This window comes from Trachurus japonicus, chromosome 23 (genome assembly GCF_045865225.1).
Source record: "Trachurus japonicus isolate A0001 chromosome 23, Traja_1.0".
Taxonomy (NCBI): Eukaryota; Metazoa; Chordata; class Actinopteri; order Carangiformes; family Carangidae; genus Trachurus; species Trachurus japonicus.
The window spans coordinates 18,400,935-18,473,023 of NC_140929.1; the positions used below are offsets into that span (position 1 = coordinate 18,400,935).

At 41.1% G+C, this 72,089-nt stretch overlaps 1 protein-coding gene and 1 long non-coding RNA gene across 2 annotated transcripts; both read left to right on the forward strand.

Moving 5' to 3' along the window:
- Positions 1–25,858: 25,858 nt before the first annotated feature.
- Positions 25,859–29,128, forward strand: LOC146962836 (N-lysine methyltransferase KMT5A-A-like). Its single transcript, XM_085769908.1, has 5 exons — positions 25,859–26,062; positions 26,895–27,057; positions 27,214–27,433; positions 27,987–28,094; positions 29,027–29,128. The coding sequence occupies exons 1-5, from the start codon at positions 25,960–25,962 to the stop codon at positions 29,126–29,128; spliced, it is 696 nt and encodes a 231-aa protein (XP_085626034.1). The 5' UTR covers positions 25,859–25,959.
- Positions 29,129–36,777: 7,649 nt separating this feature from the next.
- Positions 36,778–41,444, forward strand: LOC146962837 (uncharacterized). Its single transcript, XR_015035054.1, has 5 exons — positions 36,778–36,878; positions 37,686–37,754; positions 37,904–38,375; positions 38,698–38,823; positions 40,018–41,444. It is a non-coding gene; the product is annotated as an uncharacterized LOC146962837 (long non-coding RNA).
- Positions 41,445–72,089: the final 30,645 nt, after the last annotated feature.

The window sequence follows — 72,089 nt, forward strand, 5'->3', positions numbered from 1 at the left end:
TCATAAAACTACACACATCCATGTTTCATTTTGATTAGATGCTTAGCCTGTAGCGTAGAAATAAAAATACATGTGTTTGTGAATGGTTTATTTCAGACACAGTTTGTCAAATCTGACACATTTTTACTTTTTTACGCTTAACAAAATGAAGAACAAAGTAAATAAAGTATATAAATATCTTAAAACATTAGATATAAAACGTCATGTCATGGTTAGATATGGCATGAAAAAAAAAGGAAAATAAACATTCACAGGTGCATTCATTTGTCATTTGTATTGACATTAGCTTTAACTTTCTGTCAAAAAACACGACTTCAACATTCAGTCCACATGAATATCTCAGGTTTCAGAGGGTCCAGCTCAGGAAGCACAGAGCTGTAAGAGCTCCCTGCTACTCCACAGCAGCATTTACTACACCAGTGTTTACTGTCACTGCAGTGCGTCTCCATACAAATACTGTGGGTCTGCAGCAGGTCATAAAGCGCATGCTGAGAACAGGGAAAACATACAATGGAGAGGAAAAAGGTGTGGGCCAGTGGAGAAGTATGTGGGAATTCAGAGTGACAAAAACAGAGGGTAATCAACAGCAGAGGTTAATGCGGACAGGATGTAATGCGTGAGCACTGAGTAGCCTATATTGTATTGCCTCGGCCCTGGGGGACAGCCACAAACCAGAGAATGTGTCATTTCCTACACCAGACATGCAGGACACCAGTCTGCTGTGTGTTGCCACTTCTGTCTTAATCCCATATTAACTTCCTGAAGCAAGTAAGATTAGATTTTTATGTCAAAGGTCACAAGCGGTCACAGTGACAGAAAAACACCTCTGTCCCCTCAGGGTGAGTGATGCTGGTCGCTGGGCTCTGTTGCAGGGTGTGGCTGGGAGGGACGCTGCCCTGAGGACAGCATGACAATGTCGTGTGCTGCTATTGTGTTCAACTAAAAATGTATGATGTACAGCAGAAAAAAACATTCATGTTATGTTCCGGTAGGATTTGATCTCTGAAAAATGTTGTTAATGTGATCAGACTGACCTAAGATTCCATGACCAGGATTTCAACAGACAAAATGAATTATATTTATTTGCATATAACTTTGTGCTTTTTTTATTCAACTTTTGTACATTCTTGTTGTGCCAGTCAAAAATGACCGGCCAATGGGGGAACTATAATTAGTGTAAACAACTGACCTAAAGGACGTCCTCATTTGTCAGATGCCATTAGCTCAGATGAATGAGGCATACACACCATAAATAACACATATAAATGTAAAACCTGTAATGTTCACTTAAGTTGATTAAGAAAACTAATTCAACAAAAGATGATAGTATTATTACAGTTTTATGATGAGTCTTAATAGAGCAGTCATTTTTGACTGGGAAAATTGTTTAACATGAAATGAACACAACATAAGACAACATGACAATGTGTAACCTGAGCTGCTTGGTTTTAACAGTTAACCTGAACCTGACCTAACGCTGACCTGAAACCTGGTACTGACATTTCCAAGAGCAGTGAATCTGGGGATAGTTTGGACCACGAAGAACCCACCCACCAGTTCCTTGGTTGTCCAGCCAAGCAGATGTTTCTTCTACAAATCAACACTGATTGGTCTGTGCGTTTGTCAATCAATCAATCAGTGTTTCTTTGGCTTTTCATGCCTTTATTAGATAGCACAGTTCAGAGAGACAGGAAATGGGGAGGCAGAGAGAGGGACAATGACATGCAGGAAAGGGCCACCCGATGCGGAATTCAAACCGGGGCCGCCTGCAGTGAGGACTGTAGCCTCTGGGGCGCCCACTTAACCTCCTGTGCCACTCGTGCCCACATGGTGATGCTTTCTGACGGCCAGGACAGTCCTTCTTCTCCACACTGCTCCTTCATAAAGTACTAGACAAAGTCAGTGCTATGGTGATGGTGTCCATGTTGACTGGTACTGTAACGTTTGGTGGACTAAGTCCTGAAATACAATATAATGACGATGCCGCATGCATAATGTATCCGAGTAGGTGAAATGGTACTCGGATGCCGCCCAAGCCGAGCGAGTACTCGAGTACTCGGATATCAGCTACAGCCCTAATGTGATGTGATGCTAAAATCTGCATCAAATCTAATAAAGATATTTATGATAGAGTTTTGTAAAACAGGAATAAAATGAAGCAGGTTTTGTAAAAACAGAACAGGTGACAGATGCTAATTGGAGAGAGGACTTGATTGTGTCATCCAACTATTAGTTCAACACAACCAAAATATGTCCATAACAAACCACTGACGTGTTAATACAGCCTCAGTCTAACCAAGAAACTGAAACTGGCCACAATCCTGCAGGTTTCCAGATAACAGAGTAAAGTGATACAGAGAGAGAGAGAGAGAGAGAGAGCGTCCTCTACTCTGAACATCAACCTCAAGGAAAAAACAGAAGAGGAGTGAACAGGCTTTCATTGTCAACTTGACTTCCCGCCTCTTGTTCTCACGGCTGTGCGGTGTTTTCACCTGGAGGGTCACAGGCAGCAGGAAGCTCCCTGTCAGGGTGCAGGAGGAGTCACTGGGTTGAAGCCAACGCCCGGATTGTATTATTGTGTTATTGTTGCCTTACAGAGACGTAGGCCATGCATTTGTCTGCTTTAAATTGATGAATTAATGCAAAGGCTCATTTCTCACTTTGGTCTCTGCACTGCACTGACAAATCACCTGCTATCAAAGCAGTGTGTGAATATGTAATTTATACAAAGAAAACTCACTGATATGTCAATTTCAGAATTACTCAATTGTTCAACATGAACAAATTAATTCAAAATCAATGCATAGGCTACATGTAAATAACCATGAATCAGCAGTAATGCATGGCCATGAACATCTCTCTAATGGTAGGATGGCTTTTCGTCTTCCTTGAACTCTGAAGTCAACAACACTTGGAGATGACGACATGATTTCGTTTGGATTGATCAAAGTGAAATACCTGAAGGAGATTTATTCCTGCTTGACAGCGTGCTGTTCTCTGCCAACCAAAGTACAAATGAAGGGAGAAACACAGAGTACCTCCCATTACTGGTATGACTTCAGGAATCTGCGGGTGAGTGATGCATCCAGACCATGATATGTCATAAAGTATCAAAAAGGTGATTCAGGGGGGGCGCTAGTGAGCAGGCTATGGAGTAGACGTGTTTGTCGGAGCTCTCCAGAACTTTCTTCTCTAAAAACGTTAAAATAGCACAAAATTGATTCATTTTTATTTTTATTTCATTCCATTTACATCCAGTTATACGTCTCTAAAACATTTGTGTGAGAAGACATGGCTAAAAAAAAAAAAAACTACAATCCTACCAGAGTTCAGTTGCTAAGGAGCTAACCTCGCTACAAGACACTACGTCTGAAGTGGAGAAGAGCCTGTCCTCCTGCACAGATGATGTTGCAGAGTTACAGCGTGAGGTTAAACATCTCCAGAAGCAAGCGGAAACATTGCAAAATAAATGTGAGGACTTAGAAGCCAGATCAAGGAGAAACAATGTCAGGATTGTTGGGGTACCGGAGAGCCAGAGCAGCTCTGCCACCGCTGTTTCAGCGCTTCTACAGAAAGCATTTGACCTCGAGGAGGCCCCGGTACTGGATAGATCTCATCGTTCACTACAGCCAGCGCCAAGACGGGGAGACCAGCCACGCGTCATTGTGGCTCGCCTACACTACTTCCAGGACTGTGTCAACATCCTTCGCCAGGCCAGGACGAGTCAGCAGATCAAGGTGGACGGGATGACCATCTCTGTCTACCCAGATTACACTACACAGGTGGCCAGAGCTCAGGCAGGTTACAACGCGGTGAGGCAACAACTCCGAGGGCGTGAAGGAGTTAAGTATGGCATCCTCTACCCGGCTCGCTTCAGGATCACCCATAACAGCCAGGAGCGGATCTTCTCCACACCAGAAGAAGCGCAGGCTTACATCTCGAAGAATATCCCCACACAGGGGGCTTCTCACAGTGAGTGACTGTTATGACAAGGAATACTCTGGAGTCATAGAGTGAATTTATTAGAATTATACGGGTATTGTTCTCAGTCTGCTGAAAAGCTAAACTTTATCTTGAATTTATAGTTCTACCACCAGCTTTGTTGTCATATAGGCACATCCTCAAAATTATGCAGCCAATTATCATAGCATTGGCCTTTTTTTCCCCTTCTTTCTTTCAATTTTCTCTTTATTTCACATGTGCCACTGCACTCTAAAACAAATTAGGCTGTGTGTGAATGGTTGGACATACACACATATGAGGATGTGGAGGAGAGAGGACTTATACCCACATTATGATGTAATATTGTTTTATTTTATTTTATTGCCACATCGGTTATTATTACCATTTACCCAATATGTAATTGTTTTTGCCAGACCACTCAAAACAATCTGTTTATTTAATTATTTTACTCTTCTTTTCTATTTACCAATCTTATTTACCTACATTCATGGTTTGTTTACTTTAAATACTACTGAGTGCTACAATCGCTGCTTTTCTGTTCTGGGGCTCTTAGTGGAGTGTTTAGTGTTAACCCAGTATACTTATGAGGGGACTCAGCCTAGGTTTAGGAGAGGCTAGAGCGACCTGGGTGTTCGTACAGGTCAGCTTAGGGTTTCAAGGCCTTTTTATTATTTTTGGTTTCACCTTCTTGTCTAATGAGAAATACTCACATGCTTGTACGTTTTTCACAACAACCATTATTGTAACGGGGGCATGCATTTTTCTTGAGCTAGTCCAGCTGGCCACACAGCTATGCATCCGCACATCATATAAAGATAACAACAATAAACTCTCAGGGCCTAGGCTCAACAAGATTAATTAGTTGGAATATCAAAGGGATCCAACATCCTATCAAGCGCAATAGGGTTTTCGCACGCCTGAAATTATTAGGATCAGACATCATGTACCTCCAAGAGACACACCTCCGAAATAATGAATATGATAAATTGAAGAAAAACTGGATTGGGCAGGTATTTCATTCAGATTATGGTGACAGATCTAGAGGGGCTGCAATACTGATTAGAAGAGGTCTGCCTTTCACGCCAGTTAATATTATACCAGATAACAAGGGTCGATTCATCATAGTAACAGGAAAGCTGTATGGTAACTTGGTGGCACTTGTCAATGTTTATGGCCCCAACTGGGATAACCCCCAGTTTTTCTCCAGCCTCATAGGGAAACTCCCAGACCCTAATTCACATTTGTTGATATTGGGGGGAGACTTTAATTGCACTTTACAGCCAGCTTTAGATAAATCTAGTCCTAATCAAAATAAGAATGTATCCAAATCAGGTGCGCTACTTTTGTCTTTCATGCAATCTTATAAACTATATGATCCTTGGAGACACACCAACCCCTCCGCTAGACAGTTTTCTTTTTTTTCGCCAGTTCACCTCTCGTATACAAGAATCGACTTTTTCCTTATTGATTATAGGACAATGTCCTTTGTAACTGATAGCAGGTATCATAGTATCACAATTTCTGATCACTGCCCTGTCCAGTTGGACATGTCATTTCCAAACAGTTCTGTCCCCCAGCGCTCAAGGCAGCTCGATCCGCTACTATTAAAGCAACCATCATTTGAAAAATTTATCTCTGACCAAATAGACTTTTTTCTCCTGACAAACAGCACCCCAGGAATGTCATATGCTACCATATGGGAATCACTTAAGGCATATCTCAGGGGTCAGATTATCTCATATGCAACTCATAAGAAAAGAGAACGCAATAAACGCCTCATGGAGCTGAACCAACAAATATTGAATATAGACAATCAATTGGCCCATAACTCTACACCTGAACTTTTTAAGGAACGGTTATTGCTACAGACAGAATTTGACAACCTTTCTATAAGACAGACGGAACGGATGATGTTAAAAACAAGACAAACATATTATGAACATGGTGAGAGAGCAGGGAAGCTATTATGTCATCAACTTAAACAAACAATGGCACAAAGCGCAATTCCTGAAATCCGTGTTTCGCCAGACTTGACCTCTTCACACCCACAAATCATTAATGATCGTTTTAAAGCATATTATACTGAACTCTACAGATCACAGGCATCTGCAAATGCGATGGGCATTGAGAATTTTTTAGACGGCTTAACTCTACCACAAATTTCCTTGGAGGACAGAGACATGCTTGATGCCCATATAACAACAGAGGAAATAACACAGGCAATAAAATCCATGCAAAATAGAAAAACACCGGGTCCGGATGGATTTCCTGTAGAATTTTATAAGGTATTTGTTTCCAGGCTGGCACCTTTTTTACGTTTATTGTTTCAGGAAATCACTTCAGACGGGAAACTTCCTCCCACCATGACACAAGCGACTATATCAGTTTTGTTGAAGAAAGGTAGGGACCCATTGGACTGTGGCTCATATCGTCCGATCAGTCTACTGTGCTGTGATTATAAGATTCTTACAAAAGTTCTATCATGTCGCTTAGAAACAGTGATACCAAAAATTATTAATTCTGATCAAACGGGGTTTATACCAGGGAGGCAATCGTTCTATAATATGAGGCGTTTGTTCAATGTGCTCTATTCGACCCACTCAACCCGGCAGGCGGAGGTTGTACTCTCACTCGATGCAGAGAAGGCCTTTGACCGGGTTGAGTGGGACTATCTATTTACAGTACTTGATAAATTTGGATTTGGTCCTGCTTTCACCTTGTTAGTTAGGATATTATATGCATCGCCAACGGCCTCAGTGCGCACGAATTCCATCAGGTCTGATTACTTTAGGCTGCATAGAGGTACACGGCAGGGATGCTGCCTCTCACCATTTTTATTCGATCTAGCAATCGAGCCACTGGCTACATCCTTGAGAATGCAACAGTGCATTACAGGTATCACCAGAAATGAGACGGTGCATAAAGTTTCACTGTATGCAGATGATCTTTTATTATATATATCAAACCCAGTGGAATCGATCCCCGAACTTATACACACACTACAACAATTTGGAATACTATCAGGCTACAGTCTTAACCTAACAAAAAGTTTGCTCTTCCCCATAAATCAACTAGCTAAACAAACCGACTATAGCGGCTTCCCATTCAAATTAGAACAACAGGCTTTCACGTATTTGGGTATAAATGTTACATGGTCATATAAAAACCTGTATGACCACAACTTTAAAGTTTTGTTAGAACGCACCAAACAAGACTTTCTTAAATGGTCAGCTCTTCCTGTTACACTAGCGGGCCGAGTTAACACGATCAAGATGACAGTGCTACCAAGGTTTTTATATTTGTTTCAGATGATCCCGATTCTATTAACTAAGTCATGGTTTAAACAATTGAATAGTCACATTACTAGTTTTATCTGGGGCACCTCCTCCCCACGAATTAAAAGATCTTCGTTAGAGATGCCCAAGAGCACGGGGGGACTGGGCCTGCCCAATTTCCTATTTTATTACTGGGCAGCAAATATCTCCAAATTGAATTACTGGATCTTGATGCACGAAAACAAGACGGGACCAATGTGGGCCGCAATGGAACTCAAATCTAGTTTGCCACTTTCGCCAGTCTCCATCCTAAGCAGCTCCCTGCCCAGTAATTTAAGTCTTCAACACCTGGGGCCGGTTATTAGAAATTCCCTAAAGATATGGCTGCAATTTAAGAAACATTTCCACTACAATCAGTCTATCACTCTCCTTCCCCTGGTTCGTAATCACCTGTTTCCCCCGTCTCAAGCTGACACTGCTTTTGAAACGTGGCATCGTAATGGATTGGTGTTCTTCAAAGACCTCTTTGTAGATGGCACATTCGCATCTTTTGACTCACTGCAGAAAGACAATAATATTCCTAAAAGTCACTTCTTCAGATACCTGCAGGTACGCAGTTTTGCCAAAAAGCACTTCCCATTTCCTCACTTACCGCCTAAGAATGTATTGAGCACTATGTTGGAACTAGACCCCAATGGAAGGAGGAGGGTAGCCAAGATTTATCAAATGTTACAAGATATCGACCCACCGTCGTGGGAAAGTACTCGGTTGGCATGGGAAACAGACTTAGACATTACTCTATCTGAGGAGATATGGCAAAAAAGTTTAAAGCGTATACACACTACATCTCTCTGCATACGGCATGGTCTTATCCAATTTAAAGTTTTACATAGATTGCACTATTCAAATGAGAAATTGGCCAGAATATACCCTAACATCAACCCTGAATGTCCAAGATGCAGCCACAATCCAGCCACAGTGGGTCACATGTTTTGGGCGTGCGGGTCTCTGAACAGCTTCTGGACAAAGGTTTTTGAAGCTATATCTTACATACGAGGTGTTACTGTAGATCCTGACCCAGTAATCGCCATCTTTGGGACAACACCCTCAGAAGAACACTTTACTTCTTTACAGATGAATGCCATAGCGTTTCTAACGCTGATGGCACGGAGATTGATCCTTATGCAGTGGAAGTCGGTAAGACCTCCGTCATTCAAACACTGGGTTAAGAAGGTTCTCTCTATGATTCCACTGGAGAAGCTGAGATATAGTCGTAACGGTAGCAAAGACAGATTCATTCCAACCTGGACTCCCTTTATAGAGTTTATTGAAAATGTATCTTTCACTTAACATCGCTCTGGCCTGCCAGCCTTTAATGACCAGCTGGATCTGTGTAGTGAATTAGAATGTTCCCGTTATGTCATTTATACAGGATTGTATGTGATATATGTGTTTGTACATGTATAAATATGAATGTGTGCGCGTGTATTTGCGTGAATATGAGCAAGTCCATGTATTTATGATGTGTGCACATGTAGGAGCATATGAATGTTTTTTTTAATATATATATATACATACGTATACTGTGAGTTTACATCAGGAAGTTATATACATTGCATTTCTTTTCTTTTTTTCTTTTTTTTTCTTGTATTATATGTTTATTTATTTACTCTTTATATATACTTTTTTTTTTTTTTTGGCCTTATGGGGAGTGGGTGGGTGGGGTTGATGTGTTGTTTTGTGTTCTGGAAAAAGTCTATAAATAAAGTGCTTAAAAAAAAAAAAAAAAAAAAAAAGGTGATTCAGATAGACAGATAGATAGATGTGAAGTGTGGCTGCCAATTCGTGCCAAACGGCCCCTCCGACCACCAAGATCATTCATACGCATTCACTCGAGGCAAGGTGGGTAAGGTGTCTTGCCCAAGGACACTACAACAGCGACTGGGACAGAGCAGGATTCGAACCGCCAACCCTCTGATCATTGGATGACCCGCTCTACCGCCTGAGCCACATGAGCCCTTCCAGTCTGATTCACAGTAGTGAATTAAGCACCAGATTACTGATTAATTGATCTATGGTATGCAAATAAAACACTTGTTTAGGCCCGTAGACCGAATCGCCTTGTTGTTTACAACTAATTCCGGGTAGAAAACCAGCACGTAATTTGAATGAACGAGAGTTTAGCTATATCATATTTTTCACACCCTATCACCGTTTAGACAAATCTGAAATGATAAACTAACGCTAACCGTATTTAACGAGTAGCAGCTCCGGTGTTGACAGTGGACTGGAAACACATCTGAATCATTTCACACTAACTCACGTGCAGACGAACCCAACAAAACCGCAGCATCACACCTGCACCGGAAACGTTACAGTATCCGGCCCCTGAGCTCCGCCTCACGTGACATCGAATAATTCTGTTGGCGCAGAGATCATTTCATGCCGATGTTGCCAACGTAACCATATAAATATTTATACATTTTGGACCCGTAAAAATGTGTAAAACAATATTTATATACTATATTTTATATATTTTTTATTCTGCACCCCTCTAGACGTTCTGTGGATGTATTATTTTTGAAAAATTAATTGTTTTAATGAAAAAGTTATAGCTCCTTTAACAGTGTTTCTGTCGCGGAAATCTATTTCTCTAAGCAGCTCCTGCTGTGAGCTGTCAGTCAACCAGCGCCAGACAAACACCACCCAGACGCTAAGGTGTGCTAACATGTTTCTCTTTCAGAATGGGGAATTTATGAGCAACAGCCAGGTCTTCTATTGTTGTCATTGATTTGTGGTAGTCTGTTCATGTGTAATTACGGATGTTAAGTTTGAGTGGAGCCTCTTACACCATCACACACTCTATTCTGCTGGTGAGAGAGCTGTAATTTTAATGTCTCAGTGAGCTCATAACCATATAAAACAGCATTGTTTTCATGTTTCAGTCATTTGCTGTACAGTCGCCACGGCAACAGTAGTTGTAGTTTTAATTTTGTATCACTCATGATCTGGAACTTGTATTGAAAGAGAGGATTGAAAAAGTGTGCTTGCAGATGTCAAGGTGTGTGTGTGTGTATGTATGTATGTATGTATGTGTGTGTGTGTGTGTGTGTGTGTGTGTGTGTGTGTGTGTGTGTGTGTGTGTGTGTGTGTGTGTGCGTGTGTGCGTGTGTGTGTGTGTGTGTGTGTGAGGAATTTCTCCTTCACATAATCGAGCAGGTGACTAAATCAACAAGTATATTCACTTTGCTTTCATCAGCCCTGACTGTTTTCTCTGTGGCTCATTATGTGGCACTCTGTGTTCTCTGCAGTGTTTTGACTGGGGATCCTCTGCTGTGCAGGAACCACCACACAGTTTATTTTCTTTGCCCTTGAAGGAACGAGGAACTCCCAATCTTTTCTTTTCTTCTTTCTTTTTTTTTTCTTTCACTGCTTGCGTGAAGAACCGGCTGGACCTTGGTATTCAGCACAGACATCGCAGTCATGAGGGTTTTTTTGTGTCACATCGTCAGATATCTTTTCAAGTGTTATTTGCATAGTGCACCTTTACCAGCACCGCCCTGCCTCTCACACAGTCTGACCTGGGTGTGAGTAGCATGTAAGCAACACATGGCTGTATTACATAAAACCTCCACAACTGTCCATACTGGTTTCATTTAATCTGAGCATTCAAGAGAATAATGTCACGATTGAAAGGACGTCAGCATTTCATAAATGGTTGAACTATACTACTAATGATATACTGCAGAACTAAAACATGTCCCACCATGTTGACTCAACCTTTATTCATTGCACAATGAAATCCTTTATAATACCTTATATTTGTTTATTCTCATTTGTCAAAGTAAAGGCATGTCTTTCCACTCCAAACAACAGGACAATTTGTGAAAATAAAAATAAAACTCATTAGTTTATAGATGGTCATTGTAGTGTAAAGGTACAGTAGATGTTCAGAAAGCAGGTATCAAAGCCAATACACACAGTCTGTATTCAGAAACTGAGCCTTAAAACCAGCCATCAGGACTTCTGTGACTTTGTGATGTCACAACAAAGCAGTCACCACTGTCAACTATATCACAAGCCCACAGGTCATAGATATATATACGTAGATGCCGCCTCTGACGCTGCTGCCCATTGGAACGGATTGTCGCCGCCGCCGCCATCTTGAGGAGGAGGTGTCTAACTTTTACTTACTGTATCTACAGAGGCAGACTGAATTTTCAACCGATTTTCAAGCCGTTTGTTTTAATATAATCACTACAATTCAGCTATATAGCTCACGTTAGCAGTTAGGGTTAATGTAAGTGCCATGAAACTGATTTAATATGGCCTAGCACAAATTATATAGGTAGCCTACAGTGGTTTACACTCACTCGCCGGCCTCATCACCATGGCAACCACAAACTCACAGCCGGGGGAAACAGCTGATAAGCCTAGCCTACACATACAGGCAACAAAATAACAAACTATTAATATATTAACTACCGGTATATGCACTAAATGTAACACATATCCCACCCTATGATACGTTACGTTAGTTTCATTTATGTCAGATAACTTACCTACATCAAATTCAACAAGTTCATAATAGTTATATAATATAAAACAACCTATTACTTGAGAAAAGTTATTCCATGTCTCTTCGTTTTGGCGTTTCTTTCATGGGATGATCTGTACGCGGCACTAAAGTTTGGCATTTTGCCAGATTCACAGCTGTCAAACCCTCTGACTGTTGATTGCTTGTCAGGAGGAACTACTCCTTAGGGGCCGTGTCCACCAGACGCGTTTTTAGCGCTCTGGGCGTCAACTTTCCATACAAACCCTATGGAGTTGGGCGCTCAAAGCGCTCAGCGCCCTCGGCGGTAAAACGCCGTCGGCGCTTGCTTCTTTTTGTCGCGGCGCTCAGAGCGCTTCGAGTTGAAATCTGCTCAACTTTTAGAACAGCGCCACGCTCCCTGTCACTTCTCCCTGCACTGACCAATGGGACATACGCGACCGACAGCAACACAACCGGAGACGTGGCTCAGTTTATATCATGACCCACACTTGTATTGAAGGTAGACCGACCTCAGGGTCCATGTCAAAAGCTGACGCTGTGTATTTCTGACCCTCGTTGTAGTGTTTACATAAACAAGGCAGGAACACGTTAGTGTCGGAGGACTCGTTTTGTAACTTAGCAACAGCGGAATTCTAACGAGGAGGGGAGAGAGAGCGCTAAGCGCTGGGAAAGCAGCGCTGTGAGCGCTGTCAGTGCTGAAAGCGCGTCTGGTGGACACGGCCCCTTAAGATGGCGGCCGTGAGACATTCCAAACAAGCCCGAATGCGGCATCTACGTATATATATCTATGCCCACAGGTACTCATATGCCTCCTCCCTTCTGATTGGTTCACTGACTTGTTGTTACTAGAGTTCTGAAGCAAAGGCTGAGAGTGGATATGTAAAACTACCCTGAGATGGTTTTTGGTTCCTAAAACCACAAATGTATCTTATGGATCAATACTTCAAAATAAAAGACAGGAAAAGAAAAAATTTAGCTTTAATTTTTCTTTCAACTCAGAACTAGAATATGCATCAAAAATCAAGCTCCTCTTCCCGGTTTGTCCAATTTGGACGAACCAGGGTCCGTCCTCTTCCCGGTTTGTCCAAATTTGAGCTTCCGCTACAAACAAGCTTGAAATATAGACTTATTTAATTTTTTTCGGGACAATTTCGCATTCTGGGGCTTCAATACAAGACAGACATTACATACGAGCAGCATGGAGGTATTTGGATGTTTTTTGGTGTGTCTTTTTGTTACGAAGAGAATTGGTATCCATTTGCAACTGTTATATGGACATGCACTGCTACGCCGAGACCCCCTGTAACTCAGAGAAGCCACGGAGGACTCTGAAACTTCTCCTAGCCCTTAGTCGACATGAGGGTGAGTAGATAATGAGTAATGTGGTTTTTTAGATGTGCTATATATATAAAGTTGATTGATTGATTGATTGATTGATTGATTGATTGATTGATTGATTGATTGATTGATTGATTGATTGATTGATTGATTGATTGATTGATTGATTGATTGAAAAATTATTTGAAATTATTCTAAATATATTCAAATTTGACATAATTTCCAATGAGTTTTGGTATTTGTATTTTCCTCATAAAGGATTCAGTCATATTTTCTACAATATCATATGATGAAATCATCCAGAAACAAAAACTTCTGGACTTTTATGTTGAAATCCACTCAAAGACAGGAAGATGCATTATATACCAGCTTGCAAGTCTGGAACTGTGGAAAAAACAAGCAGGTTTGTAACAAAACAAATAAAACCCGTTGGAATGGTTGCTATTTAGTTGCCATATTTGGATATCATGTGGTATGACCTAAAATAACAACAGCAAATATTTTGACGTTCTACGAGCACGTACAGTAGTTAACCAAATTAGGTGGCCAATTAGGTTAGACTACCTAAACTGATTAACTCTGAGTTTTCCTGCAGCTTTGGAAATAAATGAGGCCTTGAGATTGTGAGTTTAGCTGCTGCAAAGAATGTAGAATTCAATTTAGAATTGAAGATTGTTTTTCTTATTAGGTGGAGCAGTGGCGGTCCATCTGTTTGCATGTTTACCGATAATTTATTACATTAGTGGCTCAAACATTTTACTACAGTATTGGCAAGTTATTACATGTTTGGCTTTATTACATTTAAAATGGCCAAAGATATTGGCCGTTATTACGTTTTTATTACTCATTAATCGCCCGTCGTTGGATCCTCCTCCTATTCATGGGTTGCAGTGACGTCACGTCGAAGGGACCGCCGCCATATTTGTGTCCGATTTGACAGGTCTCCTCATATGACAGCATGCAAACCGCAGGATGGAAATGACAGTTTCTTGACAAAATGACAGGGTTTCATACATCCTGTCTGGGTTTATATCTCTATAACAACAGACAAACTCTATATTATCCCACTTATTACACAGTTTATGAATTAATTAATTAATTTGAGACGTAATGTTGATCAAAGTCCTTAGTCCGGTCACTTCTCCACTGTTTGCTCCTCACCCTCCTCTCGGTCGACTAGTGTCAATGGACTTTTGATAATCAATCAGTAGATTGATGAATTATCATGTAAATGTTACGATGTGCGCATTTATGTAGTCCTGTCTGTCATAAGAGATTACGATACGAGACACGTTTGTGTCACGGACTCGCGGTGGCACAGACACAGCTGGTCACAGCTGTGACACTGCGCTGGCCCGTCCGCTCTGTCCGCTCTGATCGCAGGTTTGGTTCCAGCAGCGGTGAGGGAGGCAGAGAGCCTCCACTCTCCCTCTAACAAGCTACAAGTCATTTTTCTAACATCACAATTAGTCTGAAGCTGGTAAAAATGAAACACAAGGTAAAAATCCTTGATAGTGCTTCTGCCCTGCTCCGCTGATCAGAGCGGCGTCCCTAGCAACGGCCCGTTTTACTTAGCAACAGTCTGTTACAGAAATAAAAGACCCTGAATGCAGAATCAATGAGTAATTAATAAGAAAGTAATCAAAATGCAGAATTCAATATATCCATGTTATTAACTCATTGAGTGCCGCGCTCCTTTCCAAAGTTTTAGTCAAGTGTACCGGCAAATTAGACCATATTTGACTTTTTATTTTAGAGCCATAGTGTATTCTATATTATTGCCACCAACACATACTGTAGCTCATTTGAAAGGTTTATCTTTATCCTTCAAATGGCCACAAACCGTTTGTTTCTACGTGCCTCCGTTCCTGAGAAAAGTCAAGCTAAACATGGCTGGGTTTCACCAAAATCCCTCCTTTTTTTCTAGAAAAGGAGATAGAGCGTCTTTTATGAAAGCTGCGCTGTTTGTGTCTGTCGCTCTTCTGACACTCGCATTTCTGGATCAAAGGGCTCGTATAAGATAAATATACACAACAATTGTTGTTCTATTCACAAAACCACCATCGGGGGCGGGGGGGCGCCACTAAACAGCAATAACACAGACGCACCGTGCCGTGTCACAGCCTCTCGCCGCGGAACGTGAGGCTCTGCCGGCCACAGCGGCTCGCGAACACCGGTCCCGCCGGTGGTCGCGGTCCGTCTGTGGTACGGGTCGGTGGTGCCGGTCTGCTTTGACCCAGAGACCATCAGATTTTACCGCGGGAGGACTTTGGGGAGGACACGGTGTTGCTCCAGATGAAGACCGGGCGGGACTGTGGGCTGAGAGCTTCCTGGTTCAGCTCCCAGCTGCTGCAGCCTCGCGGGTGAGAGCGGAGCAGCAGCGGAGCAGCTGCTGCATCCACATGCAGAACTCGTTTGCAGAAGCTGAGTTATGATAAAAACTTCCAGATCATGAGCTGTCATGTGACTTTGATCGTCATCTATTTCAGTTCTCCTCGTCGTAGAGTCCCCAAATTTACATATAATGTGTATTAAAGTGTCTATTTTCATAATTTAAAAAAAAAGCAAAAAACGAAAAATTTCGTTTTTGGCACTCAACGCATGGGAACGAAAAACGAGAAATTACGTGGTTGGCACTCAATGAGTTAAAAAAAAAAGTGAATCCCCTCTTTTTGTGAGACTTGTCACAGCCCATGCTGCACTGATAGACTGCAGTCAACCATTTATTCCGCCTATAACTTTACGTCTTTTGGGATGGAATAAAACTGCAGTCCGGGTTTTTTTTGGCGACTGCTATCACAGTCAACAGCACAATATAATCCTGGCATCTTTCAAATAATGTCAATTTTCGGTCTCTTGCTGATTTCCTCCTATACTACTCCACTTGTTCTGGTAACGTGACATGCTGTGATCTGTGCCCAGATCGCCCTGATTCGGACACAAATATGGCGGCGCAGAAACACAGTGACGTCATGTGAATCTAATGAATGGAGGAGTTGTTAATCCCCTTCAAACACATCCTGGGCCTGGCTACAGGACCTATTATCATTTTGAAAAAGATCAAGTTCACCATTCATCAACCGAAAGGTTTTTACAGATGTTGGCAGTCTCTCATCTCTTCCAAAGAATGCAATCCATCTCACAGGACTAAAATTTCATGGCATGACTGATTATAACTCAGGAACCCAGGAAGTACATTGTCACATTATCACACAATGTCCTTTGTTGTTGTTGCTGTTATTGCTTTCTGTTTTTTTGTTTGTTTGTTTTTCTTTCTTACTTTTATACTCTTTCTGTACAAATTACAGTAATGTATTTGTGTTAGGATGAGTGCACGGGACTGGACCCAAAATGCAGACACGGACTCAGGAATCAGGTTTTGATCTTCCCTTTATGGTGAAAAAGGATGAAGAGGCTACAATACAGGCAGAGCACAGGACAGGACAGGGCCACGGGGGATTGGAGCCGGCGGGGACGGGGGCCGGGACCCGGCTGGACGAGTCGGAGCTGTACTGTAAAAGGCGGCGAGTCCGGACAACTGCAGGCAGGGGAAAAAACACGGAAAAACTGGTTTCATTTACAAGAGCGTACACCAAGAGTGAGAGCCGAGCTGTTACCACGAAGGTGTCACAACGAACTGGCGGCGAGCCTGGAGCAGAGACCAGCCTTTCACCTGTTGACGGTGATGAGCTGCAGCTGTGTGGAGGGACTCAGGTGATGGGCTGCAGCTGTGTGGAGACAGACAGGACACGACACAGAAGGGTGGGGGAGGGAGAGACACAGGGGAACCCCTAACAATTTGTTTATTTTGCTGATACATTTGTGTTATTCTCTGTTGGCATTGTGTTTACTCGGGGGGAAAATATATAATTCTGATACACTACCTTGTCACACCTGCAGAAATGTGGTTATTAAAAAAGAAAGAAAAAAAGTCTAGCTAGAATACACCACAAACTCACCCACCTATCACTTGTAAACCATCCCATCCACCAACACATTCCAGTTTGTGGTTGTTATAGAGAATAGATAGAGATAGAGAATACTTTATTCATCCCTAGCAGGGAAATTCACGTTAGTCCCGTAGCTCACACAACAATGACAAAAAAGATGAACACAAAAATACATTTTAACAAGTGTTATATAAAACGATTGCAGCAGGAACAAATGATCTCTTAAATCTTTCTGTTCTGCAGGTCAGGGAGATGAGCCTTTTGCTTCGGCTGCTCCTCTGACCTGAGAGGGTTTTGTGTAGAGGGTGTTGGGGGTCACCCAGGATGGTCTTCAACTTACACCCCATCCTCCACTTAACCACAGCCTCTACCAGCTCCGCTCCCTCCCCCATCACAGAGCTACATTTTTTGATGAGCCTGTCTAGTCTGTTCCTGTCCCTGACCTTGATGTTGTTACCCCAGCAGACAATAGCAAAGAATGTAACACTTGCAAAGACAGACTGATAAAACATACGCAGCATTACATTACATACATCAAAAGACCTGAGTCTTCTTAAAAAGAAGAGCCTGCTTTGTGTCTTTTTGTACACATAATTTGTGTGTACGGACCAGTCCAGCCTGTCATCAAGGTGTACTCCAAGGTACTTGTATGACTGAACCCTCTCAATGTCCATCCCATCCATAGTCACAGGCCGTAAGGATCTTTTGGACCTGCCAAAGTCAATAATCATTTCTTTGGTCTTTGATGTATTAAGCAACAAGTTGTTCTTGTTGCACCAGACTGTGAACGCCCCCACCAGGTCCCTGTATTCATCTTCCTGTCCCTTCTTCACACATGCCACTATGGCCGTGTCGTCAGAGTACTTCTGAACATGGCAAGATTCAGATGTGGATGTGAAATCTGCAGTGAAAAGTGTGAAGAGGTAAGGTGAGAGCACAGTACCTTGTGGTACTCCTACACTGCTCACCACTGTGTCTGACATGCAATTCCCCAGCCTCACATACTGTGGCCGCTCTCTAAGATAGTTATAGACCCACAAGATGATGGTTGGATCTACACCCATCTTCTCCAGCTTTCCTCTCAGAATACTAGGTTGAATTGTGTCAAAAGCACTGGAAAAGTCTAGAAACAGCAGTCTCACATATCGCCCAGGTTCATCCAGGTAAGAGTAAATCCGATGCAACATGTAGATGATTGCATCGTCCACCCCAATGTTCTCCCGGTATGCAAACTGCAAGGGGTCCACAGAATGCTGTACTTGAGGTCGAAGGTGGCGAAGTAGTAGTCTCTCCAGAGTCTTCATAATATGAGAAGTCAGGGCTACTGGTCTGTAGTCACTGATTCCTGCTGGCCTCGCCACTTTGGGAACCGGCACCAGGCACGAGGTCTTCCAGAGAAGAGGGATCCTACATGACTGCAGGCTCAGGTTGAAGATGGTACGGAGAGGCACAGCCAGCTGGGCAGCACAGTCCTTAAGGAGTCTAGCTGAAACACCATCAGGGCCAGCCGACTTGCCAGGACGCAGTCTCCTCAGTTCTGCCGACACTTCCTCCAGGGAGAGTAGAGTGTCACCGCCATATGGAGCAGGACCGCCAGGTGGAGCAGGACCGCCAGGAGGAGCAGGACCACCGGAAGCAGGACCGCCGGATGGAGCAGGACCGACAGGAGGAGCAGGACCGCCGGAAGCAGGACCGCCGGAAGCAGGACTGCCAGGTGGAGCAGGACCGCTGGCTGGAGCAGGACCACCGGATGGAGCAGGACCGCCAGGAGGAGCAGGACCACCGGAAGCAGGACCGCCAGGTAGAGCAGGACCGCCAGGTAGAGCAGGACCGTACAGAGTTACAGAAGAACAGTGGGCTGCTGGTCTTTCAAGGAGAGGAGGCTTATTTTGGGCCTATATCATAAAATGTGTCAGTTTATTTTTATTATGTTAATTCAACCCTCCGGTCGCTAACGAGCCGGGGCTGCTGCACGAGGCTAGTGTGACCGGCTGTGAATGCTTAGTGACTGTGGAGCGGCTCATAGCAGAAGCCACTGCTCGCTCGGGACAATAACTGCAGCGCGACAGAAGTCAGAGTCTCCAAACATCAGTACAGTCTCCAATAACACCAGTACAGTCTCCAAACACCAGTACAGTCTCCAAACACCAGTACAGGCTCCAATAACACCAGTACAGTCTCCAAACACCAGTACAGTCTCCAATCACACAAGCACAGTCTCCAATAACACAAGTACAGTCTCCAATAACACCAGGACAGTCTCCACTAACACCAGTACAGTCTCCAAACACCAGTACAGTCTCCACTAACACCAGTACAGTCTCCAAATAACAGTAGTCTCCACTAACACCAGTACAGTCTCCAATAACACCAGTACAGTCTCCAATAACACCAGTACAGTCTCAAATAACACCAGTACAGTCTCAAATAACACCCCAATAACACCACTACAGTCTCCAATAACACTAGGACAGTCTCCAATAACACCAGTACAGTCTCCACTAACACCAGTACAGTCTCCAAACACCAGTACAGTCTCCAAACACCAGTACAGTCTCCAATAACACCAGTACAGTCTCCAAACACCAGTACAGTCTCCAATAACACCAGTACAGTCTCCAATAACACCAGAAACAAGCACACGCATTCCAGTTCACGCCTAGAGATCCTGGCGCTAACCCCTGGCGAGCTGTGCTTGACCGGAGAAAATTGAGCTAATAGTGGCTGGTCCCGTTTGGTCCTCTGTATTTCGGACTTCCAGAGCAGTACAGTGCAGTGATCGTTGTGATTTCAGCCATGAGAGAAGAAGCATGTTGTTGTTAGGGGATTAGGGGAAGCTTCGCTCGCTCGCTGCTCTCTTCCCTGCAGCTTCTCACTGTGGGCTGCGCATCCATGTTTGTGGGGGCGTGGACTTAGACAGATCACTGATGTGAGGGGGAGGAGGGGGGTGGAACTTAGATGAGGTGCTACTTTCAAATCTTGCTAGCTCTCCAACATTACATACTATAGCTTTAAAGCCTGCAAATATATTCAGACGCCCAAAACGATGTCCTACCAGTAATCCAGTCTGCTCTGCTATGGTGTTTCGTTAGCACCACCTGTGACACGTGACTTGTGTTTTCTGATGAATAAAAGATGCAATATGTTGTTGTTTTGATAATAATAATATGACAATGATATATAGAGTAGATATTAATGGTGATAATAATAATAATAATAATAATAGAGCAAATGTCTGAGAAATGAATGTAGCCTACCTATTATGCAGACACACATAATAATAATAATAATGATAATGATAATGATAATAATAAAGACCCTAGAAACTAAAGTCTCTAGTGTTGAGTGTGAAATATAGCATGTTGCTTCAGCCTGCAATAAAACGGTTGTCAATTGAATTCATAATACTTTCTCATCTCCTAATTTTTATACTCAATATACAATGTCAATGCTGTGTAAGAAGAATGATTACATATTTAAATGCTGCTACACAATAAATAGGATAATATATGGATTCAACGCTTCAGTGATCAGTGATCAGCAATATGCAGCAGTATCGGATCGGTGATTGGTTCCAAAAAACATGATTGGAACATCTCTTCTTCTTAACCCTCTTGTTGTCTTTGGGTCAAGAGGGAAAGACGCAAAGGGAAGCAAAAAGGGATGGAGGAAAGAAGAAAGGAAAGGAGAGAGAGAGAAAGGTGAGGAAGAAAGGGGGAAGAAGGAAGGAAAGAAAAGGAAAAATGAAGGAAAGAAAGAAAGGAGGGACACACGCACGGCAGACATAACAGTGATTATGTCCAATAAACTTAAATAAAAAATTTAAAAAATACAGATATCAAAATTTTAATTAATGGAATGGACATACAAATATCAAGAAAATCAAGGGACAGTTCACTTCTGTGATAAACTGGTCTGTGGTAAACTACATCATTGACTATGGGGAGACAAACGACCTCATCCTCAACACCGACAAGACGAGGGAAATGATAGTGGATTTCAGAAAGCATCCTCCTCCCCTACAGCCTCTGCACATAAAAGGGACAGAGGTGGTAAGGGCCGAAAGCCTTAAATTCCTAGGCATGCAATTAACATCAAACCTGAGCTGGAGTTTGAACGCCACATCCATAGTAAAAAAAGCCCAGCAAAGGCTGTACTTTGTTAGGATACTCAGGAAGGCTGGACTGAACTACCGCCCTCTCACCCAGGCCTACAGAGGACTAGTAGAAAGCATCCTCACCACAGGCATCACTGTCTGGTATGGCAACACCACGCAGGCTGAAAGGAAGTCTCTGCAAAGAGTCATCAAGACTGCAGAGAGGATTATAGGCACAACACTTCCCTCCATGAACTCAATGTATGTGCAGCGCAGCCAGAAGAGAGCAGAGAGAATCATTAAAGACCCACTCCATCCAGCTTACTCTCTGCTCAGACACAAGCACTGCACACCTGAGACACAGTAGAGTGGACAGTATCTCTACAAAAAAAGCAAGGTTTTTTAATAGCTTCTTCCCCGCTACAGTCAGACTGATGGCAAAACAGAACATTTGATCTCTTATATATTTTTTATTTTTATTTTTATTTTTTTGATTCCTTGATTTTTCCACTTTGGATCACTTTTTTGAATGACATTTGTCTCTTTCTTTTTTTTCTATTTATTTCTTTCTATTTATTGACTCAGAGGGCCTGCACAAGAGTTCCTATGTGCCTACTTTGCAGCCATTCGATTTTCAATTAGAAATCAAAAATCAAAAAATGAAAAAGTGACAGATTATTTTGTTTTTTGTTTTTTAATCTAACACAAAAAACGAAAAAATGTCTGGTTTTTCATATTTCAATTTTAGGCTTCGATCAAAAATACGAAATGGAAAAACAGGCAGCAGGACTGAATTTGATTTTAATAGGACCTATTTAATTGGTCGGGTTTACGTGACCCGGAAGTTTGGCGATATCAAGAGACGCAGTCACAAAGATCATTCATAGTTTTCATAGACGTGATCCACGGAGCTGGAGGGTAAAACATTGGTTCAGCGACAAGACCGGACACTGCACAGAGCAGCAACCACGAAGACTTAGGTCATCTCACTGGTCATTAAGACACTGTCACGTTTTGAGCGATCACATCCAGCTCTCACCGCTGTCATTGAAAACAGTCCCTGCCTGGAGAATCCCTCACCTAAACCAAGATAAAAGCTTTAAAAGTATAGATGTCATAGGAGGTGAAGCGTCCCCCCCGCCCCCTCGTAGATCCTCTGAATAATATCGCAGCCGCAACAACAACAACAACATTCTGCAAACAAATATTGTGGGGGGTCGATTAAACGATAAGACAGCAGCCGACAGATAGGCTATATGCTTAATGTTTGGGTGCAATAAAGTCACTGTTAACAAAATCAACATCTAATCTGTCCCTTCAAAATAAAGTTTGTAACGTGTCTGTTTGGAGCAGCTGCTGGCACCTGTGCAGCTGCAGTGACAGTTCCTCATCACTAAACCTGAGCCCCCATCAGATCCTCCCTCGTTCACGTCGTGACGACCGGACAGTCTTTTGGACATATAGGCCTATTGTATATTCTGTGTTTTTCCTCTCCTTAACCGTCTCGTTTAAGTTTTTGCTGGTCAACCTGCATCTGGTGCACAGTTTCTCTCGTGCTTATTGCTCACTCGCTCAGTCTCAATCCGCATATAATGAGCCTATTTTAAAAAGGAAAAAACACAGACGCGCAAATTGAAATGACCTAGGCCTATAGTGTCTAACAATTCAATGACCACAGCTGATCACCAGCTTGTCTGGCCCCACCTGTCACGTCTCTATGAACACAACTAGGCTATATGGGCTTCTCTTTTTTTTTCTTCTTCTTTTTTTTTTATATATATTTTTTTATAATTAAAAAATCCAGCCTATTTTTTAGGCCTTTTCTCGAAAATTGCATATCCATAATAAAATGAGTATATCTCTGCAACCACAAGGTCTATTTGAATACTTTTGGTGTCATAGTAAAGGGAAAAAAATGAGGAATTGCTGAAATGTGTAAATTTCAGTATATCTGTTACTGGTGAAGAGTAAATGAAGATGACACACAGAAAAAAATTAATAAAATTAATATTCGCCTAAAAAAAGATCATATTTTTGATGAGTGCCCTTTAGAATAATGCTGATGAAGCTCAAACTCTCTATAAAATCATTGTACAGCATGTGAACATTGTCTCTGCAGTGGTTGATTCTGATTAATTGAAGCAGGACAAAATGATTGAGATTTTACTACAAAATATCCAGGCGAACTTTCCAAAATGTCCATTTTTGGCACAGCTTGGAACCACCTGCTACTATAAACTATTGTTTAATCTTTATTTTCACACAATTTGGATAAACTAACTGAAAATAAATCTACTGGAACCGATTGGAAATAACTAACATAGTGGATTCAGTGTCTCTGCGTCCCTGCTGCTCAGAGCAGCTTGTTTGGGTGGGTTTGGCTTTCAGCCTCTATCTCTGCAGCGCAGTGGTCGATTCGAGTGAGTGGCGGCTCATTTTAACCAATAGAGAGAGAGGAATGACGCTAGACCCAGGTCGATGTGATTGGCCGCACTGGCAGCCATGTGACAGCCATGAACCAGTCAGATCAGCAGATCCACGTGCAGGCCAACGTGGGGTTGTGTGCGCTCCGTCAGGCTCCGTGCAGGCTTCCGTACAGGGTCCTAGCGCCGTCGGATTTTGGCCCGGCTGATTCAGATGTAAACACTAGGCAGAGTTCAACTGGAAATATTGTGGATTTACCCATAACACAACCTTTTCACGGCAAAACAGCAAAGGTAAGAGCAAATGTACGACCATGTTTTGGCCACGCAGTGTCTGTTTTTGCTCGACTTTGCTGGTTGTTGTCTTCTCCCTCTGCCGTGCTGCTGCTAGCTGCTGTGTTAGCAGCTGTTGTTCAGGGACGCCCCGATGTTCACGTTCAGATGAGAGGTCGCTGATGTGTTTTGCGTTATGTACAGTAGTATACGAGCCAGAAATGTGGCGACTGGGTCCACACAGAGGTGCTTTACGAAGTTTGATGTCTAGTTGTTTGTTTGAGTAGTGTTTGGGCTGTGTTTGGGTCATATAAACATGGTTTTTACACGTTGTAGCCCAGCTTCTGCTGTTTAATTTGACATACAATATGACCATATTCTTTTTTTTTTTTTTTTATTACTTTATTTTTACAGGGACAGTGCACAATTAAGGTAATTGTACCAGAGTTAGCTGACAGCTAATTTACATCTGTTGTACATTCTTTCATAATCAGTGCAGTTTGTTATTGTTATGCATGTCTTCAAGTCCCCCAAATGGGGGACTCTGGATTACAGGAGGTATGCTCGTGAGTCCCGGCCGCATCGGGTCCAGGCTCCAACACTGGTCGGACCTGGTCGGGTCTTTGCTCATGTACCTATTTGCTCAAACTTGGAGCCAGACCCGGCCCTATAGGAGACCAGAGTCTGGTTGAGTCCCAGCTTTTATTTGAGAACGGTAGCCGGTAAGGGGGGTAGAGGGCGGCGGCGACGTGTCTAATTTAATGACCAGTGAGTTGACAGGTCTTGGTGGTTGCTGCTCTGTGCAGTGTCCCGTCTTGTCCTTGACCCAATGTTTTACCCTCCAGCTCCACGGATCACGTCTCTAAAAATGTATGATCTTTGTGCCAACTTCCGGGTCACGTAAACCCCACAAATTAAATATTAAAATCAAATTCAGTCCTGCTGCCTGTTTTTCCATTTCGTATTTTTGATCGAAGCCTAAAATTTTTGTGTTAGATTAAAAAACAAAAAACAAAATAATCTGTCACTTTTTCATTTTTTGATTTTTGATTTCTAATTGAAAATCGAATGGCCGCAAAGTACACGGACCTGCCTGGACTACTAGTCCAGGCACAAATGGCAAATAAAGAACTTTGAATAAAGAACTTTGAACTTCTCCCCTTTAAATTGCCTGAAATCGGCACTTCCGCTGGTGGACTTTTATTCTGAAATCGGTTCAACCTGCGGTCAATGATGATGTCGGATGATTACCCGGAGCTGTCTTGAGTTCGTGGTCAGCGGCGTTTTTCGGTATGTATTAATCATTTTATTGAAATATAGCAGTTTATATTTGTTCATTTATTCAAACTATCGTGTGTTGTTGTTGTTGAAGGCTATTGAAGGCAAATTTTTCGGCAACCAGGATAGATTTATTCAGTTAATGTTAATGCACATGTAGAAAGTAAACGGATAATGTTAGAAGCCAAGTGAGAAGTCGACGTTGCACCGTGTCAAATGCTCTGTTTAGTCAATATAGTATGTAACTTATGTCATTTAACTAGAGAAAATAGCCGTGATGCTACCGTCGCACCTGTAGCATGCCGAGCTGTTGCAGCTAGCGTTAGCTCCAACAGCTCGGCATGCTACAGGTGCAACGCACAGACAACAGCAAATAATACGTGAGGTGATGCTGCAGTGTGAACGCTAACATCATCGTGCTGTGACTTTATGCTTTTGGGGGCTACAATAATGTTCTGAGAGCAGCTGAAGTTTTTAGAGTCAGTTTCTCCGGCGTAGACTGTAGGCTTCTTCAAGTTGAAGTCCACCTTGGCTGGGGGTGGCTGAGCGCACGTGGCAGCAGAGCCAGGCATTTAACTGGGCCTAGTCTGACTAGGCCCAGACAGTTGTCTGTCTGACTAGGCCGGGGGGGGGGGGGGGGGGGGGCAGCATAAAATATAATAATAATCAACTAACAACGGCAATTTAATCGTGATGGTGGGTCATTAATGACAATGATGATATTGTCCATCGGCACAACCCTAGTTGGAATAGCACCGTATGCATTTTAACAAACTGTCTTTTATTAATTTCTCTTCAGTTTGAAATGCCGCCCAGGCTCAGTCCTGTTAAAGATGCCTGCCACCATGTTGGTTTAAAGACCGACAAGACATGGAAACTGGAGGTGAAATTCATCAATGCAGTGAAAGGTAAGATGATGTCTTATAGGCGGGGAGCCAGGAGGGTCTACCATGCACCCCCCCCCCCCCACAACAAAATGCCACATGACTTTTTTTAACCTTCAAGATGTCCTGAATAAGAAATTGAGTGGTAACAGTAATATAACTCATTCCCATTATGTTTTTTACATCATATTGTACATGACCCCAGAATGCTCTATGCATTTTATTTCTATGTTGTAGTACACTGCCAAGGCCTCTAGAGCCATGCTGCAGTTGGTTATCATAGCTCATGATATACCATATGAAAGCTTGGAGTCTGTAGTATACAGATATGATCATAGATTTGGTGTACACATTTGCATAGCAACAGTTGCTAGGCAAAGCATCTTCCTTAGCAACCAGCATCAGTGATACAGTTCCTCTGCGATTGCATTGTTTTATGATGTCTGAATCCAGACCGCTTTTCCAAAGTGCCACATGACTTTTTTTAACCTTCAAGATGTCCTGAATAAGAATTTGAGTGGTAACAGTAATACAACTCATTCCTACTATACTTTTTACATCATTTTGTACATGACCCCAGAATGCTCTATACGTTTCAGTTCTATGTAGTAGTAAACTGCCAAGGCCTCTACAGCTATTCTGCAGTTGGTTATCATAGCTTGTTATATACCATATGAAAGCTTGGAGTCTGTAGTATACAGGTACTGTATGATCATAGATTTGGTGTACCCATTTTCATAGCAACAGTTGCTAGGCAAAGCATCTTCCTTAGCAACCAGCATCAGTGATGATCCATTGTAGTACATGATTTGCTTCCTTGTTTTGATCAAAATTTCCTTTAATTTTTTTCTTGCAGGACGTGGATTGTTCGCACTAGGTTCATTCTGCAAAGGAGATTTTGTGGTTGAATACAGGGGTGATTTCATAGATGATGCTGAAGCGCAGAGGAGGAGGAAAGTGTACCACCCCTCCTGTGCTGCATTTTTCTTTCTCTTCAAGTGGAGAGGGAAAACATGGTGGTAAGTGCACCTTTATCTCTGGTACATGCCTTTATATAATTTGTATAAATTGTTAAAATTGACTGCACAATCGATGTCTGCCATTTAATAATGTAATAACATTATTTTTAAGTAAAAGTGTTTTTATTTTACTCTCATCTCTTTGTCCATTCTTAGTATTGATGCCTCCAGAGAAGACGATTCATTTGGCCGCCTAGTGAACGATGAACACAGACATCCAAATTGCCGGATGAAAAAAATTGAGGTGGAGGGAAGCCCATACTTGTGTCTTTTTGCTCTAAAAGACATAAAAGAAGGTGAAGAAATAACTTACGACTACGGAGGCAATGACTGCCCGTGGCGAATGCAGGTGTGTCCACAGGACAGTCCTCAACAGGTACATTCACCTTCATCACTTGATGTTTATTTTACAGCCTCTCTTAGGTTTAAGTAACTAAGTAAAGCTAATGGGGTCATTGTGCAGTTAATTTATTGTCGATCAGATCTACTAACAGTTAAATCTAATGCCTCAATGAGGCAAAAGATAAAAGCTCTTTTAAGATGGATCTGAACCTGTCTGGGCATTTTCTTTTGGCCTAAATATCACTGTAATCCAACACATTTACGATGTCCCCACAATGTACTTATGATACTATTAGTGTTAAATAACATCCAGAGATGCTTAGTCCCAGTGAAGGATGATAACATGGTGTGTATTAAAGTCCCCATGAAGCTTGTTGTATTGAAGATGTGTTAAAGCAAACACAGGTTTACTCATTAGTCTGAAATATTACAATTTTCTTTCTGTTTTCTTTCCTCTGAAGTCTGGTGTTTTGGCATGTACTAAAGTTTAAAGATCCTTGAACATGTATGTTTATCTACTTGAGTTTTATATGGTGGGCACATTAAGGTCTTAATTTTTCCATTGTTTTCTTTATACATCATTGCAGATGACATTGTGTGCCCTGGATATTCATCCTACAAAGACGTCCCATCCTCTTGCCGTGTCTGAGAAACAGATGGAAGCAGCTTCGTGTCCACAGGACAGTCCTCAACAGGTACATTCACCTTTATCACTTGTTGATTACTGCAACAGCCTCTCTTAAGTTAGTTTTAAGTAACTAAATAAAGCAAATGGGGTCATTGTGCAGTTAATTTATTGTCGATCAGATCTACTAACAGTTAAATCTAATGCCTCAATGAGGCAAAAGATAAAAGCTCTTTTAAGATGGATCTGAACCTGTCTGGACATTTTCTTTTGGCCTAAATATCACTGTAATCCAACACATTTACGATGTCCCCACAATGTACTTATGATACTACTAGTGTTAGATACTATTAGTGTTAAATAACACCCAGAGATGCTTAGTCCCCGTGAAGGATGATAACATGGTGTGTATTAAAGTCCCCATGAAGCTTGTTGTATTGAAGATGTGTTAAAGCAAACACAGGTTTACTCATTAGTCTGAAATATTACAATTTTCTTTCTGTTTTCTTTCCTCTGAAGTCTGGTGTTTTGGCATGTACTAAAGTTTAAAGATCCTTGAACATGTATGTTTATCTACTTGAGTTTTATATGGTGGGCACATTAAGGTCTTAATTTCTCCATTGTTTTCTTTATACATCATTGCAGATGACATTGTGTGCCCTGGATATTCATCCTACAAAGACGTCCCATCCTCTTGCCGTGTCTGAGAAACAGATGGAAGCAGCTTCATGTCCACAGGACAGTCCTCAACAGGTACATTCACCTTTATCACTTGTTGTTTACTGCAACAGCCTCTCTTAGGTTTAAGTAACTAAATAAAGCAAATGGGCTCATTGTGCAGTTAATTTATTGTCGATCAGATCTACTAACAGTTAAATCTAATGCTACAATGTCACAATGTCATTTAGCAGACGCTTTTATCCAAAGCGACGTACATTTTAGAGTTATACATTCACATTCACACACCAATGGCACAGCCTTTGGGAGTAATTTTGGGTTAAGTGTCTTGCCCAAGGACACATCGACATGGAGAAGCCAAGAATCAAACCACTGATCTTCCGATTGGTGGACGACTGCTCTACCTCCAGACCACAGTCGCACTAAATAAAGCAAATGGGGTCATTGTGAGGGTAATTTATTGTCGATCAGATCTACTAACAGTTAAATCTAATGCCTCAATGAGGCAAAAGATAAAAGCACTTTTAAGATGGATCTGAACCTGTCTGGGCATTTTCTTTTGGCCTAAATATCACTGTAATCCAACACATTTACGATGTCCCCACAATGTACTTATGATACTATTAGTGTTAAATAACATCCAGAGATGCTTAGTCCCCGTGAAGGATGATAACATGGTGTGTATTAAAGTCCCCATGAAGCTTGTTGTATTGAAGATGTGTTAAAGCAAACACAGGTTTACTCATTAGTCTGAAATATTACAATTTGGTGTTTTCTTTCCTCTGAAGTCTGGTGTTTTGGCATGTACTAAAGTTTAAAGATCCTTGAACATGTATTTTTATCTACTTGAGTTTTATATGGTGGGCACATTAAGGTCTTAATTTTTCCATTGTTTTCTTTATACATCATTGCAGATGACATTGTGTGCCCTGGATATTCATCCTACAAAGACGTCCCATCCTCTTGCCGTGTCTGAGAAACAGATGGAAGCAGCTTCGTGTCCACAGGACAGTCCTCAACAGGTACATTCACCTTTATCACTTGTTGATTACTGCAACAGCCTCTCTTAAGTTAGTTTTAAGTAACTAAATAAAGCAAATGGGGTCATTGTGCAGTTAATTTATTGTCGATCAGATCTACTAACAGTTAAATCTAATGCCTCAATGAGGCAAAAGATAAAAGCTCTTTTAAGATGGATCTGAACCTGTCTGGGCATTTTCTTTTGGCCTAAATATCACTGTAATCCAACACATTTACGATGTCCCCACAATGTACTTATGATACTATTAGTGTTAAATAACATCCAGAGATGCTTAGTCCCCGTGAAGGATGATAACATGGTGTGTATTAAAGTCCCCATGAAGCTTGTTGTATTGAAGATGTGTTAAAGCAAACACAGGTTTACTCATTAGTCTGAAATATTACAATTTTCTTTCTGTTTTCTTTCCTCTGAAGTCTGGTGTTTTGGCATGTACTAAAGTTTAAAGATCCTTGAACATGTATGTTTATCTACTTGAGTTTTATATGGTGGGCACATTAAGGTCTTAATTTTTCCATTGTTTTCTTTATACATCATTGCAGATGACATTGTGTGCCCTGGATATTCATCCTACAAAGACGTCCCATCCTCTTGCCGTGTCTGAGAAACAGATGGAAGCAGCTTCATGTCCACAGGACAGTCCTCAACAGGTACATTCACCTTTATCACTTGTTGTTTACTGCAACAGCCTCTCTTAGGTTTAAGTAACTAAATAAAGCAAATGGGCTCATTGTGCAGTTAATTTATTGTCGATCAGATCTACTAACAGTTAAATCTAATGCCTCAATGAGGCAAAAGATAAAAGCTCTTTTAAGATGGATCTGAACCTGTCTGGACATTTTCTTTTGGCCTAAATATCACTGTAATCCAACACATTTACGATGTCCCCACAATGTACTTATGATACTACTAGTGTTAGATACTATTAGTGTTAAATAACACCCAGAGATGCTTAGTCCCCGTGAAGGATGATAACATGGTGTGTATTAAAGTCCCCATGAAGCTTGTTGTATTGAAGATGTGTTAAAGCAAACACAGGTTTACTCATTAGTCTGAAATATTACAATTTTCTTTCTGTTTTCTTTCCTCTGAAGTCTGGTGTTTTGGCATGTACTAAAGTTTAAAGATCCTTGAACATGTATGTTTATCTACTTGAGTTTTATATGGTGGGCACATTAAGGTCTTAATTTTTCCATTGTTTTCTTTATACATCATTGCAGATGACATTGTGTGCCCTGGATATTCATCCTACAAAGACGTCCCATCCTCTTGCCGTGTCTGAGAAACAGATGGAAGCAGCTTCATGTCCACAGGACAGTCCTCAACAGGTACATTCACCTTTATCACTTGTTGTTTACTGCAACAGCCTCTCTTAGGTTTAAGTAACTAAATAAAGCTAATGGGCTCAATGTGCAGTTAATTTATTGTCGATCAGATCTACTAACAGTTAAATCTAATTCTACAATGTCACAATGTCATTTAGCAGACGCTTTTATCCAAAGCGACGTACATTTTAGAGTTATACATTCACATTCACACACCAATGGCACAGCCTTTGGGAGTAATTTTGGGTTAAGTGTCTTGCCCAAGGACACATCGACATGGAGAAGCCAAGAATCAAACCACTGATCTTCCGATTGGTGGACGACTGCTCTACCTCCAGACCACAGTCGCACTAAATAAAGCAAATGGGGTCATTGTGAGGGTAATTTATTGTCGATCAGATCTACTAACAGTTAAATCTAATGCCTCAATGAGGCAAAAGATAAAAGCACTTTTAAGATGGATCTGAACCTGTCTGGGCATTTTCTTTTGGCCTAAATATCACTGTAATCCAACACATTTACGATGTCCCCACAATGTACTTATGATACTATTAGTGTTAAATAACATCCAGAGATGCTTAGTCCCCGTGAAGGATGATAACATGGTGTGTATTAAAGTCCCCATGAAGCTTGTTGTATTGAAGATGTGTTAAAGCAAACACAGGTTTACTCATTAGTCTGAAATATTACAATTTGGTGTTTTCTTTCCTCTGAAGTCTGGTGTTTTGGCATGTACTAAAGTTTAAAGATCCTTGAACATGTATGTTTATCTACTTGAGTTTTATATGGTGGGCACATTAAGGTCTTAATTTTTCCATTGTTTTCTTTATACATCATTGCAGATGACATTGTGTGCCCTGGATATTCATCCTACAAAGACGTCCCATCCTCTTGCCGTGTCTGAGAAACAGATGGAAGCAGCTTCTTGTCCACAGGACAGTCCTCAACAGGTACATTCACCTTTATCACTTGTTGATTACTGCAACAGCCTCTCTTAAGTTAGTTTTAAGTAACTAAATAAAGCAAATAGGGTCATTGTGCAGTTAATTTATTGTCGATCAGATCTACTAACAGTTAAATCTAATGCCTCAATGAGGCAAAAGATAAAAGCTCTTTTAAGATGGATCTGAACCTGTCTGGGCATTTTCTTTTGGCCTAAATATCACTGTAATCCAACACATTTACGATGTCCCCACAATGTACTTATGATACTATTAGTGTTAAATAACATCCAGAGATGCTTAGTCCCCGTGAAGGATGATAACATGGTGTGTATTAAAGTCCCCATGAAGCTTGTTGTATTGAAGATGTGTTAAAGCAAACACAGGTTTACTCATTAGTCTGAAATATTACAATTTTCTTTCTGTTTTCTTTCCTCTGAAGTCTGGTGTTTTGGCATGTACTAAAGTTTAAAGATCCTTGAACATGTATGTTTATCTACTTGAGTTTTATATGGTGGGCACATTAAGGTCTTAATTTCTCCATTGTTTTCTTTATACATCATTGCAGATGACATTGTGTGCCCTGGATATTCATCCTACAAAGACGTCCCATCCTCTTGCCGTGTCTGAGAAACAGATGGAAGCAGCTTCATGTCCACAGGACAGTCCTCAACAGGTACATTCACCTTTATCACTTGTTGTTTACTGCAACAGCCTCTCTTAGGTTTAAGTAACTAAATAAAGCTAATGGGCTCATTGTGCAGTTAATTTATTGTCGATCAGATCTACTAACAGTTAAATCTAATGCTACAATGTCACAATGTCATTTAGCAGACGCTTTTATCCAAAGCGACGTACATTTTAGAGTTATACATTCACATTCACACACCAATGGCACAGCCTTTGGGAGTAATTTTGGGTTAAGTGTCTTGCCCAAGGACACATCGACATGGAGAAGCCAAGAATCAAACCACTGATCTTCCGATTGGTGGACGACTGCTCTACCTCCAGACCACAGTCGCACTAAATAAAGCAAATGGGGTCATTGTGAGGGTAATTTATTGTCGATCAGATCTACTAACAGTTAAATCTAATGCCTCAATGAGGCAAAAGATAAAAGCACTTTTAAGATGGATCTGAACCTGTCTGGGCATTTTCTTTTGGCCTAAATATCACTGTAATCCAACACATTTACGATGTCCCCACAATGTACTTATGATACTATTAGTGTTAAATAACATCCAGAGATGCTTAGTCCCCGTGAAGGATGATAACATGGTGTGTATTAAAGTCCCCATGAAGCTTGTTGTATTGAAGATGTGTTAAAGCAAACACAGGTTTACTCATTAGTCTGAAATATTACAATTTTCTTTCTGTTTTCTTTCCTCTGAAGTCTGGTGTTTTGGCATGTACTAAAGTTTAAAGATCCTTGAACATGTATGTTTATCTACTTGAGTTTTATATGGTGGGCACATTAAGGTCTTAATTTTTCCATTGTTTTCTTTATACATCATTGCAGATGACATTGTGTGCCCTGGATATTCATCCTACAAAGACGTCCCATCCTCTTGCCGTGTCTGAGAAACAGATGGAAGCAGCTTCGTGTCCACAGGACAGTCCTCAACAGGTACATTCACCTTTATCACTTGTTGATTACTGCAACAGCCTCTCTTAAGTTAGTTTTAAGTAACTAAATAAAGCAAATGGGGTCATTGTGCAGTTAATTTATTGTCGATCAGATCTACTAACAGTTAAATCTAATGCCTCAATGAGGCAAAAGATAAAAGCTCTTTTAAGATGGATCTGAACCTGTCTGGACATTTTCTTTTGGCCTAAATATCACTGTAATCCAACACATTTACGATGTCCCCACAATGTACTTATGATACTACTAGTGTTAGATACTATTAGTGTTAAATAACACCCAGAGATGCTTAGTCCCCGTGAAGGATGATAACATGGTGTGTATTAAAGTCCCCATGAAGCTTGTTGTATTGAAGATGTGTTAAAGCAAACACAGGTTTACTCATTAGTCTGAAATATTACAATTTTCTTTCTGTTTTCTTTCCTCTGAAGTCTGGTGTTTTGGCATGTACTAAAGTTTAAAGATCCTTGAACATGTATGTTTATCTACTTGAGTTTTATATGGTGGGCACATTAAGGTCTTAATTTTTCCATTGTTTTCTTTATACATCATTGCAGATGACATTGTGTGCCCTGGATATTCATCCTACAAAGACGTCCCATCCTCTTGCCGTGTCTGAGAAACAGATGGAAGCAGCTTCATGTCCACAGGACAGTCCTCAACAGGTACATTCACCTTTATCACTTGTTGTTTACTGCAACAGCCTCTCTTAGGTTTAAGTAACTAAATAAAGCTAATGGGCTCATTGTGCAGTTAATTTATTGTCGATCAGATCTACTAACAGTTAAATCTAATGCTACAATGTCACAATGTCATTTAGCAGACGCTTTTATCCAAAGCGACGTACATTTTAGAGTTATACATTCACATTCACACACCAATGGCACAGCCTTTGGGAGTAATTTTGGGTTAAGTGTCTTGCCCAAGGACACATCGACATGGAGAAGCCAAGAATCAAACCACTGATCTTCCGATTGGTGGACGACTGCTCTACCTCCAGACCACAGTCGCACTAAATAAAGCAAATGGGGTCATTGTGAGGGTAATTTATTGTCGATCAGATCTACTAACAGTTAAATCTAATGCCTCAATGAGGCAAAAGATAAAAGCACTTTTAAGATGGATCTGAACCTGTCTGGGCATTTTCTTTTGGCCTAAATATCACTGTAATCCAACACATTTACGATGTCCCCACAATGTACTTATGATACTATTAGTGTTAAATAACATCCAGAGATGCTTAGTCCCCGTGAAGGATGATAACATGGTGTGTATTAAAGTCCCCATGAAGCTTGTTGTATTGAAGATGTGTTAAAGCAAACACAGGTTTACTCATTAGTCTGAAATATTACAATTTGGTGTTTTCTTTCCTCTGAAGTCTGGTGTTTTGGCATGTACTAAAGTTTAAAGATCCTTGAACATGTATTTTTATCTACTTGAGTTTTATATGGTGGGCACATTAAGGTCTTAATTTTTCCATTGTTTTCTTTATACATCATTGCAGATGACATTGTGTGCCCTGGATATTCATCCTACAAAGACGTCCCATCCTCTTGCCGTGTCTGAGAAACAGATGGAAGCAGCTTCGTGTCCACAGGACAGTCCTCAACAGGTACATTCACCTTTATCACTTGTTGATTACTGCAACAGCCTCTCTTAAGTTAGTTTTAAGTAACTAAATAAAGCAAATGGGGTCATTGTGCAGTTAATTTATTGTCGATCAGATCTACTAACAGTTAAATCTAATGCCTCAATGAGGCAAAAGATAAAAGCTCTTTTAAGATGGATCTGAACCTGTCTGGGCATTTTCTTTTGGCCTAAATATCACTGTAATCCAACACATTTACGATGTCCCCACAATGTACTTATGATACTATTAGTGTTAAATAACATCCAGAGATGCTTAGTCCCCGTGAAGGATGATAACATGGTGTGTATTAAAGTCCCCATGAAGCTTGTTGTATTGAAGATGTGTTAAAGCAAACACAGGTTTACTCATTAGTCTGAAATATTACAATTTTCTTTCTGTTTTCTTTCCTCTGAAGTCTGGTGTTTTGGCATGTACTAAAGTTTAAAGATCCTTGAACATGTATGTTTATCTACTTGAGTTTTATATGGTGGGCACATTAAGGTCTTAATTTCTCCATTGTTTTCTTTATACATCATTGCAGATGACATTGTGTGCCCTGGATATTCATCCTACAAAGACGTCCCATCCTCTTGCCGTGTCTGAGAAACAGATGGAAGCAGCTTCATGTCCACAGGACAGTCCTCAACAGGTACATTCACCTTTATCACTTGTTGTTTACTGCAACAGCCTCTCTTAGGTTTAAGTAACTAAATAAAGCAAATGGGCTCATTGTGCAGTTAATTTATTGTCGATCAGATCTACTAACAGTTAAATCTAATGCTACAATGTCACAATGTCATTTAGCAGACGCTTTTATCCAAAGCGACGTACATTTTAGAGTTATACATTCACATTCACACACCAATGGCACAGCCTTTGGGAGTAATTTTGGGTTAAGTGTCTTGCCCAAGGACACATCGACATGGAGAAGCCAAGAATCAAACCACTGATCTTCCGATTGGTGGACGACTGCTCTACCTCCAGACCACAGTCGCACTAAATAAAGCAAATGGGGTCATTGTGAGGGTAATTTATTGTCGATCAGATCTACTAACAGTTAAATCTAATGCCTCAATGAGGCAAAAGATAAAAGCACTTTTAAGATGGATCTGAACCTGTCTGGGCATTTTCTTTTGGCCTAAATATCACTGTAATCCAACACATTTACGATGTCCCCACAATGTACTTATGATACTATTAGTGTTAAATAACATCCAGAGATGCTTAGTCCCCGTGAAGGATGATAACATGGTGTGTATTAAAGTCCCCATGAAGCTTGTTGTATTGAAGATGTGTTAAAGCAAACACAGGTTTACTCATTAGTCTGAAATATTACAATTTGGTGTTTTCTTTCCTCTGAAGTCTGGTGTTTTGGCATGTACTAAAGTTTAAAGATCCTTGAACATGTATTTTTATCTACTTGAGTTTTATATAGTGGCCACATTAAGGTCTTAATTTCTCCATTGTTTTCTTTATACATCATTGCAGATGACATTGTGTGCCCTGGATATTCATCCTACAAAGACGTCCCATCCTCTTGCCGTGTCTGAGAAACAGATGGAAGCAGCTTCGTGTCCACAGGACAGTCCTCAACAGGTACATTCACCTTTATCACTTGTTGTTTATTGCAACAGCCTCTCTTAGGTTTAAGTAACTAAATAAAGCAAATGGGGTCATTGTGCAGTTAATTTATTGTCGATCAGATCTACTAACAGTTAAATCTAATGCTACAATGTTACAATGTCATTTAGCAGACACTTTTATCCAAAGTGACGTACATTTTAGAGTTATACATTCACATTCACACACCAATGGCACAGCCTTTGGGAGTAATTTTGGGTTAAGTGTCTTGCCCAAGGACACATCGACATGGAGAAGCCAAGAATCAAACCACTGATCTTCCGATTGGTGGACGACTGCTCTACCTCCAGACCACAGTCGCACTAAATAAAGCAAATGGGGTCATTGTGAGGGTAATTTATTGTCGGTCAGATCTACTAACAGTTAAATCTAATGCCTCAATGAGGCAAAAGATAAAAGCACTTTTAAGATGGATCTGAACCTGTCTGGACATTTTCTTTTTGCCTAAATATCACTGTAATCCAACACATTTACGATGTCCCCACAATGTACTTATGATACTATTAGTGTTAAATAACATCCAGAGATGCTTAGTCCCCGTGAAGGATGATAACATGGTGTGTATTAAAGTCCCCATGAAGCTTGTTGTATTGAAGATAGAAATTTCCCTAAGTAGTGGCTTAAAAACGTCTGTCAATACATTTTACTATCATTCTCTAAAGAATGTTTGAGTCTCATTTAGCTTCATACACTACTTTTTTTTGTACTTTTCAGTTTAATTTCATACTGTATAATGATTTAAGTTGTTGCTTATTTTTACAGACTCTGAAGGACTTCCATAATGAGAATGAAGAAATTGTACCAAGACTAAGACGGACAAAAAGCATTATAGTAAGTCCACTACTAAGTGCCTGGATTAACATTGTGGAAATGTTCCACAATCTTTCATAAAGTACATGATTTAATGGAGTGTTTATTTTAGAGAAAATATGTCCAAGTGACTTTTTATTTTATTTTTATCTTTTAAAAAAATCTCTTAGATGAAGGACATATTTCTTGAAGACACAGAACTGTATGATACCACATCATCAGTCAGTGGAGATGAAGACGAGTATGTTCCTGATTCTGACCCGGACACTGACAGTGATTCTAGTATTGACCTCACTCCAAGAAAAAAAAGACTTCTTGATTCTCGTCTAAACCTTGGCTCAGATATGCCTTATGAATGTGACACCACAACACCTGGATTGCTCTTGCTCCACCAGGTTGAGGTTATTGTTGCATTCTTGCAACAATAAATGACCTACTTTTGTTTTCTATGACCAGAATGTTTGTATTACTTTTGAAGTATGTCTTATCGGGTACATTGTGTGAATGTCATAGAACCGTCAACAGAGGAAACTGTTGCAGATACTTTGAGGAGTGAAAACTCAACAGACAAGCAACAAAAACTGCCATCAGCAGAGCACGGATCATCTTCTGGAGTCAGTACTGTGGGACATTCCTCCAAAGGTAATTGTTTTTTTTCCTCTTTTTTTGTGAAACAAACTTTTGTCAAGTTAATACTGGATGCAACAATGTGACGTGAAGTAGATATCACCCCAACTTGATCAATTATTAAAGAATATTTAGATATAGTTAATGAAGAAAACAGTTTTTTGAAACTTGTTGTTTGCACAGATGTTTTTTGAAACTTGTTGTTTGCACAGATTTTTCTTTTTGTAATTTGAAGCATTTTTGCAACAATAAATGACCTACTTTTGTTTTCTATGACCAGAATGTTTGTAGTGCATTTGAAGTATGTCTTATCAGGTACATTGTGTGTATGTCATAGAACCGTCAACAGAGGAAACTGTTGCAGATGCTGTGAGGAATGAAAACTCAACAGACAAGCAACAACTGCCATCAGCAGAGCACGGATCATCATCTGGAGTCAGTACTGTGGGATATTCCTCCAAAGGTGATGTTTTTTTGTTTGTTTGTTTGTTTTTTACTCTTTTTTTATTGTAATATCACTAGATTTGAAGACAGGAGATTAATGAGAGCCATCATTGCAACCCTCAGTCTGGTGGCCCCCAAGCACTGGTGGACTGTAACTGAGTACATTTTAGTACTGCATTTCAGTACAAATTGACCCTTTGCTAAGTCCCGCCCCCCTTGGATACTGTTGCTACGCCTGTCAAGCTTTCGCTCCTAGCATGAGAAGTTTTCAGCTATATCAGTGAGAGATATACCAAAGGAAATAATATCAAATTTCTGGAAAAACGGTTCGGAGATATCAGAAAGAAGACAGAAAGGTCTTCAATACGCATTGAGAGCTACATTCACAATATCATCTGCTGGCGGAGTATTGTCAATCATGAGGAGATCATTAAAATAGAGGGAAAAGCTCAGCGGTCACAATGCAAGCGTCAGGTACCCCACGTCTTGACACTTCACGTGAAGGACAAGAATAACAATGCTCTTGTACAGCAGGGTAACTCAATATATTGTTTAAATTTTAGTTTAAGCTATAAAAAGTGATTTTATTTCACTGTTAGGGTTCGCAGTGTAATGTTACTGCCTGTACACCAAAACAAAGTGTCATTAGCCACATCAAAATAAACTCAGATATTCACGAGATTTAATCGTAATAAAGTGATCAAAAGTATCCCGAATTGACATCATGATGCAGATTCATAAAAAGTCTGAATTATTGCTTTGTGTCGTCTGTCTGCAAGACGACACGCAAACTGTTAAAATGTTTGTTTTGTGAATGAGGTCTGGTGGATCAGCGCTGTACTGTGCAAACACTGTAGTTAATTGCTCCAACAGCACTCAAAATAATGTCATCTAAAGACATAAATACTGCAGCGACATTATTGATTATGTACAGAAAACATTCTTGTTTGTTCCACGTCCGGAAGGAACCTCAAAAACTAAAGCACTTTTAAGGGCCTTTCTTATGGCCTATAATGCCATCTAATCACAAGTTGTGGCTCGGCTGTAAATTTGTCAGCTGTAAACTGATCAAATAATTGAGGACCGATGCTTATCTCAGCTCTGATCAGCCTCTTAATTTCACTTGTACTGTATGTACTGGCACAGGACTTGGAACTGTAGCGTCTCCCTTACACTGTTAATAAAACTTTTGTTTTTGTCTCCTCACTTACAGGTAAAGCTCCACAGAAAAGAGCACGCTGGCAGCCGGCAGAGATTAGGGCAGTAGAGAGGCAAATGAATCAGTTAATCCGATCTTGTACTGTACCGTCAAAGAGTGATTGTGAAAAATGTTTAAGGGCTGAACCTGAAGCTCTCAGGAACAGAGACTGGCAGAACTTGAAATTTTATGTGTACAACCGGATTACCGCCTTAAAAAGGAAAATGTCTAAGTAGTCTAATCTAAATGTCTAGATTTAACCCTCTTGTTGTCCTCTGAAGAAAGAAGAGGGAAGGATGGAGGCAAGAAAGAAGGATGGAGGAAAGAAAGTTAAGTAGAGGAAGAAGGAAAGAGGGAGGGAGGACAGAAAGGAGGGAGGAAAGAGAGATTGAGGGGAAGGTAGAAAGAAGGGAAGGAGGATAGAGAAAGGAATGGAGGAGGGATGAAAGAAGGAAGAAGGAAAGGATGGAGGAAGGGAGGAAAAAAGGAATAGTCAAAACATATTGGGTAAATAGTATGGCAATTACAAAGAAAAGGGTTGTAGAGAAGTTTTGTTTTTTTCTTAGATATGTAGTTTTATGATGCCAATTGTTCAGTTTGGCAGGTATTTCTTTAAAAGCTTGATGCTTTATGGTATCGCAGAAGTTGTAGATGTGTATGTTGCAAAATTGTAATATATGAAGAAATGTAAAAGAGATAGCGTTTAGGCTTTGACCATCAATAAGCTGGGAGTGTTGAATGGCACAAGTGAAACAAACCTTTGTCTGAATGCCAACTTTATTAGTTATAAAACATTTGGATAGTTACAAATGAAGAAAATTTGTTTTATGGTATCACAGAAGTTGTGAATGTTTTATACACATACTGTTAATTGCAAAATTGTAATTTGTGAAGAAATGAAAAGAGAGTTCTCCGCTAATTTACCTTGTTTAATAAAAGGTATGGTGTACAAGTCAAATTGGTTTGATTTTTGTGTGGATGAGTTGACTGAGTAGTAGCGCAGTCTTCATAGGCTAACAAGACCAGACATGATATATTTTTTTTTACACTTGGGAATCAGTCTCCATATATTTAGCGGATACTGGAGTTAGTTCCACAGATCTAATCATTCAGGCACAGCTGTTACCCTGTTAGCACATTTTTTAAATAGCCATGAAGGTTTTGAACCGATTCAATAGGTAATGTGTTGACATGGGTAGTATTTATAATAGTGAAATTTGTCACAATGGCCATCCTTTTAAGAATCATCCTCATCACTTGCACAACACGAGTGATTAGAAATGAGTCAATCTGCATCTTTCTAGATACCGCTACAGTAGAAGTTAAACTCCCAGATGCAATATGTTGGAGAATTTAGCAAATTGTTTGCCATGTAAGTATAAAGATAGGGATATTGTCCAATGTATATTGGACAATATGCTGCTACAACCAAAGGTACAAAGATAAGCATACTGTATGTCTGCCCTGTTTAAGTTGGCATAAAATGAATTAAAATAAAATAAAAAATTGTAAAAAAAAAAAAAAAAAAAGATAGGTCCCCACAAGTAAAATACGCATTTGTGTGAAGTATGTAAATTTATGCAAATAGTGTCCCCTGTAAACACATTGACTCGTTTTTACGGAGGTCCCCATGTAGCATGGGGAAAACACTACATTGCCTTTTCAAAGGTTTGAAGGTGTGTTTAGGCTTACTGACCAATGCATACTTTACCTGATTTTTTTCAGACTTGTAGAACCTCTAGAAAGGGTGGTCCCCAGAAGTGATGATTACAAACTTAGTCCCCATGAACCATGGAAACCAGTATGCGTGTGTGTGTGTGTGTGTGTGTGTGTGTGTGTGTACTGTGGCTTCTTGTTTTTATATTGCTGTTTTTGTATAGCCTATTTTTTCTATGTGTGTGTGTGCTGCACACACATGTGTATCCACCTTTTTCTGAACGTCAAAAACGTAAGTCGGTTTTGCTCTTTCGGTGGAATTTTATGTTTACGTTTCCATGGTTTTGGTAGTCACGGTAAATGCATGGATTTTTTTTTTTTTCAATGAAAATCTGTAAAACGCATGGATCATCACAGCAGCTTTTAACAATGGATATCACACAAATTGACATCCGTGTTAAAAGCCAGCATTAATAGATCCATGCATTTACCGGAACTATGACAACGACTGAAAACCATGGAAACGTAACATACAATTCCACCAAAACCAGCAAAACCATAGATCACGTTCGGAAACTTGTGGATATGTAATGGTATAGTACTGTATTACCTGCTGAGACTGTGCGATGTAAATTAAAATCATTATTATAATCATACTGTAGGCCTACATCTGAAACCACATGTCTGTTGAGGACAACATGCTGCTGCACGGTGTGTTACAGCTGAATGCTATCTCTCCCTCTGATCTGAACGCTCCGTCTGTCCTGTTGATGAGGCAGAAACACAAGAAACGACTAACAGCTGCAGCACTAGTGTAGTTTGGTTTATTTTTTACCTCTGACTTTTTGTCAGGTGAGTTGTTTTGAAGCTGCAACAGATTCATGGGAATCGGTGGATACACTCGTGAAGGTGAGGTAAATATCTTGCACCACCTCAACTTATTGTCCTGTGTTAGCTGTTCATTTGCTGCCGAAAGTGTGAAAGAAAAAGGCAAAAATTATATTTCTAGTTGTTTTAGTTTTCCTTTTATTCTTTTTCAGTCATAATATTCAAGAAATTGAAGATCAGCAACATCAAGGTAAACTTTATTGTAATGTACAGTACATATCTTGGGCAACACAGCTGCAAGCATAAAATACAGACATACCATATGCCAAAGGAATGTTAAAAACAGGGGCATTGATATCAGCAATTAAATCCAATTATATCCAATTAAAAACAACAGTGCTAGCACAAACTGACTAAAAACTAAATAAAAACACATAGTGCAGCAAGAACTTGACAGTGTTAAGCACGTAATTAATTAACTTTAATAAACCTAATTAAAAGTAATTAGTTCAAGTTCAAGAACTATATACTATAAGTTAAGCCTAACCCCCCGTTTGTGTTGTCTTGCTCAAACTTGTAATAAGCAGACGAGGCGTGATAGCTGGTCTTTTTATATTTACTTAACTAACAGCTTTTGCACATGTACTGTAAACAATCCAGTGCTACCTGCATGGCTACGTACAACTCACATACTCGTGGAGCTCCCATGGATTTCTTATCTAACTATACTCATAACATCACACCGTTTATCTGGAACTAACCATCTCACTCAGTATTCCTCCGCACAAGCAGGCTCCGTGGCGCACGCTTTTCTATGGAAGCCCATTTCCGCCACATGAGAAAAAAAATTATGAGCTACTAAGTCATAATTATGAGATACTAAGTCGAAATTATGAGATAGCTAAGTCGAAATTATGAGATACTAAGTCATAATTATGAGATACTAAGTCGAAATTATGAGATACTAAGTCATAATTATGAGATACTAAATCGAAATTATGAGATACTAAGTCAAAATTATGAGATAGCTAAGTCATAATTATGAGATACTAAGTCGAAATTATGAGATAGCTAAGTCATAATTATGAGATACTAAGTCGAAATTATGAGATACTAAGTCAAAATTATGAGATAGCTAAGTCATAATTATGAGATACTAAGTCGAAATTATGAGATACTAAGTCAAAATTATGAGATAGCTAAGTCATAATTATGAGATACTAAGTCATAATTATGAGATACTAAGTCGAAATTATGAGATACTAAGTCAAAATTATGAGATAGCTAAGTCATAATTATGAGATACTAAGTCGAAATTATGAGATACTAAGTCAAAATTATGAGATAGCTAAGTCATAATTATGAGATACTAAGTCATAATTATGAGATACTAAGTCGAAATTATGAGATACTAAGTCAAAATTATGAGATAGCTAAGTCATAATTATGAGATACTAAGTCGAAATTATGAGATAGCTATGTCGAAATTATGAGATAAGTCACGGAGCACAGCTGTCCTCGGTGTTAAAGTCTGTTACTTCATCACAAGAAGCGTAGGCCTACACTATTCTTACTGTTTAACCCTGCTGGGTTACAAACTTTATTAAGCGTGTAACGCCCGGTTACATTCAGCTCGGTCCGGTCAGGTGGTGTCACTTCAAAACATGTCCGTGTGTCACACTGAACTAAACAAAGGTTCCTAACAATAATTCTGTTACACTCGGTAGCAGGATGGCTATGGAGTTTTCATCAGTTTCAAATTACGATTCAGTGTAATTTACTTGTTAAAACATAGAGGACAGATACCACGGACTGTAACTGGAGTTAGAGACCTATTTATCTGAACGGATTAAAAAACATTAATGCTTAAGGAACAGTGCTGTCTTAGCCATGCTAGGCAGGACTAGCCGCATAGCTCCACAGCTGGATGAAGAACTTTCACAGTGAGGAAATACAGTGAAGAGGTGGGTAAAACTCCGTGGTGCTTTTGGGTCGGCAGTGGGAGGCTGTTATGATGCGACAGCGAGGCCACACAGTGTGTGAGAGGAGCACCGGAGGACCGCCACCGTTAACCGGCGGCTCTCTCTTTTTAATCAAGATGCTCGGAGCGAACTTTTGGACCACGCTGTCGGTTCGTCTGCGGTGCATTCACAGCCCGTCCGAGAGCGTTTTATTCATGTTCATCCAGCTTCTGGGACACTGGACTGGACACTGTTATTCCTTAGTGACCCTAGGACGTACAGGACGTGTGATGCGGATCCATAGGTGGCTGCAGCGCACTGTTCAATATGTTTACATGTGTGACACTAGTCACTCAAACCATAATGCAGCAGGTAACATCAGGCGGTCCTCCAGTGTTCCTCTCACACAGTCCAGTGTCACAGTCCAGTGTCCCAGAAGCTGGGTGATCTAATAAAACGCTCTCGGGCGGGCTGTGAATGCACCGCAGACAAACTGACAGCATAGTCCAAAAGTTCGCTCTGAGCATCACTGATTAAAACGAGAGAGCCGTCTGACGTGCCGGTTAACGGTGGCGGTCCTCCAGTTCTCCGTGTGGCCTCGCTATCATAGCAGCCTCCCACAGCCGACCCACCACCACGGAGTTTTATCCACCTCTTCATTGTATTTCCTCACTGTGAAAGTTCTTCATCCAGCTGTGGAGCTATGCTGCTAGTCCTGCCTGGCTAGATGACAGCACTGTTCCCGTGTCCTCCTTGAGCATTAATATGTTTTAATCCGTTCAGATATAGGTCTCCAACTCCAGTTACAGTCCGTGTGGTATCTGTCTCACTGTTTTAATTATACGTGAACCGGAATTTGAAAATCCATAGCCATCCTGCTACGATGAGCTCCTCTGTGCCCCTTGTTTTGATTTAGGCTATCTCATAATTTTGACTTAGTATCTCATAATTATGACTTAGCTATCTCATAATTTCGACTTAGTATCTCATAATTATGACTTAGTATCTCATAATTTCAACTTAGTATCTCATAATTTCGAGTTAGTATCTCATAATTTTGACTTAGTATCTCATAATTTCGACTTAGTATCTCATAATTTCGAGTTAGTATCTCATAATTTTGATTTAGTATCTCATAATTATGACTTAGCTATCTCATAATTATGACTTAGTATCTCATAATTTCGACTTAGTATCTCATAATTTCGATTTATCTCATAATTTCGACTTAGTATCTCATAATTATGACTTAGGATCTCATAATTTCGATTTAGTATCTCATAATTTTGACTTAGTATCTCATAATTATGACTTAGTATCTCATAATTTCGATTTAGTATCTCATAATTTTGACTTAGTATCTCATAATTATGACTTGGCTATCTCATAATTTCGACTTAGTATCTCATAATTTTGACTTAGTATCTCATAATTATGACTTAGCTATCTCATAATTTCGATTTAGTATCTCATAATTTCGATTTAGTATCTCATAATTTTGACTTAGTATCTCATAATTATGGCTTAGTATCTCATTATGATTTAGCTATCTCATAATTTCGACTTAGCTATCTCATAATTATGACTTAATAGCTCATAATTTTTTTCTCAAGTGGCGGAAATGGGCTTCCATACTTTTCCAATAAGTTGGTGGACTGAAAACAATTGTGTACATAACATACACTTTAACAGGTGTATTATTTTGTGACAGGACTTTGAGTTAAAGAGGAACTATGTAAGTCTCTGGTCGCTTTTCCGCTGTTTTGTTAACCCTCCTCTCGGCCATGTGCATTTGTTTACAATGAAATCAATCAATAGATAACGTTATATATCATATACGATGTTACAACATGTATATTTAACGTGTAGTTTAATCTGTCATAAACAAGAGATTACAGGGCACATTTGTGTCATGGTGCTGCAGAGACGAGAGCTGGGACACCCAGCTCTTGCAAAGTTGGTTTTCAGCCAAGAGATGCAATAAGTGACACCCACGTGGAAGACAGAGAGCCTCTATTCTCCCTTGTAACAAATTAAGACATTTATTAAACCATCACAATTACTCCAAAGCTTTTTAATTAAAATGCAAATGTAGCATAGTTAAGCTACAAATCCTGCAAAGTTCCTCTTTAAGTAACGGCACATTTTATTGTCAGTAACGGTAACAGCGTTATAACGGGGTAAACTGTAACATTTTTTGATTACTCGTTATTGAAAAAAGTAGCGCCGTTAGTAATGCTGTTGTTCCCATGACTGGAACTTGATCATACCAAAGTATAAGACAGTGCAGCAGTTACAGACACCACAGAACCAGCAGACAGGGCACCTACCTGTGCAAATGACCAAAGAAATAATAAACCAATGCTACAAAAAGAATATCTTAATACCAACTTTCTAGCTCTGATTCATCGGGGCCAGAGCTCCCGCATGTACTTCAACACTGTAAAGCTGGCAAGAGTGAATTCTTTCACTCAACACTTTTGCTCTGAATAAACATGAAGTACATACGTGCAAGGAGTGTATGTAGCCTATAGTCTTGTATAGTCTACATAGTTGAGATCTTAACATTTGGCTGCACCAGAGGCAAATAGTTTGACTCTGTCCAGGAGTAATCAGACATTACAACAGACTGTTTCAGGGATTTTGTGTGTTATATTAAAACGGTTTGGCTTGTGACACACAATAAAGCTCTGCCTGTGGTAATAAAGTGTGACTGATAGAGGATAAATGCATGTGGGGCCCACCACCTACATTCAGCATTTCATTATGTTTCATTACAGTTGGCAGAGAGTGTGTGAGAAAGCCGAGAAGGAAGGAGAGAAGTGGCTCTGTTCTGGCAAAGAAGCTGATGAGGAAAGTAAGTTGAAAAAAAAAACAACAGAAGGAAAAATGCTCAACAGCAGCTAAAGGTAATTTAGGGAGAGATTATAAAAGTTAAATCCTGCCAATGAGAGAAAGGAAAGAAATAATAGCTGTAGATCATGAGGTTTGTATTAAGGGCCTTTCATGAGCAGCACCTCTTCCTTCAAAGGCCGTTCTTTTTGAAGCTGTACCTGGCTGCACTCGGCACAAAATGTTCAACTCTGTGATACTGGGAGAACTAAATATTAAAGCAGCTGTTGTTTTACCTTTTTATCATGAGTTAAAAGTGTCAAGCAGGAGTTGAATCATTTTCTCCTGCTAACATGCAGCCTATTGTCTGGAGCTTCTGCCAAAAGCCAACATGGAGAAAGCTGTCAGATTATGCCTTTCTCAGGAAGTGTTAGTCTGACATAGAAAATAAAGTATAATGGTAGATGTCCATATGTTGACCATAAATCAGCTCTAGGTTCTATATTAATACTGTGAAAGTATCAAAGCCTCGGTCCACAGAGAAACACACACAGCCTGTATTCAGAGACTACACCTGAAAACCACCAGTCAGGACTTCTGTCACTTTGTGATGTCACAACAAAGCTGTCACCAAGCCCCTCCCACCTGGACTCGCAATCCAGTCTTGCAACTTTTTGGTTTCTCTGAGGATTTAAACTGAAAACAGCCAATCAGAAGAGAGGATCAGAGCTTTGTCACTACTGATTGGCTCATCAAACTGTTTTTACTAGAGCTTCAGAGGGAAACCTGAGAGAGATGTGAACCTACACATTGATCTGATTGGATCTTTACATACATACATACATGAAACATCATACAAATTATTTTCTAAAATTAACTCATTCATGTCCTTTTACCCCGTCTTTATATAATTACACTCTTAGTTATACTGCATCATGTTGCCTTGATATTTTACATTTTCTCAACTTTTTCTTTTTTACAGTGAACAAAAACTTGTCAGCCATTTGAGAGATGTTTTTCTTCCTTTGTTTACACATTATATTGAATTTTCCATAACTGCATCTTTCCATTAACCACAACAGTTATTTGCTTATGTCAATACAATCCAGTCTCTGTGCCTTTTGTTTGTCTGGGTCAAGATTCTCCATCTGACTTTGTCGCGACTGCTGAATAACGATGAGGGAGTGGCGGCTTGGCGTGATCTGTCATCTCGTTACACTTGACTTACTGTTAATAAACAAATTACTGTGCTGTTTCCCACTTTAGATGAATGGCTTGGCCGCCATCCCACCCAGCTACAGTAGCCAGTAATCTCAGACCGGCTGCCGAGACAGAACCGATAATAAGGGGTCACCACGGGGTCAGTCCGCCTCATTATGTGTCTGCCCCCTGGAACTATTTTTTCTTACGCTAAAATTAGTTTAGATGTAATAATCTAGGATGGGATTTACACAACAGGAAGGTTTTTTTTTTTCCAATCCGCTGTTAATACCAGAAATGAAAAAGCTCCGACTCGGGTCATGTGTAGGTTAAAAATCTCATTTCACTTTGACAATCCTAATACACAGGAAGTTTATTTAGTCTCGGTGACGTGTCTCTACAGTAGATGCATTTTCCACTTACTCAACAGGGGTAAACTGCAGTGTGGAGACTTTACTGCTGGCTAATGAGAAGCTCTACATTCATGAGCTGTGAAATCAGAAAATCAAACGGTCAGAACACCCAAGAGTTTCCAGAACGGTCCTGACCTATCAGGCACTAATTTGACTTTGACGAAAGACAGCAGCGTTTATTGTAGGGAATTACTGTGGCGGCACATGGAAATCTGTTTATGGACTTCAGGTATGCTTTGGAAAAAAGCTGCAAGCAATGTAAATGATACATTTAGCATTTATTGGGTCATAGAACCACTGCTTGTTTCATTGTATTTACTCAGTCATGTTTTCATTATCTTGTAATAGGTTGGATTTGGAAAATGTAGTTTCCAAGTAGTGGGCTGTCTGACTTGATGAAAAATATAACCATGCATACTACATCATATTTCTGTGCAAGTACCAACAAATAAAGATAAGTGTTGGCATTTGTTGTATTATTTTTATAGAATCAAGCTAGCTCTTTCCACGTGCTTCCACTTTATGCTGATCTAGATGATAATTTTGTGGCTTGTGCATCTGAAAGTAATGAATTTTCCTGTCTTTGGGTTACACCAAAGACAGCTGCAGTGTTCTAAAGCAGGATTTAATTGAACAAGAGAGCAACACAGTCAGAACACTTTTATTTCATTATCTGCGCCTCTACCACTGTTGGCTGAAGGCTGATAAGACCTATCCAGACTATTACACATGCCAGAAGCATTTCCAAAAACACTCTGTAGCAGAATATGTGCATTTTAAAGTGAAACCACAAGTGTGGTGGATTAGCCGGGAGCAAGAGGCGGAGTCAGATACAGTACTGTCAATATGGTGACGGTGGAGCAGCTCACTCACACAGCTCACAGCTTTCAAAATTGCCAGAAATCTGTGGATGATGGTACAGATGCTGCCTCCACCTACCTAAAGATCTAGATGTTTTTGCTTCTTATGCAAATGAGCAGGTATAAGTTGTTGTTTTTGACCTATCAACAGACATGTCAATGTGTGAGTGATAGAAACAGAAAGAGAGGGAGTGGGAAGGGTTAAATTATCAGCTCTTACAAAGAAATAAATAATTGTCTCCATATAGCACTGTCTCCATATAGCACTCTTGCCTCTCAGCAAAAAGGTTCTAGGTTTGATTCCCAGGCCTGGCGCCCCTCTCGATGGAGTTTCCATGTTCACATGAGACAGATGTTAAAGGGATAGTTCAACATTTTGGCAAATTGACACATTGCCATAATCCCTATAGTCATAGCAGTAGGTTCGTTACCTTTAATTGTCGGTGCAAGCTATTTTTAGATCGGCGGAGCAGAGCCACGAGCTGCTCAGAGCTACACTACGGAGGCGAATGGGATTTCTTGGTTTCCCTCATCAAACTCATCAAATACACAATCCAACAACTCCAAAACGCTCTGGTGGCCAAGTTGTGACCTGCACATTCATCACGCTATGAGATAATAACAGAACGTTACGAAACAGAGTTGTTTTCGAGGTAAATTCATTCAAAACCGCTGATGCGTGTTCCCATTGGAGGCAGTTTTTCAGCAAGAAGTCTCTGTATTTACCTCTAAAACAACTCTGTCTCGTAACGTTCTGTTATTATCTCTCTGCGTGGTGAATGTGCAGGTCACAACTTGTCCACAAGAGCGTTTTGGAGTTGTTGGATTGTGTATTTGATGAGTTTGATGAGGCCAAATCAGAAATAGAAGAGAAGTGAAATGTCCTGCGGTTGACTTCAGGACAGCCTGAGCTCCTCTTAATGAGACATGATTGCTGACAATTTGACCGGCTGCTACTTTCTGCTGAAATTTCACCCTCAGCTCTGCATTAAAGATCTGCCTGGACCAACAACTGGGGCTGAAATGATGAAAAACAGACGTTGCATATGCACACACACACATTCTTGTGCACACACACACACACACACTGGCATCTCGTGCTTTTTCCACCATGTGTCTGCATTTCTGCTGTTATCTTAAATCCTGTTTCAAAATCACATTCAAATTATGCATCCTTACAAGGAAATGAATGAATGCTTCAAGTGCCTCAGTCCAAAGTAAAAGCTTCAGCATTTAAACAAACACACGCTTTCCAAAACTGACTGATGGCAACACATTACCAGAAAAAACATTAAAACAAGTTAAGACATTGGTTGATAACATCACTGCATACTTTCAGAATAAATGTACAATACTTATTACAATAGTAAATCTGGTCAGAGCAGAAAATTATAGCCTTATCAAACTCACTTGCAACCATACTCACACACACACACACTGGGAAATTACTGTCACATCAAGTGCATGTGGGTGTGTGGCCTTGGTTTCTTGGAATACATGAAACTAAAACATTTTTTTCCAGCTCTGACCTTTATGATCTCCTTCTCTGTGTTGAGATTCTAGTTTCTCACTTCCCTTTGTCTCTTTCACTGCATGAAACACACACACACACGCACACAAACACACGCAGATGTTGGACAGTATGAGGAATCCATTTCTGTATGGAACAAAATTAGAAGCAGAATTTAACATTCAACGTATTAAATCAGGACTGACAGCCCTCCTGCTTTTCAATTACTATCACATGCCGTTACTCTCTCTCACACACACACACACACTCCGAATGAATCTTTAAGGACACAAGTGCTGCTGAAAGTCAGGTCTGTATGTGAAAGTGCTCAGCAGGTTAACACTGTCAGCGATAGAGAGGGATCAAAGTTCTTTCCCCTGCAGGTGACCATATACCTCTGGTAATGCTACTCCTGTGACAGTGACCCTGACCATTGACCTCTCCGGGGCCTGTAGGCAAGCTCAGTAACTCTATCTGCAGTATCATGTTGTGGGTTTTTGCAGGCACACTGAGAAAGTTATTGCTTATGTTAACACAGGTGGGTCACATCACATCCACTTTAACTTTACAGCCAGTCATCCCACCAACACAGCTGCTGCTTACTTCAACACAGCAAACCAAGTCCAGGCCTCATGAAGGAGGAGGAGCGGCTGGAGCTCTAGATTTGCATTTACAAGAATTTGATACACCAATACATTATAATCTCCACACTGTTTGCCTTTATTATATTCTAATATTTCAATTTGTCAAGCACTGGCATGTGTTCATGTTCATCTAAAGCCCTCGTTATACTTGCTGTAAACTACGCGTACACGAGCGCATCATGGCTGCCACGCATAATCTGTATCCGTTTGATGCATCGGCTGCGACCGAACGCACATATCGATGCAAGGTGACGCGATGCAGGATACGCGTGGCAACCATGATGCGCTCGCGTACTTACAGCAAGTATATCTTGGCCCTAACAGGGCTAATAAGGTCAATGATTAGTTGAATATAAAGAATGAGCAGAATACCACCATCTATTGATCAAGATAGGAATTGAAACAGCAGAAAAATAATTCCAGCATTTGGTTGCCAGACCGTTGCTAAGTATAGCAGATCGTTGCTAGGGACGCTGCTCTGATCAGAGGAGCACAGAGGAGAAAAACTCAGCAGGATATTTACTTCATGTTTCATTTTTACCTTCATTAAACAGCTTGGGACTAATTGTGATGTTAGATAAATGACTAAAGAAAAGAAAAAAAAGCTCTTGTAGCGGTGGCACCACAAGTCCGCGACACAAACACGCCTCATAAACCGTAATCTCTTGTTTATGACAGATAAGACTACACAAATACACACATTGTTACATGTGTATGATAATTAATTGATCCACCGATTGTTTATAAAGGCTTCATTGAAAACAAATGCGCACGACCGGGAGGAGGGTGAGCAAAACAGCGGAGAAGTGACGGCTACTGGCTGGTATGATGTAAACAGGAAGTCGTTGTCGAACCCATCAAAATTTCTTAAATTGATTAATTCAGACTAAATATATTTTTTATGGAAAAGCAATTCTTGTATCCTGCACCCCTCTAAACACACTGTGAATGTATTATTTTTGTAAAAATATAGCTTTTAATAAGCATTCCATATTTAAACTTTAATATATGTCCATGTTAGTATGATTATAAAGAAGATATAGCTTCCTGAAAGTTTCAAAGCCTCACTCCACAGAACTAGCCATCAGGACTTCTGTAACTTTGTGATGTCACAACAGAGCAACCACACCCCAAACCCCTCCCATCAGGACTGACCACCCAACCTTGCAGGATTTGGTTTTTCCCATGTGTTTCTCTCTTATATTTTTATTGGAAGATTCTGATTGGCTGATGCTGACCTGTTGTTACTAGAGCTCCAAAAAGAGGCCAATAAGCGAGAGGAGAAAGTTGCCAATGAGCTAGAAGCTTAAAAACTAACGACTGCTCTGTGGGGAATCACACAAGCCAACATACAGTCTCGTAATGATGACATTCCAATCATTGGTGCATGATGAATGATATAATTACTGATTTTAAATTGGTGGGACTAGTCAGAAATCACCTTAAACTAAAATGTTTTGGTTTGTAAATGCTTTTTAATGCTACAACAGACCAGAAAGGTCCAAGCAAACACATGCCGGAAGATCCCGCACACTGCTCCTTTAAATATCCAAATCTTATGTTTGAGAAACAAATCCAAAATGACATATTTTGGACAAATTAGAAACAGTCTTTCTATGGATGCAGCCAAGATATTTATACATGTGATGCTCCTTTCCCACATGTCCTAATGTTTAACATGGGAAAAATGCTCATTACATCACTCAAGTCCTTGTGCAAACAAATCTTAAAGAGCCAAGTCCATGTCATCACTGTAGGACACGGACAAACATCGTCTCCTGAGCTTTGAGAGATTGAGAATATATTCACATTGATGACCGGTGCACACTTTTTCAAACGGCTCAGCTCTTTGTATGTCATGTGACCTTTTCCTTCTATAGGACATTGCATGGTACTTTTTCTTTTCTGCATTAAAGAAGACAGTATCATCAGCGAAAGTGGAGCATCTGATAAGATGACAAAAACGTTGATAGGAAAAACATACTTCTTCTTGACATCCCTGTTATACTTTGTCCTTTTATAAAATTATACATATTTCTCTATAAAAAAAAAACATGTATACATATTGCAGAAACTCTGCAAAGCTCTATTTCTGTGTAACTTCTGTTTTTGCCAGGTTTTGCATCTGTGTCTCTGGTTTTGATCTCCCTCAGCCTCAGAGATGCTTTGAACTGATTAATAAAAATTGAAAAAATACAATCCAAATGATGCTTTTAATAAAAATAAACTATGATCCTGCGCATCTGGATGTAAATTATCTGATTGTATTTCCTAATTGGAGCAGGACAGTTTCTAAACCAGTGACTGATATTTAATAAAAATGAGTGCAGCAGAGATTTTATTAGGAACAGACAACCTCACTGACATCCGGCCTTTGTGTAAATGAATGTGTAGCTGGTGCAATCTTCATCTGAATCATTAGATATTGAAAGATCTTCTCTATGTCTCCACTCTGTTCTGCATTGGATTAAATTAAAGGTGAAACATAGATAAATCATGTTTATTTGGAATAAAGGCTTGAAGCTGTTACTCTCAAACACAGTGTGGATCAGCTGTCACATGATCAACTGAGAGTGAGACATCAAGTGTCCTCTGAAGACTGCTGATGTCTTCTTTTTGGACCTGTTGCTACTTTTCTTTCTTTCTTTCTTTCTTTCTTTCAAGTTCCAATAGCTTCATTGTAAATATTGCCTTTGTGTCTCTATTGACCAGGCTAACTTTGCATTTCATTTGCCACATCAAGCCTTTATGAGCCTCATTTATGTCTTCAGGTGTTTGTCTCTGACTTTGAAAGACAGGAAGTAGCTATGTGGCATGGGGATTATGGAATTTGTATGATGACATAAAGAATAAAGAATTGTCTACTTCCTGTTTCTAAGTATGCTCTTTACTGATGGATCGTCGTGATCTCCCTCTGATTTTGAATGGTGCTCATGTTAGAGCTTAATGACACAAGTCAAACCCACTTCAGTGATCAAGTAGAAACTGAATAGTCAAAGACGTCATGAAGTTGGACCCCCTTGAAATCGAGATGGTTGTTCATCTCAAGGGGCTCATGAATCAATTTCAAATAAGTTCAGGTTTTATGACAGGGTGTTATGTCAGGTAGTTATACAGTTGCTACTTTAGCTCTGAGCAGTTAGGGTGAAAACAGCTGTAAAATAGTTAAATGACTCTCTGTGAAAAAAGGTCCAAATCCATGAAGAGGACTTCCAGTGACAGAGAGTGAGCAGTCTGTTCCAGAGATGGGAAGGTGAGTGAACTGCAGAAGAGTTTCCAGACAGATGAGCGAGGAGGCTGAGCGAGTACCAGACCAGAGCAACAAAGGGCAAGTAAGTAAACCAACACTTCTCTACTAGAAAAGTCACAAGGTACAAAAGCCGATTGTGGAAAAACTGTTGCAGAGCGGTGATCTGAGCCAGGCTGTTATGCTGCATTTGAGACAACTTTCCCGAGTGGGAGCTGAAGCTCCGACATGAGGTGGCATTTGATTGCACTTAGGTCTGAAAAAAACAGAGTTCTGAGTTGTCTCGAACGCAGCATCACTGCAGCAGGTGAGGTGGTGGCTTGATTCCAGATTGCAGGCTGCTGACCCCGCCCAGCTCCAGATCCAGACACACACACAAATGCACACAAGAGGTAAACAAACATAAATGGGAAGACAGCCCAGTTCCCTGACAACAGCAACATAGCTCTGTTCGTCTGCTGATTAGGTAATGTACCTCCATTCAAACTCATAAATCTTCAAGGTGTATTGATGGATTGATTTCCAACGGGCAAGAAAACATTCCACGGTAGAATAGCTGGAGAGAATCATACAAACCACAGTGCAGCCGTGCAGTGATGGTGACAGTCTGGTCAATGGTGATTCATGTGGTCACTGAATTTAAAGGAGCAGGTTGTAGAGCTGGGGGGGGCGGGGGGGGGGTCTATTGACTGACAGATAGACCACACATATATCTTCTTATGGATCAACACTCCAGACAAATCAAAGAGAAGAGGAAATTGACCCTATTTGATATATTACTATAATATAATATAATACTAATATTATTAGTATAATAAGGAGCATGCAGTGCAGTTCAAACCTAAACCAGATTGGATGAGATCAGCCCTGTCACTTCCTTCTGTTCTTCCTCCCTCTCTCCTGCTCAGTAGTTTCTGTTTTCCTTTTTTTTTTTTTCTCGGTGTAAATCTCCAGGGGCTGACCCTCCCTTCTCTTCCACATCCCTGATTCAGAATAAGAAGAAACTGTTGTAAACTGTTTTCTTGTCTGTAACAACATCTATTGCACGTCTGTCCGTCCTGGGTGAGGGATCCCTCCTCTGTTGCTCACCCTGAGGTTTCTCCGACTTTTCCCTGTTAAAAGGGTTTTCCATGGAGTTTTTCCTCAGTCGATGTGAGGGTCTAAGGACAGAGGATGTTGTTACGATGCCATGTAAAGCCCTTTGAGACAAACTGTTTGTAAAAACGGGCTATACAAATAAAATTGCCTTGCCTTGCCTTGCCTTGCCTTGCCTAGCTGTAACCCCAGACACACAAACCTCAGCGCAGCCTCTCAGGATCAATTACTAAATTAGCATCCCAGACTGCAGGGCCAGGAAGAGAAGGAAGGAGGGAACAACAGAGTTATTTTTTATTATTCTCCCACTCTCTCCCTCCATTATCGTTTCCCTGGTGACCTCCCTCTCTATCACCTGTCTGACACCCTGGCCTGCGCCTTGACAAATGTTGTCAGGATGAGGAAAACTTAAAGTGCAGACACATATTTGCGTCGACATGAATAAACTGGAGAAGTTGGAGATGAAAACCCAGCAAACTGAAATACCACACCATAAACAAGGTTAGACTCAGGGATTCTCTCTCTCTCTCTCTCTCACACACACACAGTCTGTCTAGGCTGTAATCAAAGCCAAGTAACTTTTTTTTTTTGACGGTAACATGAACCTGTTCCTTTTTAATGTAATGTATAGTATCATGGCCTTGTTGGAGCTCCCCTCCAGTGATTATTCTGTGTGTGTGTGTGTTTTATGTGTGTGTGTGTGTGTGTGTGTGTGTGTGTGTGTGTGTGTGTGTGTGTGTGTGTGTGTGTGTGTGTGTGTGTGTGTGTGTGTGTGTTACTGTAATGGATTACCAGCACTGACCTCCTGGTCACAGTGTGGAAGTTGTCAGCTCTGACGCTCCATTTGTGGACACTACGGGACGATCCATTAAGTAAAAAGGGACAAGTGATGACAGTGTGGAAATGACTCTTCTCCCTCTGTGGATATCCATCTCCTCCATATAGACCTGATATTTCCTCTTCCTATATGCAGCTGCAGTGTGATGGACCACAGGTGGTTGTAACACTTTTGACATTTCTGTCTGTATCTTGTATTTTTAATTTGAGTGAAATGTTACAATGCAGGATTATAACAAAAACCTACTAACAAGATTGTTAGTAGTGTTAGATCATGGCAACAAGTTTACCCAAGATCTTCTTCTGGTGCTTCTCAGCATGTTTCAGAACCGTATTAAATCCTCTGCACCAGATGTATCACAGTAAGACATATGTGTCATATCCTCCTATTATATATTTGTACCTGACCTCTATGCAAAAACAAATGGTAAATGTTCATGGTAAATGGACTTGAACTTATACAGCACTTTTCTAGTCTCTCAGACCACTCAAAGTGCTGCCTGACTGGCTGATAAACCGAGCTGCTCCAGTGTTAGTTCGGAGCCGGAGCCTGACTTATCACTGGTTCCGCTCTTGGCTCTCAAAACTGGTTCCAGACAAGCACCGACTCCTTGCTGGTCTTGAGCCAGGAACTGATGACGTCTCATCTCACAATCAGCCATAAGACTATCTATAAAGATATACATAGATGTTATCAATATCCTATTACATTTGTTTCACTACTAATCGATTCAAGCATGGAAGCTAATACCGGCTAACAACGGCTAACTTTCATTTTAGAATCAAAACATCTCTTCTCAAATGTAGTTGCTGTTCAGTGTGAAGAGAGGTAGACAGGTATAGTTGTATTGTACGGCTCTGGATCGCAATGTAGGCTTGACAGAAGACAGAAACAGCACCTGCATGGCGAGTGGTGCTCTGACCTGGTTCCTTAATATAAACTAACTGGTTCTTTGGACACATGCATGCGAGTTGAACCAGCTAAGCACTGGGACTAATACTAGCACCGAAACTAGCACCAGGTTCTTTTTGGTGGAAAAGGGCTATGACTGACTGACAGTATTTCTACCACCGATTTCCCTGGCTTCTCAGGAACTGCAGCGAAGAGGAGGAGCACTTCCAATACACTGGGCCTCACCTCCATTAAAGGAAATAAACTACTTTCACTACATGTATCAATATTACTAAAGGAAGCAGAGAAGGAACAAATCCTAAGATACACTGAGCAGAGAGGCCTGCTTCTAATAAAAGTCTCTTATGTCTGGAGTTGCAGTAAATGAAAATTATTAAACCAATTAAACTCCCAGACGGAGGCTGTTCGCTGTGTGAGAGACTGAAGAAGAAGAATTAATACACAGTGGAGTGCAGAGCTTTTACTTGCCCCAGAGCAGTGGTTCTCAACCTTTTTTCCTTGAAGTCCCCCCTGCTTTTGTTGAAGACAAGCCATTGATTATCCATTTGGGTGTGTTATTGGGATTTCAAAATTTCAATAAGCACAAATCAAATGTTGATAACGTCAGAACACACAAAGCTCTGTGGACCCCCTGAAATCTCTGATGCCCCTGAGGGGGAGCCCGGACCCCAGGTTGGAAACCAATGCCCCAGAGGATCAAAGTTCAACTCCTGACTTTGACCTTTTACTGGGTCTGTGGTGTTAAAAAGGTTGCAGAGGTTCATGGGAAGTTTTAAGAAGTTCCAGAATTATTATAAGACCAGTGTTCAAGATAAACACGCCTATGGATACACACACATCATTACAGTAAAGCTCTGGTTATGGCATCTGGATTGAGCGTGTGTTGTTGTTTTTGACAGTCAGGCCAACGTAGCCTCAAGAAAACACAGCAGGAATGTTCACAGTGTGTGAATGAGGAAATATTGAGTTTTCATTGCATCCATTGTGTGTGTTTTCAGATCTCTATCTGATGAGTATCTCATTCTCTGTATTTGTAAAGTAGAACCAGGGGTTTATCTGCTTGTTTCTGCTTAAGAATCTAATTTTCTTGACTTAAAACTGCTCCCAGGAGTAGAGCATTGGTTTGGAGATAGCAGGTGGTTTGTGTTTGGGCCACAAACACACGCACACACACTCAGAGAGTAGGAGCGGTATGCTAAAAGCAGTCAGCGAGGCAGTAAAGAGGCCAAGTTTTGACAAGTCCCTCTCTGTCCCGTACACGCTCGCTTCACTCCACCATCCATCTCTCCCTCGCTCAGACGTCGCTCTCCTCCCATCTCCTCTCGTCCCAGACATGTCGGCTGCACACAATATGAATTATTTCCATGGTGCTGTCCTGTATGGAGAGGCAGAGGGACGGATTCAGGACAGAGGAGTCTCTGCTTGTCCTCCCTCTGCAGCAGGAAACTTTTTGAAGAGACTGAGGAGTGAAGCCGCCTCAGGCCCCTTCATCACATCCTACTGTATATTCTTTATCATCAGTCTGATCAACTTGTTTGAGCAGCACTGTAAACATTATAATCATTTTTAAAATGAAGGACCAACACAATCACTTATTAGAGCTGGAGACGACTGAGGCTTCATCACCATGGTTATGACTGTGCTGTCTTTGTTGAGATCAGGAGGAAACGGTTTTCAGTAGCTGCTGTTTTCTGATGCTTTGCAAATGATGAGCGCTGCAGCTCATTGTTGGGTACATGTTACTTTAATAAGTAATTAGTTTTAATTACTTGTTACTTTCCCCAAAAGGTAACTGAGTTACTATATTATAAAAGTAAAGTTTTTTATAAAATGCTCAAATATGTCAAATTACTGGGACTCGTAATTCAGTCATTAGTGACTCACCCTAATGAATACTCGTTTACCAGTTTTTTATTCCTCAAAGTACATCTGGAGACCCGGGAGGGCAGTTCGTAGTCCAACGAAAACTTTATATGAGATTAATAGGACCCGACACAAAAATGTCCATACACAAAAACCATTTCATATTCCTCCACACTGCTCTTCCACTACAATCCAAGTGTCCTGAAGGGATATAGTCCAGAGTTTACTTGAAACAACGTCATTTAGGACATTTTTACAGCCTAAACAGTCCTGTATTGAATTTGCCTGGTGCGCGCTCACGTGATGCACGCGATGCACGCGGACGTGACTGGACTGGCCTAAATGACGTACGGGAAACCATAACGTTTTTTATTACTGTTACTGAAAAAAGTAGCGCCATTAGTAACACTGTTTAGTTATAACACTGTTCTGTTTATAACACTGTTTCTAATCACTGCTTAACAACCTCAGTCTCAGTCACCACTGCGGCCACCAAATGTTTCACTGTCACACGCTTATCATCACTCACTGACAGACCCGGGAATCGAACCCAGAACCTATTTGCTAACATGTAACAGTGTTAACAACCACACTTCTGGGGTGGTGTTTAGCTCAGTTGGTAGAGCACCCACCCCATGTGTTGAGGCTACAGTCCTCACTGTAGGCAACCCCAGTTCGAATCCCGCTCCGAGCGGCCCTATCCTGCGTGCCTTCCCCCCTGTCTCTGCCTCCCATTTCCTGTCTCTCTCTGAACTATCCTGTCAATTAAAGGCAAAAAAAGCCCCTAAAAAATATATATAAAAAAAAAACAACCTCACTATAGTCAGTCCACATGTATAATGAAATCAACACTAAAACCGACTGCAGTCTGCAGTAAACAGGCCCATGCGTCTCCTCATGTCTCACAGTCACCCTCTGTGTCTGCTGGACATTCAGGTAGCTCTGTTACCCCAGGTTCATACCCCTGCCACCTGCTCAGGTCTCATCTTGCATTTTGGGAGTCTGTTTGCCCCGTTTGGTGAATATCTGTTTCTTCAACTCCCCTGTTTGCCCAGCTCTGTGGATTCCTGTCTGTCAGCTCATCTCCACCATTGTCTTTGCCCCTCGCCCCTATCACCATTACCAGCTCCATTCACACTTAGTACAAGAGTTACTTGAAAGACTTGTTTTGCCACCACAACTCCATATTCTGCCCAGTGGCTTTAGATCAATACAAACACCTTGGAATGTTACAGTCTTCACACATGTAGGGATCACATGGTCTTATTATGGATAGTCTTTCTCTGTTATACAGTCTACTTTTCAGATGAATCATATGGACTCATTGAACCAAACTTCATTTGTCCTGGACAGTAAATTTGGCAACAGATCTGCGTACACAACCACATACACAAGGTGTACATTACATTACATAGGACAGTGCACATGGTGTACATTACATGACAGTAGACGACAGACAGAGATGTGTGACAAAGCATCTACATATAGCACGACATGACCTTAATGTTGAAGACTACCCAGACTCATCATCTAGCAGACTGCACTTGCCTCAGATCGCACATTTATAACATCAGTTAAGAACAATAATGAATTTGATGATTTAAAAGGAATTGATTATGACTGCAGACAGACCATAGACTGTAAAAAGAATGGACGTAGCGTCCGTGACGTCACCCATTGGTTTTGGGGAGTCGTTTTTGTGACTCAAATATGGCGGCCTGAACAGCGCCATGTTGGATTGGCCGGCCGAGAGCCCACCCACTGGCCTCGAAGCAGCTATCCACGGAGCTGCTCGGACCTGTCACTCAACGTTTCCGCGCCCTAATTGGCCAGAGTTTTAACCTTATAACAGTAAAACGGTAGAGTTAAAAAAAAATTCACCCCCCTCAGAGTGTGTGCGGGGGTAGAAACTATTGATTGAGACGAAAAAACGTTCTGACACCAGGCTTTTAACATGTTTACTGAGGATGTAAAGTCGGCGATTTTAACATGGGGGTCTATGGGGAATGCTCCCTTCTGACACCAGCCCCCAGAGGAATCCGAGGGGATTGCAGTTTTTTGAACGCGGAAGTGAGCTTCACTTCTCAGACCGACAACTGCCCCCTTGAGACAGACACATCTTAAAATCAAACTTTTTTTTGTCTTTTTTTTTTGTCCTTTAACCTCCATATGTTTGTGTTCTTGGGTTTTTATTGTGTTGTGTTGCGAAACACGGGTCTCTCAGTCCCTCTGCTCTGCTCTGAGCCAAGGAGTAAACTTTTCTTGTATCCTACAATTTTTATCCAATGAGGAGAGAGAACGGCATGAAGGGCTGTGTGTGCAGCCAAGGGATGTGCGTGAATGTGGTGACGTAGGGACGAGGACCAATAGATCCATGACGAGGGCGGGGGCTGCTAACTCCATCGGCTGACAAGAAGTTATGGTGCGTTCAGGGCAGCCCGTAACTCGTGTTTTTCCGACCTGTGAAGTCGTACCAGTTCGATCTGGTACGATTTCACGGGTCGGAAGTTACGAGTGGCCGTTATAGTGACTTTCACAGGCAACAGGTGGGAGAAACGCAAGTTGCGGGTAGCCTGGAACGCTACAAAGTCGTAAGTCGTGACTTGAAGCTGTAACTTACGGTTTCAAAAGCCTGCCTGGAACGCAGCATTAGCCAAAACGACCGGATCGCTTACTTCTGCTTAAAAGAAAAAAATCAAAGCAATTTAAATACGTTAAAAGAGGTTAAAGCTAAGTAAAACCGGCTGTATCCACCAACTTTATAAACAACAGCACCCATCTGTACAAAGAGAAGAAGCAAAAGACAAATCTTGTGCTACTTTCCACAACTGGAGACAGCTTTTGGTGTGTAGACTAATGAAATACAGTTTGATGTCAAGTTCACAGCTTTTCTTTGAACCATTTTTTTCTTATAACCAGTTGCCCCTTGTGGGATTAATAGAATTTGAATAACTTTGTTTCTTTGTGGAAAAGTTTCACTAATGACTAACAAAGTGGTCAGTATTTATGATACTGATGTTGTTGTCGGGCTCTAAGCACTTCAGTAGGATTTAACCCATAGACTGTAAAAAGAATGGACGTAGCGTCCGTGACGTCACCCATTGGTTTTGGGGAGTCGTTTTTGTGACTCAAATATGGCGGCCTGAACAGCGCCATGTTGGATTGGCCGGCCGAGAACCCGCCCACTGGCCTCGAAGCAGCTGTCCACGGAGCTGCTCGGACCTGTCACTCAACGTTTCCGCGCCCTAATTGGCCAGAGTCTTAACCTTATAACAGTAAAACGGCAGAGTTAAAAAAAAATTCACCCCCCTCAGAGTGTGTGCGGGGGTAGAAACTATCGATTGAGACGAAAAAACGTTCTGACACCAGGCTTTTAACATGTTTACTGAGGATGTAAAGTTGGCGATTTTAACATGGGGGTCTATGGGGAATGCTCCCTTCTGACACCAGCCCCCAGAGGAATCCGAGGGGATTGCAGTTTTTTGAACGCGGAAGTGAGCTTCACTTCTCAGACCGACAACTGCCCCCTTGATTTAACCCCTTCCTGTCACTTCCTGTTGCTCAGCTAGTTACATCAGTAACTTCAGGTTTATTCAAATAACTGATGGCCATACATTGAGACTGTATGGATCCAGCAGACAGAGTGAAGACACATCCATCACTTCACCAGACTATGACCACTTTATATTACTGTGATGATATCAGGATTGAAAGCTCTACATGTTTGAGGGGCTGAGCCAATACAGACTCCACCTCCACCTGTCCGACATCAATAGAATTTCATCTGACCTTAAAGACACACAGCATTTAATGTCAGCACACATACAGAAAGTCCCACTGCTCTGCTTGTCTTGGAGACTATTGCCGTCAGGTGTCTCAGTGCTCTAGTTTTAAGAGATCCCGGTGTGGACCATTGAGACTGGGGAATGTGGGTGAGCTGCAGGCAGAGAGGGATGAGTGCAGGGATGTGATGAAGACAGAGAGAGATAATGGAGAGGAAGTGAAGTGTTGGGGCAAGTGGCAGACAGACATGTCAAAACTTTGTCTGATGGAGAGTAGATGGATGGAGAGAGTGACTGTGGCTTTGCTGTGAATGGTTGTCTGCATTCATCTTTCATTAGGCAAGGCAAGGCAAGGCATTACTCCTCTCTGAATGTGGTTAACTCCCTCTGTTTCATGTCGCTCCAGTTTTTAGCTCCAATCAGAACATTCTCTTGACTCTCTTCAGTGTGAGCTTGTGTTGGTCTATAATGAAATGAATGTGTTTGTTTTTGACTCTGCTGGTCTCTGATGACACGGACAGATGATATGACTTCACCTCCACACAAGGAATACATCAGAGGTTTCAGCACAATGGAGCCTGGAGGGAAACTGCAGGCTGAATGTATACAGAAGAAACACTGTAAAACTACACAAATGATATGGTTAAATTATGAAACTCTTTTCTTATAGTATCATCCTCTCCATCGATCCATCATTATAAAAACACCTGATCATCAGAGCCAAGCAGCAACCGACCAAATGAAGCCACATGCAAAACATCCAATTAGAGGAGAAACTGCAAGGCAGAGAGAAGACCAGAGGTCAGTAACAGGCGAGGCTGTGAAAATGTAGCCAGCTTATATTTCTATCCAAGTGTAAGAGACTGATTTTGTTATGTTTCTGTGGAAATGCATCACAGAAAAACTTTATGGAAAAAATGAGGAAATTTGTGTCTGGCAGATTATTTTGTTGTTGTAACACTGCTTCTTGGCAATATATCTAATACCAGTGAAAGGCCTGTTTGTTTTCACATTTGTAAGGAACATGCATTTGGCAGAGAATACTTTTCATGGGTGCAACCTACATACTCAGCTCTGCTGCTCATCCCACAAATGCAGGTTCCTGACAAATCTGGCGCCATTTAGAAGGGAAATAAGTTTGTTTTCCAGTGGTATAGAATATGCATTGCCAAGAAGCATTGTTACAACTTAGAAATAATCCACCAAACACAAATTTCCAACACAATAACATTTTAATGTATTTTATTTATTATCTCCTTTTCTCAGGCTTCTCTCTGTTTTTTTGGTAACAGTAGTTCAGTGAGCCAATCAGAAGAGAGGCTTAGAGCCTTGTGCCTCCCTTTTTTGTCTTAATCCTGCCAATTGTGTGTTTTCTAAATGATCAAATAAAACTACTGCAGATTTCAAATAAAATACACAGAGAAACCAGGTCCTGCAGGGTTGGATAGTGGTGGTATGGCTTTGGGTATGGCTCAGAGCAGTGACTGCTTTTTTGTGACATCACAAAGTTTCAGAAGTCCTAACAGCTGAATACTCAATTCTGATGAATATTAATTTCACGTGTTCGCTTCATTCACGTTGCGCCACTCGTGTCATTCACGCTGCCTGCACAAATTTGCGTCCATTCGCGTCTGTACATTGACTTTGTATGTAATCTTATCGCGCAAAAAATTCGCCTCGCGCCCAGTGTGAACACACCGTAACACACAAGCGATAAGAAGTGCACTGGCCTTCTGAAATAAAGCTTTGTGTCACATAACGTTTAGCCGTCATCTTATTTCCCTTCACCGATCAACTACACAGAGTCGCTGTGTGCAGACGAGCGACTTGAAATAGTCTGCTCAGCTGTAACTTCTCATGAAAATCTCATGATTTTAACTGTAAGAAAAACATTAAAGTATAAAAATTTGATTTAATATTTATTTATTTGGTAAGTGACCATGGTACAAGCCTGATAATAACCAACAAGGTGTCCAATTTATCAGGAATTAATGGACTTTGTGTCATCTATTAACTCCTGATAATTGGACACCTTGTTGGGCATAGCTAATCCCTTACTTAATTTTAATAGCATGGTCATGTGAAACCTTAAAACTGAAAAACTATGACATGATGAACTGATTAGCTGGTTTTAAGACTCAGTTTCTGAATACAGGCTGTGTCTATTTCTCTGTAGACTGAGGCTTTGATTCTTTCACAGTGTTAATATAGAACCTAGAGCTGTTTTGTAACCACATTACATGGACGTCTACCTTAATTGACATTTAAGTGGACATATTGGAACTACACAGATTACAGTGTATTTTGCACACTCATGTTTGTCTAGTAGTTTCTACTGTATAGACTGGCTGGTGAGGATCTTCAGCGAGTTGCTTTAGGGACATAACCCTGAGTTGGTACCATTCATCATGCCATCCATCGCAGACTTCCAAACCATAAATGCAACCAGCACACAACTTGGATGGAGCTGCTGTTGTTGTGGTGGTTGGTGAGAGAGTCTTGAGCCTATGTAACCCACATTCCCTGTGTTGATTTTATAACAGTGTCTGGCAAGTATTTTTAATGAAATATTTGTGGGAAAAAACTGTGACTCAGTGGCAGAAGGAAACCTTAAAAGCAGACCCACATGGCCTCCACAGCCTCTCCACATCACCATATTTATCTGCTGCAGTGAGCATGTCAGACAGCAGTCTGCTCTGGATCTGCGTTACAGGGGAAAATGATAAACTCTTGTTTCCCAGGAGAAAGATAAAGTTAGACCCTCTACTGTTTGCATATGAAATTCACATCAAAATATAAATACTGTGAAGAAAAATTGCAGAACAGGATGAGGAATAATTTCATAGTTCATAGCCAGTTGCTGCAATGATCACATCACTTATTATACTTTATCAGTGAAAGTATCACTTACATCTGGATTCAGTCACCCTGACTCACTTTCACCCAGTTGAATCAAATATTTGACATATTGGGAAATGACTGATGCACTGAGAATAGCTCCTGAATTCTTTCCCATGTAGACGTGCTGCTGGTTTAGCTTGCCATACTGATGTCAGTGGAGGGTGTCTGATGATCTGTGTGCAGAAGGATATTCATGTTATTCTTATTCTTATTTATTCATTTATTTTTGCCAAGAGAAAGTTGTGTCAATTGTTGTTATGACCAAGAATTCAAATACAAAAAAAGGCTCTCTTCTGATTGGCTGACTGTCATCAATTTAAAATAAAGTAGCCTAGTTTTTGGGGAAACAAAAAACCAAATCCTGCTGCATAGTGGGTATTGGCTGACAGTGCTTTGTTGTGACATCACAAAGTCACAGCAGTCCTGACAGCTGGTTTTAAGGCTCAGTTTCCAAAAAGTTTCTGTGTATTTCTCTGTGGACTGAGACTTTGATTAAGATTAAGATTCCTTTATTTGTCCCACAGTGGGGAAATTTACATTTGTGCAGCAGCAGCAACAAATAGCAACAGGATAAAAGAGAAAAACAGAATAAAACAAAAGGAATAAAAAACATCACACAACAATAATTGCAGTAAAGTGCAGTAGCCTATGTGCAATAGATACTTTTGAAAAAAAAAAAAAAAATTGATACTTTCACAGTATTAATAGCAGTATTAATAGCTGCTTTATAATCACACTACACATGGACATCTACCTTTACATGATATGGCAACTTGAAGTAGATTATCTATTTACCACAGTTTTATAAGAGATTTAGTCCATGGGCCACTTTTCACTTGTTTGCTGAAATGTTACTTTCACCGAGATGTTTTAATTTCTTAGACAACAACAGGTGAGGCAGACATTTTGATCTTACATTAAGTGTTTCCATGATCACCAAAGGACCAGAAAAAAATCTTAATCATAAATTATAAATAATATAATTATAAATCTCAATTGCAGCCTCCCCCCATGATGGAACGCCAAAGGAAGCTGCATGGGAACACACACTTTAAAATATTATAAAAGATGTTTTTAAAAATAGCTCAGACAGATCTGTAAATACACTTATATGCACTCTGGCTGAGGGCTAGATGAGAAGACTGATACCACTCTCCGGAAAACCAAGTATGAAACTGTAGCCGGAAACTGTCAGCTCACGCAGCTTGACTGGCTTTGAAAATGGATTAAAAACACACTTTACACCACTTTGTATCGTGTTTGTTTAATTCTCCATAAAGACTCCTGTAGGGATGACATGCGGTTTTACGGAGGGTTATGTGCCAGACCATTTCTCTGTTGGGTGCAGCTTCCTTGGAAAAACAATTAAGACATGATGTGTTGATTAGAGAGATTCATGGGAGCTTGTGGGAAGATTTCTGTTTCATGTTTGTGCACTCAACCCACGTTGACAGCTTAGCAAGCTTTTAATAGATGCCAAGAAAGTAAATAACGTCAAACTGATATCCAAAATAATTCCAAATTAGAGCTAAATTCAGAGATTTGTTGAGCTGTGACACATGAGTAATGCTATCTGAGGGTGGTCTTCTCCTTCGGAGTCATTTGTCTTTATTTAGACAGTGGGAAAACAGAGAGATAGAAACTTGGGGAAGTGGGATCAAGTCCCAGGTCAGTGGGAACATATGCCTCTGAACCACAGCAGCATCTCTGGGAACGACCCAGCCAGGGATATAGGAGGTGGTTTAACGTCCAGAACAAAGACGTCGCTCTCATCACACACTCTATGATCTCTGAGGAAACAGAAACTCCCCATCAGGCCGACAACAGCATCATTGTACAAACAGATCGTGTTAACGCATAACATTCCCCTAACACCAGCACTTACTGTTTTAATAGAGAGATAGAGCTTGTGACATTAACAGCTCTTGTGAGGAGTTTTGTGTAGTGTCAAAGTTAGTTTGTTGTCAAATTGCAGATTCATTGTTCTGTGTATCTGTGCAATAAAGGAAGTAGTATTTCACTGCCTCTGATCACTGCAGGCCCATTATGAAATAACATTTTTAATAGTGAACCTCTTGACTTGGCTGATCACTCAGAGTGCTGATCTTAGGATTAGTCTATGGAAATGTCATATTGACTTGACCCTGATGAATATAAATTCAGTTTAAACTGCAGCTCTGAGGCTACGTCCTCACTACTATGTCTTCAGGTTCAAACTGGCCTTGAACCAAAACAGGCTCCAGGCAGGCTCAGCATCTCCTCCATGTGTGGACTGTCTACTCTGTAGTACACTACAGTTTTCCCAGTAAACCTTGCTTCATAACTTCTGAGAATATCCTGCTGCCATGCCTCCTTTGAGTATAGAGTGATCAAATCAAAATACATAAGACATAAGTTTGTGTATGGACAGTAGGGACATGTCCCCACCAATACCATATTTTGGAAGAACAGAATTGTCCCTTCAGTCACTTGAATGAACTAATTCTATTTCAGATATTGTTCTATTTATCATTTTTCAATGAACGTTTCCTAAAGCTTACTTTCGGTCTCTGAAACTGTGCATATACTGTATCACATATAGTCTAATTACAAATATTAGATATTAATAAATAATTTGGCTGACAGCATTAAAAAGATGTTGTGTTAAAGCTATGGTCTACGTTTTGAAAGAGGATGAGAAAAATTTGAAAAAAGCACCTCTCACACACCCCCGCCCCTCCCCTCCGAGCTCGTATGGCCAAAGTCCTTCTAGGCAAGTCATGCCACTCGGCGGCCATCTTGGCGACGCCACTAAAACCCCAAGGAGACCAGACCCCTATCTAAATGAATGGAGGGATGGTCAAATCCACCCTTTAACGTGATAGCAGGGCGGAAAAAACATACAGACGTGCTAGCCCAGGGTTGCCAACTTTTGGTCCTGGGCTGGAGTGAGATTCTGTTGGTCTGTTAGCGGGGGGGGGGGGGGGGGGGGCGGCGGGGGCTGTCTATAATAATAATAATAATAATAATAGTTATGTTTATTGTAGTTTTTCTCTCTGTCTCTCTCTCACACACTCACACACACACACACACTCACACACACACACACACACACTATACCTGCAAACTGAGTAGGCTAGAGGTGTAATAGGTGACAAAATATATCCCTCTAGGGGGGTCTGGGGGCACACCCCCAGGAAAAAATTGTGATTTTAACATGTAGCTATTTGAAGCATTCTGGTGTACTCTGAGAAGAAAATAAAGGGAAAACACAACATTTGCTTCAGATAAGAGGGAAAAAAGCAGATCTGTGGTTCCTATCATTGTATGGCTGGAGTGTATGAAACTGGTCTAGTGGGGAGCTCTGGCTTTTGGCCTGGACCAGCCTATTGAGCCTATTAATATATGAAAGAACAGACATGTCCTGTGATTTTCAGTCTTCTACTACAGCCTGATGATACAAGTCAGGTCCTTAAATGTGTGTTTCTCTTCTGTAATAAACATTATAATAAACACCCATTCGGAGTTTGCAGGTATGGCACACGTGCATGCATGCGCAGTTGCGCACACACGTACACACAGACGTACACACACACACACACACACACACCTGTTGCTGCGCTGTCTCTCTCTCCTCTGCTCTCTGGACTGAGCTGCCTAGCTGTACTTTTGGGCTACAGTCTGCATCTTGATTTTATAGTTTTCAACGGACTGGCCCAACCAGCCCGACCGCAGGCGTCAGTTCGAGCCGCGTTCAGTCCGAAAACATAACTCGGTCAGGTCAGGTTGTGTCTCGGGCTTCGCTCTCTCCCTCTTTTTTTTGGCCATCGGATTCGGACCAAGTCGGGTCCAGGCTTCAGCACCGTGCCGCTGTTGGTGGGGGAGGGGGGGGGGGGGGGGGGGGTCGCTGATCGACAACTCCCCGTCCTACTGTGCTGTGCTTGAGCAGCCGTCCAATCGGCACGCAGATAAGCATCGCGCACACCAATCAGAGAGCCTATTGATGAGTGCCAAAGCTTGCTTTAAATTTTTTTTTTTTTTTTTTGCCAAATCGCTTGATTTTGGCGTGAGAATTGTTTGAGTGGCGTGAGAGCGTGAGACAGGACCTAAAAGCGTGTGACACACGCCAGATGCGTGAGAGTTGGCAACCCTGTGCTAGCCAGTGAAATAAGATACAAATAAAAACCAAAAAAAACATAGACTTTACCGCAGAATGACGTTTAAATCGCTATTTTTCCACAGGGAGTACTCAACTGCGCATGCGCGTGGATTTACGACACCGCCGTCACTGTACGGCTGTAACGGCTGAGTCCGTGATCTAGCAGCAGCCCAAGCATACCTACACCGGTCTGCCCTGCTCTACCTGGAGACATATCGGCTTGAGTCTGGAGATTTTTGCCCAAACATAAACGCTAGACTTACATGAAATCCATCTTAATCATCACCTATGGGCTCCTAGTTCTGTGTGTGGTGACTGTGAATGCTCCCCCCTCCCACCCGCTCCCCCGATCCCCACTAACGTTAGCTGTCTTGGATGCTATCAAGTGCTAGCATGTCGTCTCAGCAGCAGCATTCAGTTAAAATAAATAAATACAGTCCGAGTGAACCGCTGGAGCCACGGACTGATTACCGACCATCACTGACAACTAAAGCCTCGACCGGTAACAAGCATGAGGGGCGTTGTGCTGCGCTAGCTTGATGCTAACTTCGACTAGCGGTAGCGGTTAGCATCCGCCGCTAGCTTCGGTTAGCATCCGCCGCTAACAGCCGCTTCTCAGCTCACAACGAGCCTCTCGTACTCTGTACAATAAAACAATAGAGGCTCTCGTTAATGGTGACGGTGTCTATCGGTCCACGACTCCAGTGCTTCACCCGGACTGTGCGTTTTTTTTTTGGAGTGGACTGCTGCTGCTGCTGCTGCTGCTATCATGGACAGGAGGCTAACGCCCCCAGGGGAGGGGGCCCAGTTTGAATGTTTAGGTTAAAAAATGAAACGAACAAAACTATACATTCAAAAATTAAATTAAAGAAAATGTGGACTGATCGGTTCATTGTAAAACGCTTATTGATGTGAATGTGGTGAATTCTGTATACGTAGCCCCGAGGTAGCTCTTTCGTTCATTTCGTTTTCGTTGTTGTTGCCACCAGGTAGGTAGGTCTGTCGTAAATCTACTTATGCGCATGCGCTGGTGCAACAACATGATTGGCCTAGTTCAGCTCTGGCAACGCAGGTGATTGGCTGCTGGTGAAAAGGGGCGGGACATGCGCCATCTTTGGCGTCGCAGCTTTCTCCATTCAAAACGGGCAGAGTGGTCTGTCTCCTCATATTATAACGTCTCTGGTATGGCCCGCCCCTCGGGACCTCCTCGCGACACGCCTCCCCCCCTCCCCTCACAGAGCAGAGCGGAGCAAGCAACAAGCCTGCTGCCTGCAGAAACCAAACGCGGCTTTGAATGCGGAGTAAAATGTCATATTCACAGTCACAACTTCTACAATAAAACCAAAGATTACCTGTTCAACATAAACTCAGCACCGCCGCTGCAGCCTGTGTCTCTCTGCACCGCGG

Coding starts and splice junctions, on each gene's coding strand:
- LOC146962836 (XM_085769908.1), top strand. CDS start 25,960: ATGCCGCCCAGGCTCAGTCCTGTTAAAGATGCCTGCCACCATGTTGGT. Junction 27,434..27,986: donor CACAGGACAGTCCTCAACAG/GTACATTCACCT, acceptor ACATCATTGCAG/ATGACATTGTGTGCCCTGGA. Junction 28,095..29,026: donor CACAGGACAGTCCTCAACAG/GTACATTCACCT, acceptor TTTTGGGTTAAG/TGTCTTGCCCAAGGACACAT.